The sequence below is a fragment of the Xiphias gladius genome, chromosome 20 (genome assembly GCF_016859285.1).
Source record: "Xiphias gladius isolate SHS-SW01 ecotype Sanya breed wild chromosome 20, ASM1685928v1, whole genome shotgun sequence".
Classification (NCBI taxonomy): Eukaryota; Metazoa; Chordata; class Actinopteri; order Istiophoriformes; family Xiphiidae; genus Xiphias; species Xiphias gladius.
The window spans coordinates 7,736,505-7,800,000 of record NC_053419.1 but is presented as its reverse complement, the minus strand read 5'-3'; the positions used below and the strand labels follow the sequence as shown (position 1 = coordinate 7,800,000).

The following is a 63,496-nucleotide window of genomic DNA, read 5'->3' as shown; positions in this document are numbered from 1 at the left end:
TACAGTAGGAGGAACACAGACCAACGTGAGAGCGAAGCCAGATACAGTTTAGCATCCTTTTCATGCGTTTATGATGGAAATTGCATGAATACATAACAGTATGTTGGACTGGTGTGGCTTGAAAATGGGGTCTGATTTGTTCATTAGAATAACCAGTCACTGGCGTTTGCAAAATTCCTTGGTTTTAAGGGTTCACAAGCCAAAAGGCTGGGAGGAACTGATGTTAAGTGTCGTGTTGACATAGATTATTGGAAATTCTCTTCACTTTTGTCCTGTAAAAATACTTTTAAATAATGAAATGTGTCATTGGATTATGTTCACGGGCAATATTTTTTATTCTTTTGATTACACACCACATTAAGTTGTCTTCAGAGAACATTCACAGTTTTTGAACGGAGTCGTAGTAACACTGACCTTCAAGCAATATCCTCTAAGGTTTTCTCAGTGGCACCTGAAAAGCCGAATGTACCGATAACGACAATAGACCTGCTTCAAAGACCAATTCTAATTTAAAGAATAATCTATTTCAACAACTGAACTGAGTGTTCACACTGGTTTCTTAGTAATGGTAGAGGTTTTCCTTAGACTGATAAATGGCTGTTATATGAGCTCCTATAAATCTCAATAACTTCATAGTGACATTTGGGCAGCAGAGGACTGAATGCTAATATAGACCTTAAGGTGTCCCCACTGGCTTCTAATACATTGCAGCTTCTCAGAGAAAATGGATTCCAACTAAAAGTACAGATTAATGCTCTCAGCTCTTGTGTCCAGTCTATGTAATGAAAATAGATCCACCCAACATTTTTTTTTCTTATCCATCTCTGATGCATGACATCCACAGAATGACTTCAGGATATTTAGGAATTAAGAATTTCATAAACACAGAGATGATGGAACGCCAGTCCACTTTGCCGGCTGCTATTGTTGCCTTTCGTGAACTGAAGTTAGTGTGTTTTGCCCGACATGGTCTAGCAGTGTTCAATAGATGAGTAAAGTGTGGACAGTCTAGAAAAGGGTTACTCAGAGGAGCAGAAAAAAATCAAAAGGATTTGAAGAGCACTTTGGTGCCACCTCCCTCTGAAATTATCAATATTTAACTAAACCGTGATGCTCCTGAGAGCTTCATCATGGGAGGGCTTGTCACACTCAATTGCTGATATGAATCAACAGCCTGAATGCATATTGAACCTAACATATTTCTTTGAATGTCGTGATATGAGGTTTCAGAGAAAATGCGGAAACAAAATGAATGATTCATTTCTCCGCACACTCCTCCAAAAACTGGTGGTTCACTTTGGAATATGGATGAATATATAAAAAAACCTAGATCCTAGTGAATTTATGATATACTTAGCCATCTTGAAACTATTCTGTTGAGGTGCAGCCTGACATAATAACATTTCTTCAGCCATATATGTCAAGTCTGCCCCAAGAAGTGGCCCTGTTTTCCTTCCCTTTGTCCAGATCTTATTTTATCCAGGGGCATTTAATCATTCAGAATGGGGAGAGGAGGGGAAGGAGAGCAGAGTAGTGAAGGCAGCTGCTCCTGCAGGAGTCTAGTGAACGTCAAGCCTGAAGGACTTTTATCCCGTCCTCCTCTGCTTGTATTGCTCTCAGATGTAATATGAAAGATGAATTTGGGTGCCTTAGCGGCCCCACTTTTGTTTTTTTTAAAAACAGTTGGCACTTGAAGGAAAATTTGCCATTTATCACAACTTGCTTGGGATTTTTGTGGTTTTGGCCGTCATTTCTATCAGCAGTCATGATCAAACAGGTTGTAAACAAGCTGATAGTTCGGGTCTATTATCTAAACAACTTTGTTTGGAGGTAAAACCATAACTGAGAGCACACAGAAAATCTGTTAATCCCCTCATTGCACAAGAAAAGTGTACCTGCACATGGATCAACGTTGATTTAGGAAGTCTTTATTGTTGTAATTACATTGCTAATTACTCAACAGAAAAGGTTATTAGTTGCATTACCAGAAAAACGAACAAAAAAACATTATAGTTTAGACAAGCAGCCAACCTACAGTTTGGAGGTTTTTACTTACCTTTAACAGCCAGCTTAATGTTGGCATTCCAAAGTCCCGTCCTCACAGTGAGGCTGTTGGGTTCACACACCCTTCAACTCTGAGTAAAACTAACCTAACCGCTCACCTAATTCCTGAGTGTCGGCTTATCGCGCTACTAGGTAATAATCTCATGTGGCAGATGTTTACAACAGACAGTTTGGATAATAGCTTTGCCTTAATTTTGTCTTTATGTTTTTGTTTTTTTTAGCATCGTCACTGTGCCGGTGAGCGCAATGTTCTAATCACGGAGAGGAATGATGGCCAAAGCTCCAAAAATAAGAGCCAAGTTGTAGTAAACAGTTTGATTGACATGGATATATGCGTCCTCTTCAAAAAGTAGTCATGTTTTTTTTTTTGTAGATACTCAATGGCAAGCTTTCATGGGTGGAAGACAAATACATCACCTATCTCTTCTGTGAGCATGATGTGCACGCAGGTGTTAAGCTGCACAAATGTTGATGTCAGTCAGGCAGGAAAAGGGTTGAGCGGTTTGACAGGCGTGTGGTCAGGAGCTTTAGGATCTCAGACTTGCGAGGCAACCGAGTGGCAGGTTACTCAGCGCTGTTTAACAAACCAAGGTATCAAAGCCAGGCACTGACCCATTTGTGTCAGAATCGACTTGTGCAGAGAGAAGAAAAAAAAAACATTAGGCCCTTTTTTAAAATTCAAAAGTTAACCTGAAAATGACAAGGTCTTCTTTGTGCTCAGATATTTTCCTCGTCAGTAGTAGCTTCATTCCCAGCTCTGTTTGAATACTGAGAGGTTCATGCTTTTCCAGCATCCTGTCTTCATTTTCCTTCTGGGATCATATTGTTTCTTGTCACATGCATAAATGTACATTTCCATTACAAGTGCTTATTGAGTTGTGAAAAATGGGTTGGGGCATGGAATTTATCAATAATGCAGGTAAAAAGGCACCATTATTGTTGTTTGCTCTATATACCAATGATTTGCTCTATATATTTTGCTCAATAATTGATAAATTAGATTTGGACTTAGAGTTCTGAATGTTTGACTTTTAAAGGATACTGAAATTATATTTCCCTCTATCTCCTGCTGGCATTGATTTGATAGAGTGTATGAAGACCTTGGGCCTTGTAATAGCACTTAGTTTATTGTTAGTGTTTCTTATTTTCCCCCTGCTGTTTATGAAGCCTATTCACTTTGCTGGCCATTAAAGAAGAATTTTTTTATAGCTGATGATCTCATTTAAAATGGCAAGGTCCATTATCTGCACTGCACAGTAACTGAGGATCCAGCTGCGGTGGTAACATTTAACCAATATATCAACCATGCCGTTATTTTAAGCCTTGCCCTTTAAGCAAGCAAACGCTTTCAGAGTTGTTTTTTCCTTTTGGTTCATGTGGAAGAGGCAGCAAGCTGATCAAGCGGATCCTCACAGGCATCTGTGGCATCTAAAGGTTTTCACTGTCTAGAGTGGAACGGGAAGGTCACGTCAGTGGATAATTAAGGCCCTATAATAATCAGTGTACCGTCCTGTATTGTGGTCACCCCTTCTTCTCTATTGACAGGCCATGTATGAGCTGTTTAGGCTTCTGGTGCTATTGTGACTTTTGTGTTTGCCTCTTTGTTTGCCTTGTTGTGAGGCTGGCCTTTATCTGCTGTAGGCCTGTAGCATAAATCTCCTTCAATCCCAACCTCCAGTCTCAACTTTCCCCAGCCAGCTTTCTATTCTGTTCATTTATTGGAAGCCCAACTCTTTCTTTAAACAAACAGGCAGGTGGGCTGCAAGCAGATGCCCCCTTTTTCCTCAGTAGTTTAGATCACTGGTTCCCGGCCTTTCTGGTTGGTGATCCTTTATAGCTAAACAGTGCCTATTCACGACCCCTCATTAAAGAGTGTATATGTCAACTGCGGAGTGCTGATACTCTGTTACATTTGTTAGTTTTTGAGTCTGAAAGAGATAAAACTCTGTGCATTTCACAAGAAAAAGCATAGATTTCAGAAAAAAACCTGTATCAGAGAGATGCTTTTTCCTTTTCTTGCTTATCTTGTTAGACATCCTACATGTGCAGATTTATCTTGCAACCCTTTGGGGGGCCCTGACTCTGGGGTTAAGAACCAGCAGTCCAAAGTCCAAACATGCACACACAGTTGTAGTTTTACTGCGTTGGGTGCCTTTCCATGCACCCATTTTATGCACATTTTCAATTTGCACATGGAGACAGCTGAATGGAAACACTGGAAAAAGAAGAATGAAGTGGTTAAGACCCAGTATCTACCTCATACAGTTACAGCAACATCCCCGTTCCTCTTTTCTCTCTTATCCAAAATCCGAATCCCAAATGCTCCTGCATCAAAATAATGGAATAGAAGATTTTAGCCTCAGCTCATCTGTGCTAAAAGAAACCCATTGAGCTGATTGTCATTCCAGCAGTCAGGATCAGAGTCTGTCCAGTATCCCACAGGCCTACATATGTGTATTTTAATCCTTGTATATTCTCAGCATGTGACTGTCATGCATCAGACTGCAGGAGGGCATTGTTATTAGGAAGTCTGTCCTTTTAAGTTAAGGGCTTCTCCTTGAGGAAGACAGTCATGGCTTGGCTGTTGGTATATATGCACCATTAATTGAAGGCGTTCCACCATCATCTGCTATTTTTTCATTTTTTTTTTCCAACTCTGAGCACCGCTTCCATTCCTATTTTGCACTGCGGAACAATGCAGTGCATCTACAACACACTTGAGTGATTTTAGTATGCATTTTGGCATTTTGGAGTATACTTCACTTTATCATTTTACCAGCGTGGACATATGTTATACCCAAGACAAAATTAGTCAGATGGGACACCTATCAGCTATCAGGAGGGCTATGCTTCAGCTGACCAGACCCTGACCTCCCTTTAGATTGATGCTGGGCAAGATAGATATTCAGTGCACTAATCAATAAAGTTTCACTTTGCTTCTGTTGTTATCTGTGTGAAAGAAAACCGAACAAGAAATCCATGAGCTTTTAATTTTGATTTGTTGTCACTGAGGTGACATGTAATTTCACAGTGTGTTTTTTTGGATCGTTTAAGTGTATGACACCAGGCAGAGGGCGACCTTTGCTGGATTGTGGATGATAAAAAATGAGTGTTGTATTGTCTACAGTCTATGAAGCGTAAGTCCACCGGCTGCCTGAGAACATAAGGCCTGGCAGGCTATTAGAGACAGCCCGGGAGGAGGAGAGAGGGAATGACTCCCATTTCACTTCAAATAAATGCGATTGAATTTCACACAAGCACTTATGTGGAGCGTGGATGGATGGGATTGTATTTCAGAGCAAAGACACATGTCCCACAAGTACCATGTAATCAGCTTGAATCCACGACCATACCTTTTTTCAATAATGAAATTCAGGGGTTGCATCTCACTTAAGTGGAAAAGAGAACTAAGTGATTTTCTGCATCTTGTTTTTTATTCTAACTTTGCTAGATGGTGTACCTCATCTTACAGTGTATGATTTGACTTAAGGTGAGTTAGCGCTTTTGGCAGATTCCAGCACAAAAAGAAAAGAGGTGTGTCTTTTGAACGTTTCAAGTGTGATAGTTTTCACGAAAATCATATCATTTTCATTCAACATCATTTTTGTTTTCTCATAATAAATACCCTATTGCATCTATAGACTATATAGTGAATTGATAGACTCTTTTTTACTGCCAAAATCAAACAATAACTGTAACGATAACGCTGTCAAAGTCAAATTGTCGTGGGGTTTCAGTAAAATGCTCAGCAGTCTAAAGGTGTTGGCGAAAACTCATTAAAAACCAGCAGGGAGAGTGAAGTTAATTTTCTCCTCAGGGATGAATGAAGTTGATCTCACCTTATCTTACCTCAAGTCATTTCATTTTGTGAGCAGAGGGGGTGAAGAGAAGCAATGTCAGATTTCCAGGCTTGACTGAACTCAGCAAGTTGTGCTGACTGATGCCATGTATGAGTATCCCACTGTGGGACCATTAAAAAGAAGCACAAACTTCATATGCACACACATACACACACATATTGAAAGTTACTCTCTTGGGATTCCCTGAACTCTCAAATCTGGCTTCCTGAAATAATTATGGATGTTAATTTAGCAATCATAAAACAGCTGATGTTTCTTGCTGGCCCACGGGTTGAAGAGGGTGACCTTTGGGCGGAAGGTCACACCGGCATGAATCCCTGACCAATTTGGGAAATTTGGTCAACAATTGAACTTCCTCTTACCTACATTGTATGCGGGTGAAGGCAGAGATCTCAGAGACAGATATCTCAAAATCTGGACAAATCAAACCAGAACCGATTTGTGTGAACTAGCCCTTTTATTTCTCATCTTTGTAGAAAGTGATTGGATTACTGGCGAGTAGCAGCATAATAATTTAAAGGCTTTTATGTGTGTGCAGTAATTTGAACTGTTGGGGGTTTGTTAGTACTTTATTTATTTATTTTTTAGTAAATGAAGAAACCCTTTGTCCATACGTCAAGATGATGCCGATATTTTCCAAACCTCCACAAATCTGAATGATTTTTGTCTGGCCGTCTTACTGTTAAGCTTGGGAGTTTTCACAACATTGAATAACTGCCATCTAGATGAACATCATCCGTTTATATGATGAGCTGTGGAGAGCCACAGACACTTTAGAACAAGGTATAGATTTCTGCATCGATACATTATCCCTTACTTGTAATGATATGAAGAGGAACATTTGCATGTGGAGGCAACGCAGACGTGCCTGCTTGCTTGCTGCATATAAAGACATACAAACTCCTCATAATGTATGTCATATTTTTTTTTTCGGTGTGCTGTGAGCTGTGGGACCTGCTTTCTTAGATTATACCTCGATATCCACATCTTCATGCCGATTTAACTATTATATGAAATACTAGCAGTGAGCCACAGAAATGTGGGACTGGGAGCAGATGGGCAGGGTTTATTAGTAATAAGGAGGGGCAGTTCAGGGACATTGCTGATGATGGAAAGAGATGTGGGGGATTTGGAGAGAGCGAGCTGTTCAGGGAGTGCAGAAAATGTAAGGACATTCAGTAACAGCAAGATCTGAGAGTACATATTTTCATAGGTTGATGTGTTTGACTAGACATTTCCAGTCTTGTAAAAGATGGAGGAATATTTTCATTGTCACAGTGTACAGAATAGTTTTTGTTATTTCATATGAGATTTTATCCAGAAAAAAACTGATGTTATTTACTTGCATACACCAATCATGGGATAGAATTTTTTTTTATTATTTAACTTTCATAGTTGCTTGTTTAGCCATGAATATTTCACAATATATTGAAATGCTTACAATTTGAAATAAAGTTTTCAGGGGCTTCAATCTTGGATAATAAATGTAGTGTTGTAAGTGAGAGTTATGATTATAAATGCAGCATACTTGTGTAACTGTACTTTGTCTCTCAATCTGACCGCAGCCATGGGGGTGCTCATGTCAAAGAAGCAGCAGGTGGAGAAGGTGCAGAAATGCAGTGCCGTCGTCTCTGCCTTCCAGTCTGGCCTTAAGGATCGTGCTGCTGCAGCCAAGCAGGCGGAAGGAGAAGTGGAGGAAGGTGACAGGCCTGCCAAAACCTCAGCCAATCCTGAAGAGAAGAACACAGAGAAGGTGGAAAAAGAGGAAACAGACAATAGCGCAGGTCCGTCGACCTCCCAGCAGGCCTCAGCTCCGGCAAGGGACGAGTGTAAGGTCAATCAGGAGGCTTGGTCGAGGTTGCGGGATGGGAAGGGAGTGGAACCTGAAGATCTCGACAAGACACATCAGCTCACGCCGCCTGCTTTCGTGCGGCCCAAAAGGGAGGCCGATGACGACCAGCCTGTAGAAGTGGAGCTGGAAAAGAAAGAGCAGGTATTACATAATGGCCTTAATAGAGCGGTGGCTAGTGATCCTATTATATGTCATGAAAACACATTTTAGTTTTGCAAAACACACACTATAAATCCCCAAGTCCCGGGATTAAATAGATGTCTGCGAGATGTCAAAGAATCTCCATGTCAAAGAATCTCCATGGCAACAGCAGCGCATTATCCCTTTTCCTGCCTCAAGTTAGGCATTATGATGATTCGGCCAAGCTATAAAGGGACTCTTAAGCCTTATCTAAACACCCTTGTTGAAGGTGAGAAAGTATGAGTTTGAAGATGTTCTCTGCAAGGCCTTTTATTTCCACCCTAGCAGTGAGATATGCTGCTGTGTGCGAGGGCTCTTCACAGCGAGCATCCTGCGGGAAGCTGCTTTGGCTGGCTCCGAGAGGTGACCCTATCCAGGGCGACACTGACTAGCAGGGGATGGAGTTCAGTGGTGCACTGACACCGTCAGGTTTTCTATTCGGCGAAGAGTCAGCAGTGCATGGCAACTTGCTGTACTGCCGATGCTGCACTCTAAAAAAGATACATAAATAAAAGTGTCTGACTTGCAATAATGGTAGATTTGCACATTAGAATTTTGAAAGGCTGAGACAGAATGGAAAAAAAAAAATCTGCCACAAGCTAATTAAAACCATGGACTTGCTAGACCGCAATGAGTAAAGCAATATTATGGGATGATTTGCCAAGCTAATGATTTTGGTGAGTGGGTTTGTTTGGCAGTGAACTAGATTAACATTGAAGGTTCTGTATCTCCATTAGCAACGGTCTCTTTATTTTCTTATGTCAGGTATGGTGTACATGAAGGGTCCATTTTGGGCCCCTTTTTTTAAATTCGCATTATACATGCTCCTTTAGACATTGCATCACTTCTCTGTGATCTGCCGATGATTTTCAGCCATACCTTAGTGTGTAGATGTCCAAAAGAAAAATTCCCCATCTTAACATTAAAACATGGATTTAGTTGTCTATTTATCTTAATGTATTGTATTTTATTTTGGCCAGATTTTTCTTCTAAAACGCTTACTTTTTCTACTTTTGACACTCAATGAGCTCTACTCTTGCACTAACATCAGGCCAACACGTCAACTGTGAACACAAGATATCTCACACTTCAGTAGGTTGACTGCTAGGAAGGTTGCTGCGCACAGTCATGCTTCCATGGGGATGAACTCTGGATTTTATTGGCACGTGGCCTCTCCTTTTGTACAGTATTTGGCCACGAATTCATCACATTCTCTCTATACTCCACTCATTTTAAGAACAGCTAAGGTCAATATGTTGTTTGTTATAACCAACACACATTTAGTACTATGTGGCATAATGAAAATTGAAGCCGGTAGGGTCACTCTAGATAATAGTCTAGATTTTTAGAGGAATCACAGCATCTTAGAAGTTGGTGAATGACCTTCTCCTCCAGCTACAGCCCCTGTTGAAAGTCGAGAGAGTCATTTTGAGTAGAACTTTGTTGCAGGACGCTTGCTGATGTAAACTGAGTCATCAGGTCACAAGAGGTAAACTGTAATTACAAGATAAGCTCTGATCTCATCTGTGAAGTGTCCAAGGCCCTGAAATAGAGATAAAAAAAAACAGCAAGGATAAAAACTGACAGTGTCTTTGTGTGATTAACCAGTCAAGCATCCTGCAGTAATTTTCCCTGGCTTGACATCTGAGTGTATTGGGCCTGTAAATGGAGTGTACAGGGAAGTTGGACAAAGACTGACAACGAGCACGTTACACAAAGCAAGATCTAAGTCTTCATGTTAAAGGCAGTGCTATCTTAATTATCTGTCTAAGAACATGCAGAGCAAAATAAACATTATACAACAACCCTCCTACCGTCAAACCACACTCCTAACACTGCAAAAAAAAAATCTTTAAATGACACAATCTGATTGAAACATACTGTTTTTACCTCAGCCACCAAGTGATGAGATGTGTGACGTGTGTGAGGTGTGGACGGCCGACGACCTGTACCCCTGCAGGATCTGCACACGCGTGTTTCACGACGGCTGCCTGAGGGAGTTGGGCTACCTGCGTGCCGAGGCCTTGCAGGAGATGAGAGATACAGCCCACTCTGTTACTGGATGGAGCTGCTACTATTGTGTAAGTCTTCACAGCTCACTGCCACCATCGCATACTGGATAACGAACACGCAGTTCTTGCTAAATCAGATGCATGGACACACACCAAAAAATACACCACGTTGGCTTCGGTGTTGATATTTGTTCCAGTGGACTGTGGTTTATCACGGACCTCCAGGGGATTATTTCAGCAAACTGCTGCTCTGTTTCTGCTGTTCTATTCAGCCTCTGTTTTCTTGATTTGACTGTTTTTGTCACCATTTCATCTTGTTTCTCACTCATTGCAATGAGATGACTTCCTTGCTGGGGGCATTTGTGGCTGGGTTTATGTCCTGAGGGAGCAAAGGACTGGGGACAGATTTGTTGCTCTTTCTCAGTGTGACCATGTGTATCCTGATTCAGCAACAAACCTCTGTTTATTATACTTCTTATTGTATTGTACGCTGTTATTCGGAATTAATCTTAACTTTTATGTAAATGCAGTATCTTCTTGAGTATTTCCATGACAATATTTGGCATCATGAACAGGATAAATGCAAATCGGGACTTCCCAGTGCTACATAGAACAAGGTTTATTATTATTTTGTTTCAGGATTTGGCACATAAACCTGAATTACAAAAACAATTTAATTTTATGAAACAATTCCTAGAGTGTTCTTCTGGTCACAAAACAGACTTGTGTCATGCCTCCTCATGATTCATTTCTTTGTCTGTTGTTACCTTTAGAAAAACATGTTCATCTTGTCTGCCTGTGATGGGAACTAGCCAAACACCACACTATATAATCCTGTCAGAGACACTCTCAGTCATGTGAAAAATGACTGTTATTTCAGATGTTGACAGCAGAGACCTGGTTTCATGTCCCATCTCCAACAGTCAACATTGGCTGTGTTCATAAAGGCTATCTGTCCCTATGCATAAACTGTAAGGGTGCCAGATCAGAAAACACTAGTATGAGAGATTTTTTGGAATGCTCTTATGGATTGCTTTGGAAGGCACTCAAAATTTAATCAGGATTTTTCTGAGCAATATTGCATTTTAAATTCGTGATTATTTTCTATTGCATTAAACTAGAGAACTATACCTGTACTCTAAATGATATTAAACAACATATGCTTATACATGCCAGACATAATCACAAGCTCACCTTGTTTCTTGATAAAGAGAATCAGATAAAACACTGCTCTGTACTGTAGCTGCTTGAGCTAACGTCAGCTTCGCAGAGTTGCAGCATGACCTGCACTACGGCTCGCAATTCTGGAGGTGCCAAATCAGATCTTATGAGATGTTAGGCATTAAAATGATGATAATGATGTGCTTAAAAGTTTATCAGGGAGGTTCCGATAACCCTGTCACAAGCTGTTTTGTGATTTACACTAGACCACTGCCGAGCTACCATTTTTTCACATGTCAAAAACGATACAAATTTGTGTTTCTTCTTCCACAGAACCATCTTTCGCCAAGTATAAACATACATACTAACCGTACAAAAACCAATAGCATTTTTGTACAGCAAACATTTTGGCTACTCACAGCAGGAAAAGCACAGGGAGAAATATTATCATTAACAATGACTCTCTTTCCTTTAACTGTCGGTGACAGTGAGTTAGGACAATCGTTAGCTCCAGCTGAGATCATTCGTTGTCATTATAGCAGTTGGAATCAACCATTACTGCCTTTTTAATACACCGGTAATTATGTAAGTTGTAAATAAAACTGCGGTTTTTGAAATGTGAAGATCACGCTCTTTCACTTTGCGATTTTCTATTAAACGTATGAGAGCTGTTGGAATGTGGCACAAGGATACATGGCATATAAAGCATGTGCATGTTTCAAAGTTCTCTTCTGTTCAAAGCTGTGTATCGAGCATAGTCTACAAGCATCAACATAAAGGCTAACTAGGTTTTTCAGCACTAGTGAGATAAGGACACAGAGCCCTTTGATGTGGTTTTCTATCAGGCAGTTCTTATTGCTTAGTTGCCACGTATATTCCATGTACAGTATGACAGCAGCTATTGTACTGCACAGCTGTAATGCCTCACTTTGCTGTTGTGAAACTATCTCAACTAGAGTTTTTTTTTTAAAAACGAGGCAATGTTCTGGATGAGTTTTCAGTGTTTTTGAAACAGTAAAACAAACGCCCAGCTTCTCATCAGGAATTCAAGGCCAGTGCCAAAACTGATGACTCTGGTGATCATTGCCCTGTGAGAGGAATGATGCAATCTGTTTTAATTCTAGCATCAACGGCTGAAGAGTGCTTTTTCTGGAGGACTCTTCAGAGTGGAGTACGGGCAGTGCTGTCTTTCGCCAGCCCTGAGCTGGATAATCACTTGCCAAAGTTGTTGCCTATAGGAAGACTTTCTCACACAATCTGAAAGGTCCTCTTTCTTTGGCTGGCTCCTTCAGTGTTTGAGGAATGGAGCTGGAAGGAGACAATTCAGTTAGGGAGAGAAATAGAGAAGTTAGAGAGAAATTTAATTTGTGAATTCTAGTCCTTATAGCTGAAAAAAAAAAAGCACACGTCAGTCAGCTGTTAGAAATCTCCATTTCTGTTACATCTAACATTTAATTTCACACAGGTGTTGGAGACTGCTGCTTGGCAGACAGACTGACTTTCCTTGAAAGTGGATTTACAGTCAGCCTTTAAAGCAGAATGCTGCATGTATGGCTCAGTGGCAGCCAATCAGATGGAGGAAGGGTTCATGAACATGAGTGACCCTTCTTCACAGCTTTGACTTCTTTTTAGTTGTGTGCTGCTAGCTCGTAAGGGTGCTAGGGGCCAAGTCACCCTGCTCAAGGCAAAGTTGAGGACTGCAGTTACGTATTAAGCTGCAAGATGTTTCTGGGAAGCTAGTGTACAGGTTTATGGGAACTTTCTCACTGAACACATCTGCCTCTGCTGTGAGATAAACAGTGACAGTGAGATAAAAGTGACTAAAAGTCTCCACGAACTCGAGGGGAACAGCAGGTTTGGATGATAAGGCTCTTATTTTATAGAATGATCTACTGATTATGTCACTACTAGTGACACCTTTCATATCACACAGTCATCTAATTCATTGTTAGCACAGAAATACTGATTCTTTCAGCTTTGAAATCAATAAGAAGAATTTTTTTTTAACTTCCTGCTCTGGCACTTAGCATAGTATTGGGTTATTTAAAGCTGTTTGAACATACAACCAATGCTCTCATTGTTCTGAACAGGACCGTCTCAAATAACTATTTACGCAAGCTGCCAGAATAAAATTAGAATGTGTCGTTATTATTACACTTTTTTCCCTTGGGGCTCTTTCCATCCTAGAGAAGCTGTTTTCCAAAAGCTGTCAGTAGGTGTTGCATAGACTTTTAAATCACTTTGAAAGCCACTCTGTTATCAGCCAGATATAACAATATCATCCATAGCAGATGGCCAATTTCATTGTTTGCAGACAGTTGGTGTTACTGGGGGTGAAGCTTGATGAACATAGCAACACTGCAGATCAGAGTGGCACAGAAATTATATCTGGCAAAAAGCAAACAAAGGTTTGCAGTTTCCTGATGACAGCATGATCATTTTTTTCTTCTTGATGTTACTTCACATCTCACTTTAAGAGTGAGAGACAGATAAATAGATGGTTTATCAATTCTTGTTGGAATTTTAGTTGAATTTGGAGCTTAATAAGATCCAGCACACTGAGAGCAATAATATATATAATAATGAAAAAAGAGAAGATAGATATGGAAGATAATATTGAGTTTGCTGTAAATTTCCTACCTCCCACATGGTTTAGGAAAATTATAATTATGGAGGTGGCATACATAAGTAATCTCAGTTTAACTCCTGAAGTGCTCAAAAGACAAATGCGACATTAAATTTCACAAAGGCCCTAGAATCAACCAGCAGCTGAAAATGCTCTTCTGATTTTTGAGCAAGAAATCTGATGTATACTGTTGAAATTATTTAATTTTGCAGGATTTTGTAGACAAATAACAAGAAAGGATATTCAGCAAACTGCATAGAGTCTTGCCCCTTTTAACATTAACACACACATCAACATATACACAGGTATACATTATGTTCAGTCACCGAAAGCTAAATTTTAACTAATTGTTCTACACACTTTCATAGACCTGCATTGAATGTAGTCACGCCACATTGGCTTGGTCCATCTTCCTCACTTGTAGAAATAGCTGGTTACGTCTTCAGATGATTCAGCATTGCTACTGCAGAGTTTTGGTGCTGCAGCGCTGTTCCACATATTTTATTCTGAGCTGGCTGTCTTTTCCTGAAATGTGTCCATGTTGGGCTTTTGAATGGCTTTGGTGATTGTGCAAAAACGGCAAAGCTGCAGCAACCACTAGAGAACAAGTGCAAACAATGTGGAAGAAAGCATGGAGGGTCATCAGTTTGTGACATCTTAGACACTTCAAACTTTAGTTCCATTCTGTTAAAATGATATATATCGAAATTTTATCAAGGGCACTGCGTCGCACACTTTGTCCCCACACTTTTTAGGGATGTTGCAGACAGGACGTGAGTGCATTATCTCGGTTTAGGGTGCCAAAGTCAGATTTCCTTGACTTTAGAATGGCCACTAGGAGCAGATGTAGGGTAATCCTGAATGAACGAGTTCATGAATTGATGGATGGATGAAGGAATGAGGAATAAGAGTGAGTTTCTTCATATAAGTGACGTTCCTGGTTTCATTAGGCTCTTAAAATATTAAATAAGTTTTGCTGATCCACCCGCTTGCACCGAGATACTGGAAGAAAGAATTGGGTAGTATTCAAGGCAGAGCAAATAAATAAACGAGTCATTAAATACGCATAATCAATACACTATTTATCTGTACATGCCGCAGACAGTGAGGTAGCAAAGTGTTGGCAGTTACTGTGATCTTGATGACAGGTCAAAAAATGCAGGAGGACACAATGTAGCTAGTTCACACACACATGTTCAACTCCCAGTGGCTGATATGATGAGGTCATGTGGCCTTGTTCATTTGTGGTGAATTACACTTTTCTGCATAGGAAAGACTGAGGATAGGTGGGGAGTTGAGTAGCGTTTTAAATACCTTCCTGAACTTCTCATCTTATTTATTTCAAGGGAAACTCCAGTGTTTGCCAACCTCGGTGTTAGTATCATATTTTTTTTCATTATTACAATTGGTTATTGTAACATTGCACTCACCGGCAGATTGTAGAATGATTGAATGCAAGAATGCTGTGGTCATGGCAAAGGCTAGCGTTCAAAAATTTCAAAAAAATAATCTCACACACTTGTCTTTGAAATTTCAAACGTAGTCAGACTGTAAGTAAACACAGAACAAACGTCTTCGTGCTATAATACATATCATTTCTATGTAGGTTGACATTGACATATCAGCTCTTTATCGATTTCCATTTTTGATTTTTCAGTGTTTGCTGAAATTGGGAGTGTTTGTTCATTTATTTTTTAAGGGTAGGCGGTTGTGCATTTTCAATTAGATTTCGTAATGTGGCTTTTATAAAGCCCTGACAGATTGTAACAGTGATTAAGGACTGTGTAAACAAACTGGGGTTGATTTACCTTAATAATCCCAAAGAGACCATTAAAGTTTCATTATGCCACTAATCTGATTAATAAATAACTACACAAATAATGTACAAACATAAATATTCAAATGCGTCTCTCCTGTGAGTTTCCTTGCCTTTGGATATGCTGATATCTACACCAGACTGAGAAGAAATGTATATGTTACACACATCATTACATCAGATATATCTTTAATTTTCCATAACTCTGATTAAATGCTCAATTTGTTATTTTTTAGCCACATAACATTTTTATATACATACACATATAATTGAAATATGTGTTTTGTGTATTTGAAGTAATCAGATACTTACATGTAGTTAAACTGTCAACTCTGCCATCAAAGTAGGATGAGTCCACAGCAGTTCTACACACCTGGACCGAATTGTTGGAGGAGAAAAACATGATACTAATTACTTGCATGTACTATCAAATGGCAGATTTTTCCGATTAAAAGTATTTTGTTTTTTCATTTTATGTAAAATTATTTAATACAAAGCCTCATGGCTCTCTACACTTAAATGTCTCATTTGAAATGAAATGGACATCTTCTTTTTCTTTCTGACTCTTTCTGGCTCTTTTAGAAATGATACAGATATGAAGAGACTCCGAGACAGAACAGCACATTATGAGAATCACCTGGGAAACAGACTACTTGTTGAAATGGATCGACAATCCAATATTTTGTATGCTTGTGGCTAATTGCAGGAGGCCGATCTGGGACCAACTCCATATAATTAGAGCACACTCTCTTATTAAACATCAAGTTATGCACCACTTGACAATAAAAGAAATAGTGTGAACATCACTTTTCTACAAAGCATAATTCTTTGCCCTCATTTTGCCCTTTTCTGCAGGATAATCTGAATCTACTCCTAACAGAGGAAGAGATGTACAGCCTCTTGGAGACCTTTAAGCAGTGCAAGATCATCCCAGGTGAGTCACTGAATCAAGGTTAGACACTACATTTAGTTAAAGAGTGGCATGTGTAGGTAGTGCTGTCAATGCCATTAAACATTTTGGCATTTAGGGAATGTCAGAAATGTGGTCGGTCCACCACCAGACTGAAAATAACTTCACTGTATTTCCAGTTTGGTCTTACTGTAATAACTTTTGAGATCCCTTAACTTTTCCTCTAGCGCCATGATCAGGTCAACACTTTAATTTTGCCTAGTACTTTGGTTTGTGGCCAAAACGTAACTTACTTATCCTAATTGTCTCTGGTTTTATGCTATGCTGTACCATTCCAGCCATGAGAGGCCTGTACACTACAAGTTTTATGAGTTCTGTTCTCATTCCCCCTTTTTTTTTTTTTTTAACAAGAGGGAATTATTATTGAAGAAGTGCCAGTGTCCAACAATATGACTCAATTTTCAGCATATATGAATATACAATATGTTATGCAAGTTAATCAAGGCAGTGTCAGTGACAAGCCACCATTACCTGGATACATGTACCAGTACCGCCTTGTTTGCTTGCCCAACAGTTCTGCATACATGAATGGCAATAACAATAAAGACACATAAATAATAATCATAAAATATAAAATGTTTGCATGATCACCTCAGTAGTTGCCCTCTCCATGAAAAGAACTCTCCCTGAGTTTTTTTCTTTTAAATCCAGACCATATGTCTAAAAAGAAAATGTTTGTGAAAGAAAGCATTTTGTGTACCAGAATTTGCTTTCTTTCTTGTTTTCTCCTACCCATTACTGTACCTCTGTTGTCACCATGGCTGGATTAACCTGTTGGGATGCCCCTGGCAAAAAGTTGCTGTTGGGCCCCTACCGCCCTACAATTCATCTTTTTATTTTATTTGAACACCTGCCCTCTTCTACCATCTCTGCATATCCCTGCCCGGTCGATCAAGCCAGTCCTGGCTTAGCATAAGAAACAAAAGAAAAAAGATAATTGGACAGAAATATATCCACCTTACAGAGAAGCCTACTGCATACACTGTTTTTTTTCCCTGGGATTTTTTATTGGATTGCTCGGTCAAAGTTATTACATTATTTGCCCTCAACCCAGTCTTCTTCCAATTGTGTGGTATTACTCTGTGGCTAGGATGAAGGGCAAACAGTGGGAGGTGGTCATGCCTTTGTAGAAAATGAGTCACTATAAGTTAATTATATCTGGGAGACTGGTTGGTGACTAATTAGGTCTGATGAATTATTCCTTGCTGTTGTAGAGTCATGCCTGGTATCAGATGAGCTGCTGCAGTACCGCCACTTTGTATCTAAGCAGCAGTTTGATAAGGACCTGACTGATGAACAAGAGGAGGAAGTCCTGGCCCAGTTTGCAGCGCTTGATCCTGAGAAGAAAGGTCACATTGAATGGTCGGACTTCCTCTACTTTGAGTCTCTGGCAATGTTGAGGAAGTTTCGGACAGAGGTAAAGTGTAGTTCGATGCAGCAACTGATATGTCATATTCAATGAGACTGTCATCCTTTAACTATATACCTCAAAGTAACTATGTTTACAATGCAATATCTTGATTTTGTCAGACTTTAAAAAAACCCTGATGTAGGGTTATTTGGAAGGTTTGCCTTGTCTAACCACTCAATGAGAGATTATTTTTGTCATTCATAGCTGAAGTGATGGTGTTTATAGTCTTTGATTTACTGTGGCAGAGATCAGCAATTGCAGTGATCAGAGGTTGGAGCTTTGCTAGATCACAAAATACATCTACTGTTACTGAAAAAGACAGTATCTGTCAGTAAGAGAAATGACTGTCAAAAGCATACCTTCCTCTGGTCAGCCAAAATACTCTCTAATCAGCCTTGTAGAGGATGCAGTAAATGGGTCAAATAGATTACGTTGAGGTTGGACCCTGTTCATACCTGGGATTAACATGCATCTTTGGTTATCCAATCACAAGTGGACTCTAAGTACAGGTGTGAATTCACTCAAGACGCATTGAGGACGCATTGACATAGGATCACTCAGAACACGTTTGGAAGTGGTCTGGGCCACAAATGTGTCCTGGGCCACATTGAAGGACCACCTACTTAACGTATGTCCTCTGTGTAAGCAGGTGTTTGTGCTCATTCACAAACAACTACAAGTCTTACAAATTGCATTAACTGGAGTTGTCAATGATATCTGAAAATTACGAAAAGCCCATAGAGATATATTATGAATGTGTCAAATATCTTGGGCGATTTGGTTTGTTTCGAGCATACCAAGGAAAAGCCCCAGTTTGTGTTGTTTTGATTTCTTCTCTTCTTCTTTTAATTTCTGGCAGACTAGGCACGAGAACCACATGCCTACCTCCGGCTGGTTAAAAACAACAACGCATTTGGAAATGATGTACGTGTTTATTTGCATACAGAGTGGGGAGGTGAGATCCAATCACAAGTGGTCACTCAAGACCCATGTGGCGAGACATTCTAATGCCAGGTGTGAACTGATGTACTTAGAGCTGTCCACTTGGGATCAGATCAACCACGATTCATGTTAATGCCAGGTATGAACAGGGCTTTAGTTTGATGGAAAGGCTCAGGCGCAAAAGCTACCAAAATTTTGGCCTGAATCGACCTGCCTGAATTATTCATTTTCATTGTCACTTCATCACCAAACAACAGTTTAAATATTGTTCTTTGTTTTTGGCTTGGGAGATTAAGGTTTACAATTTGTAGACTGTGTGTGGCTCTGGGGCAACACAGGGTAAATCAGTGCTTGCAGATTATATCAGACAGTGCTAATGTGATTGAGAATGATTAAGGCCACAGAAATGAGCCCTAAAAATACCTTTGCTAGGCCCCTAAATCACAGCAATGGAAAGCATAAAAGGGGGATTGAGTTATTATGAGTGATTTAAAGGAGTAGGTCCCGGCCACCTAATCTCAGACAGTTGTTGGATTTTATTTTTCCTAGAACTCAATGGTGCGCCTGTTGACTGCCAAGGAGAGAGAAAAAGCACGGTCAGTGTTCCTTGGTCTGGATCTGGATAAAGATGGCATGATCACAAGAGCAGAATGCCGCCAGGCCCAGCAGTCCTGGTTCCACAATCTCAACAAAGACTCGCAGTCCTGCAATGTGAGGTGAGACCATCAAAGGAGAGTCCCTAAATCCAGTCAGTTCTATGCCCAGTAGTACATCGAAAATATTAACTTTAAATACTTTGAGGAAAAAAAAGTATTTCATGTCCGGATTTAGATAAAAGGAGCACAAGTCTATGTACAAGTCAGGCAGGTGTGTGGGCAGTCAGGATCTCATCTGTATGCTAACTGCAGCTTGCAGAGGGAAAAAAGGTTTGGCTGCTTAGAGGATAGAGACAATCAAAAAGAAAAAACTGGAAGCAAGATAACAAGCTGTGTACTTTTCTCATTGGACATGCTTCCTCTAGTCGACATAAGCCACAGTAACAGTGTTCATTTTCGTTACCTGGTGGATGACACACCGCTTTACTTGACCAACATGTTAAATGATAAAATCTGATGAGACAGTCTTCTCAACTGTCTTTTCAGCCTCAGTGTTCGACAACAGAAAACTTGTTCAGTAGATTTCTCTCAGGCTCCCAACCTGCAATAACCCAAATTAGTAATGACTCTAGATCTGTCTCTCTTATTTGAAATGCTCTAGTTAGAACTTAAGGATGCTTTTAAGCCACAATTTAATTGTGTTTTACAACCCATCAATTTTGGTATAGCACTAACCCACACAAGGCTTACAAAACTACAGCAGTGTATGGCTGTCATGCCAGAAAAATAAAAATGGATCAGTATCACGTGAAAAGTTTACTGTTATAACAAGATGTTTTTCATGTCACAACAAGATATTCTCATGTTGTAACGAGATATTTTCACATTATTATCACATACACATTCATCACACTATAACAAGAAAATTTTCTTGTTATGACAATATAGTATTTATCTTGTTATTACATGAAATGATTCACATTATAACGAGATAAGATGGTCTCGGGCTGAGGTGGACTCCCCATGATATGTACTGAGATTGTGAACTGGCACACTATCATACACTATGCTCAATAACAGCAGATTCTCACCCAAGTCTCAACCCAAGCATGAAGTAGAAATGGTGTACATCACCATATTCCTCAATTTATCCGTTCTGTTTACAAAGTTTCCCTCATCCAAACATGAGCTATAAGAATATATGTAATGTGAAATGTTTCTTGTTATAACAATATAAGGCATTGCATCATAATGCAAAACGTTTTATGTTATAATGATACACTCTTCATGTTATAATGTGATTCTGATCTTTTTTCCTTTTCCTGTTGTAGCAGCAATATGTTTATATACAAAACAGTGTCAAAGTACATAGTATAATATAGTTTTTTAGAGTTGGATTTGTTTAATAACATCTTTGCATGCTTCACGTTTTAATTGAATTTCTGTATTTTAAAACACAACTAGGAAACTACATAAATGATTAATTACACAAATTAATAGTTCATGCAATTGTTTTATATTTGTTGGCATTCTCACAAAGGCATTATGTGTGATTTTTAAGTCTGCCTTCTATATTTTTTAAATTTTTGAACTTTCATCATCATATTACTAAAATAAAGCATCTGATTCAAAAATGTATTTGAGTCAGTGATGAAAGTTGTCACATTGTGCCTCTAAATTAGTGTAGTATTGATTTCATCCTGAGAGGGAAAATTAAAGTTAATACTGGCATGCTTTTACCACTGCAACATTTGGTGATTACATAATTAACATACCATCATGCTTTGCTTCCAAGATGTTGAAAAGGAAGATATTGTTCATCAAAAAATCAAATAAGTAAACAAAAATGAATGCTGCGCTCTGGAACAAGACTGGGGTATAACAATGTTGTTTCTCTGTCAAGCTTCAGTGAACCTTTCAGGTGAAACTGATAACCAAAGAATCAGAGGCATTGTTTCTGATTGGCACTTTGGCCTGTGCTGAATGCAATAATTGCTTACACCAGCGCAACAATGAACAATGAAAAAAGAAATAGCAAAGAGACATGTGATGAGCAATAAAAATGCATCTTAAATACAGTGTTTCTGCTGTTATCAAGTCAAATACATATAAACCATATCCATAAAAACCATGGAAAAACAAGCAAACATTTAAAAGCAGATCTAGCTGGCTACTCCAAGACTTGGGCTATTTTGGCTGTTTTTGAATGCTTTTGATTTTATCTTTAAATGCCATATTTTACAATATACCTTTTTTTTTGATAATTTTTTTTTTTACCATGCCAATATTTGGTATTTTTTTCAGCAAAACATCAACCATATGACCTGACAATTATTTTTTTCACTTTGACATACTGTATCAACATATTTACCCCAAAAACACACAAAAGACATAAAATGAGATTTGGAAAATTATGTATTTTTATTATAAAAAACACAAACATGCTCAGTTACGCATTTTAAAGGTTGAAAATGTAAACATAGGTTTTTAAATGTGAACATATAATTGTAAAATTGAGATAAAATCAAGTTATAGACAACCATTTACAACAAAAAGCAGATGCAGCCATAGGCGTTTTTTTTCTTTTTAGCTGTGCAACTCTTCAAAACAGTTTATGAACACGCTTAGACAGAGAATTACATTATAGGCCTTGCATTCCCAAAGTTGGTGGGACTCCCAAATAGTCCAAAAGTAATATAAAAGGTCAAATTGAGATAAAATAGAATTATATACAACTATTTACAACAAAAATCGGGTGTGGCCATAGGCGTTTCTGTGCCACTCCTCAAAACAGTTTCTGTCAACAATGACACAGAGGGCTACATCACAGGACTTGCGTTTCCATGGAGTGAGGTTGCTTTTGTTGTCCACTTGGTGACAGCGGTGGCAGGTCCTGGGTCTTTGTGTGGCGTTCTCTCTGGCATCTTTCACTTGTAGCAGTGGGAACCGGAACATCGTCAGTGCTCCTGTTGATGTGAAGTCCTGTCTCCACACAGCTGGGATACCAGTGCAGCCAGGAAGTCCTTGCCTGTCATGTGCTGTACCTCTTGTGCGCTGCTGATCTCACAGTGCAGGATGTAGGCATTTGTTGTTGAAGTGTCCACAAAGTGCAGGAACAGGGTGCGAAACCTGCGAGGAGTTGTGGGCGGAGTAATTCTGGATGAGTTGGTCTGATAGGTCAACCCCACCCATGTTCTTATTACAGGCAACGATGGGGGTGGGACAAGGAATGTCTTTCACCGCCCAGTGTTAATCCACATACCTCTATCTCCTTGGCACAACCTCACCAGAAATTGCTGGATTGATTGTGGAGCACACTGAGACCTCCTACGTTTTCATCCACTGCACAAAGACTTCTCTCAGTGACTCTTTTTGCTTTTTTTGGTGAGGTCATTTGTTCTCCCAGTGGGACACCCTTTCCTGTTGTCCCTTTAGGTACTGTGGGCTCCAAACTTCACTCTGGCCAAGTCAAGGAAAAGTTTGGGCCTGGTGTAGGAATTGTTCATATAAAAATGGTGTCTAGTCCCAAGATATGATGGCTGAATGAGGTCCATGACAGCATCACATGACAGTCCCTGCACAGTGGGTGTGTGAGATTTGCCGATGTATGCGCTGAAATTGATGGTGTAGCCATTGTTTGACTCAGCCAACACGAAAAGCTTGATCCCCCATTTTGTTGGCTTGTCCTTTATATATCGGGTCATGCCAGTATTTGCCTTAGTTGCCGCCATTCTCTTGTTGACTGCCAATTCCTTCCGTAGGTAGTAATGATCCTGGCAGGCATTTCAAAGTGAAAGGCTTGACTCTAAACAGCTTATCCTACTGTGGCGTTCCCTTCTTCTTGTCATTTCTGGCATACTCATCTGGATCACTGAGGTTGTGATGATATGGCCTTGAATCTGTCTCTGGTCATGAAAGTGGCTGGAAACGGCACAGAAAATATGTGGTTTTGTCCCCAGTAGTCTTGGAGACTTGGCAATGACACCGACGCTGTAAATATGAGTAGACAAAGGAGTTTGTACTGTTCCTCAACTTCAGCGTCAGCACATTTGTACTTCATGCCCTTGTTATTTGCTGCTCGGTTGTTGGTATTTTTTCCGCTTGTCCACATTGCATCAGTGGAGAAAAACAACTGGAAAAGGTCCATTGGTGAATGTGTGGAGTGTGTGTTGACCTGGGCTCCTGCTGTTCTGTAGGGCATGAACCTACTGGTTTGTGGGGCAATATCAGGATCATTTTTTTCCCCAGGGCTCAGAGCTGTGGTGTGGCTGTGCTGACTGGGCTTGTGGGGATCTTGACCTGGTTTGATCCCAGTCCCAACTCCAACTCCGAACTCCTCAGATCCAAAAACGAACACAATATAATCCAAAAACTGGCACAAAAAGTCATCTCTCTGCCACCTCTCCACTCAGCACACCACAAGAACTACAACTCCAAACTCCTCTAACTGATTCTCAAACTCTTCCAAAAATGCACAATAAAAGCTGAGTAACTAGCACAATCGCTCCTCCATCTCTCTCCCGCCTTGCCGCTAAATTCACCCCTCCCCCGATCCTCCCTTAGACGTGATCACGCCAGCTTCATCGGCGACTCCTGAGGGTTAAAGGCGCTAACATAATGTTTTTTATTCAATAATGTATTCTGTACTGCCACTCATGTCGTTAGCAGGCACTTAGCTGCCTGTCAGTTTGATCTTTAGTATTCTTGCTATTAATAAATTGTCGGGCATTAGATGAATTAAGCCGCCTTTTTCCCCTTGGAACTCACTGTAATTTTGATAGACTCTTCGGGCAGACTCAATACAGAGCTGTTTGAGCTTTGATCAGCCGAGATCAAGTGACGTTCTACACCTGAAATGGCTACAGTATGTGGACGCAGTAATATGAACCTGTGTATATATAGTATTGGGCAATTCGATAAAACAACCCTGCAATTAGTACTACCTTTGTGGAGTTTTTTTGTTGAGACTATATCAAAAGAGAGACAAAATATTAGATACATTTCAATATATAATGAAATACACTGTAGTCACTACAGAGTACGGCCTCAAGAGTGAATGATTGGAATCAAAACCTCTGATCATTATTACTGATTTTTATTACTGATGCAGGCAACGTGAAAGCCACATTTTAGTCTTGTTGAGGTGAAGCTAATTTTTACTTCTGGTAGATGTTTAAATCTATAACAATGCATCATATTTTACAAACTCCCCCTATGTTTTGTATATAAAATCAGAATCCTACAAATAAAAGTAGTGGAGTAAAAACTACAAGTTTTCCTTCTGAAATGTAGTGAAAAATAGCCTGTAAGAGAAATATGCAAACACAAGTACCTCAGACTTCTACTGGAATAAATGTACTTTTGAGCACTGGGGTGTGTGTGCTATATGTGTATGCATGTACTTTTTACTGCTTATAACCTCTTGTGCTGTCAAATCAATTTCCTATGCTGTGCCATTCCATCTCTCTTGCCTATTCAACACGCAGCATTCCCCACAGACTCATGGGACTCTGCTCTCCTATGAATTGTGGGTGAGTGTGACTCAGCACTGCATGGCTTGTCTTCTTTTCCTCACTTCAACACCCTCAAGCATTCTGCAATCCTCAAGTATTCTCAGACAAACCCTCGATTAAGATTTCACTTGTAATTTAACTCTCACTCTAAAAAAAAAAGAAAAAAAAGGGAAGCCTCTTAACTCCAAACTGCAAATCTTTCCAAACGCACAGCAATCAAAGACACATGTACCCTTGAATGAAGTTTAATGAGCAGAATGTGACCCCTTCATATTATTAGGTCTTGTTATATTGAGGCCTGGATAAGACTCAGGCTGGCCTCTAATTATAGGGATCAAAAGAAAGCCTTTTGTTCTCTTTAGGGGGGCTTCTTTTTAAAGCCTTATTTATCAATGTAAGAAGACAACGTGGACCAAGAAGTTGTGAGTGCGCACATTAGGTCCACACGTAGCACCAGAATGCAACCTCATTCATGTGCATTAAAAAGCAAATTAATATCAAAAGATTTAGAAATCTCTGCTCCCTTTGATTGCTGGATTTCAGACATTCAGAAGCTACAATGTGAAAGTGAAAAGGAGTTTTTCAAGGAGCCATCAGTCAGAAGGTTAATCAGGGGAGCTTTTCTCTGACTCTGAAATGTCAGAATCGCATGGCTCATAGACGTGGAAAACAGCCATTTAGTAGTGAAATGTAAAGGGCTTTATATTATTATGTAACCTATTTGATTTGGCATTAAAAAGAAAATCCACCCTAAAACAGGGTTTACATTAGGTGTGAAAAAAATTGTTGATGGTGGAAACAGTTTGATAAAAAAAAATCTTATATGAAGGTCCACCTACCAGTCTTTTATTAGTTCAAACTGAGCAAACTCCATCTGCTGAGTTTTGTAAATTGAATTTGAGCAAAGATTTTATGGTCAGAATTTACATTTACATCTTCAACAATTGTCTTTCTATGATGGAGAGGGGACATCAGTTACTCATAAATACATGATGATTTGGATGGAGAATTATGAGAGTAAAATTATTTTATGGAACAGTGGCTCGTTGCTTTTAGTTTCCATTTTTTCCAAAGTTAAAGTTTCCTGTTGGAGCAGTTATTAACAGCACAATCCATAAAAGACTACTCAGAAAAGTTTAAGTTATAGATTAAAACTTTTCAGTTGCATTTCATGACTATATTTTGGTTCATGACTATAACTGGTTCTACAGGATCTCCTGGACACTTTTCTTGACAAAAGCACTTAGAAAGTGAAATCCTTTACATATATTACGATGTTATATGGTTTGTTATACGTTTTATTTGAATATAGGGCTTACAGATCTGAAAAGAAAATGTCCTCATCCCAACAAAATCACTATGGGTGTTCGATTATTAAATCATTTCAAATTGATGGAATGATGTAATAATTTACATAGCATTTTCCCTTTTTCTTTAAAAAAAAATAAATTTCCTCTTTTTTCTCTTTTTCAGTGCAAGGAAATGTCTTGTCCATCACTGACTGTTGTACCAGCAAACTCATAACTCACTGTCTGTTTCTATTCTTTGTCATTTGGTACAGTATTAGTCAAGTTGGCCCCATATGTGAGAGCAGTCCGGGAAGCTCTGGCAGCGAAAGGAGCAAGACTGGTGACAGCAGGTTTGTCCTCTTGTGTTTTAGAGAGTGTTTGTGAGGCAGAGTGGAGAGAAATACAGTGTAAGAGCCCTGCAGTAAATATCAGTTCAGTGAAGCTCTTTTCTCTGGGGCTCTTCCTTCTAACAAGCAAAACAGGCCAGCTGACTCCCTTATGTGGTGAAATGTACATAACCTTGCTAACCTTGCTCACCACAGAAACAGCCAAGACTTTCCCAGCCTACATATGGCTGTTGTGACCCCTAAGTGGTCCCCTCTGTGCAAAGACAGTAAGTATTTTGAGGGCAGCAACAGAGGGATTCATTTTGCGAGAAACCATGCAACTGAACCCAGTGCAACAATGCAACCAACAGTGCAGCATGGAAAACAATCACCTTCCTTGCTTCAGGCTGTGCTGTCCCTCCAAATGACCTCCAACTCACTCTCTAGCTGTCACCAGATAGTGAAGACAAATCCCCTCTGGTATATCATGACTTTTGAGAGCTTTCTTCATGCCACATTACAAGATTTTGAAATAATTGTGGCTAATGCACCAGCACTTAAGGCAGTGAGTACAGGGAACCACAATAACAAAGAAAGCTACACAAGAGAGTTGTTTTAAGTTGAATACTAATTACCAGAGCATGCTTTGAGAGAGGTCTGACAAATACTGTCTTAATAACTGAATATTCAAAGCACAATTAGGCACATTGCAACAGAACATAGGCCAGACACTTACCATAATATTATAAAATTATTTTTTACTGCACAATTACTGTATTGTATTATCAGAATGTGTAGGCTGCATGGGACATATTTAGTGTGGTTATCATGAGTGAGACACTAAAGACCCAAAAACGAAGATCAGATTTACATTTTTGTGTGTGGCCAAGAAATGTCTCATACTATTCTATGTTTTTTTTATTGTCAATAAATTCCATGGTTCCTACTGAAGATGTACATTAAAAAAAAAAATGGGTCACAGATATTTACTTTAAATTTTAAAAAAGGACTGTAGTTTTTAGCAAATATTACTCAAACTACTGTAAGTACTCCATTTGTTGGGAACTATTTCCAACTGCAGATTAATACACATTTGGTTCGCTATAGTGAGTATTTATGGCAAAGGGAACGTTTATGTAAGACTGACTCAAAATAAACTTTGGTGCTCACGTTCTTTGAATGACGGAGTGACGTTAATTGACTCGATCTTAATAATTTTTTGACAACAATGAGGATCAATGGCACAGAAGAATAAAATATCAGGCTTTGGCTACGACGACAGTACTTGTTATTATTATCAGTTCATTGTTGGTCTTGGTCTTTTTCATGGAATTCCCTGACAGTAAGAAAAATGCAGAAACTATAAACTGTAGCCAAACAAAAAATAGTCCTCAATTTCTTGTGTTTAGTGTTTCATGAAACTTGCCCATAGTTTGTAACCTTATCCATACACCTAATTTTGACAGAGAAATGATTGCAAACAGTGATTTCTGACTAATTAATGAAAAACTCTTTAACAGGCCAGTGACCTGGGCAGACTTTTTAAAGGAGAGTGCCATATATATTTTGGCTGCACGTCCCAATAGTTCTGCCATGCACATCCACCTGCCTCTATAGTCGAGGATCCTCCACTGCACCCAAGCAGAGAGAGGGAGAGAGAGCTAGAGGGTGTACCTTATAGTCTACAGATGAGCGGAGGAAGATAGATGTGATGACGTGATGGCATGAGGAAGGCAACGGAGTGAACTGGATGAAGCACTGAGAGACAGCAGGGTGAGGCCATCGACAGAATCTCTCCTCCTCTGCGTCACCTCGATCCACAACACTGACAACACACATGCTGATTGACCCACCGACGACGCAAGTGACAGCAGCTGTCACAGGTCCCAACTCTAAAATCTGACGGTTTCTAACAAATGTGAGCGATAGCAGGAGGAAGACAACCACCCACTCATGACTAGTCAGTCAGTCAGTGTTATTTCTGAACCTTTGAGTGAAGAGATTATACACGCAGTCAGACAAACTCCTAGGGTACTCACACTCTGTTTTAAATGACAAATACTACACTCTATGGCCATCCAGCTACATAACACACCTCTTCATGCGGGTACATTAATTTGACAGGCTGTTACTCTTTCAAGTATTCATTCCTCTGGGCCTCATCATGTCCTAATAATAACTCCATGCTACTGTAATGGGATTGTGTTATTCACCATCAAAATTGTTAATCACTATAAACAGAGGCACATGCCAATTCATAACTGGTACTGTTTGACCAATGGATACATTTCGGAGAGTAGATTAAGCAGCCGCCATTATCAGAACATATACCAAACAGAAATGATAGTTATCTGCATACATATTAAATCATGCTATACATACCAGTATTTATTATGCATTAAAAATCCGTATTTATTCCTGTAACCTCTGATGTATCCTGTTTTTTTCCCATTCTCATCTGAGAATATATGTTTTCCTGAAGTACTACATGTGAAAAAGAATGTGAAGTGAACATTAATGAAAGCTAAACCATTAAGTGACTTGTATATACTGCCATATAGCACATTTTCTTCCTGTTGTGCGCTCAGAGCTGCACTATGACAAGGTGGAGACATCTGCCCCCCTGCTCTAGTGTCATTATTTGCACTTTGGGAATGAAATGTAGTGAGACCACTCTGTGACATAATCATGTAATGAATTGTTGAAAGACAGTGGGAGATGTGATGCAAACATATATCCTTTGTTAATATGCAGAAGCAATGTTTAAACTTGTTATGGAAGACATGGCAGGAATTCTATAATGTTAAAGGTTATTCAACAATTTAAATGCACATGAAACTGCCCCTAGAATCACTGGAAACATACTTTAACAAATAAAACGCCATGTAGTGTTTATGCCGTGTAATGAAAGTTCTATGCCAGTTCCTTTTAGTGAATAAAGTATGGTTATGACATGAATGTTGGTAGTATGAGGGATTTGTCACAGTGCTGAAATAAACGCATGACATTTACTCTCCTTCTTGAGAATCTTGGGTTTGTGTCTTTTTGTCCTTTTTTTTAGGCATGAATAACTACAAAAAATAAAACAAATGCTAAACATTAACCATAGATATGGTTGCTATGGTTAACATCAATACCACAAAATTTATAGTAATATTTTTTCCATTACAATATACAGCATGCATGTCAGGATAAAGCAAATTGATGTGAAATGAAATATATATATATATATATATATATATATTTATATATATATATAATTGATGTACAATTCCATGACTAATTACGATTTGTATGGACTAATTTGGACAAAATGAAATCAATAATGTATTGACCTGAATTATTACCCAGCACTAAATGACCACTTGCTAGCAGTAGTGCCTACACAGATTCAAGGAACTCATGGGAACTTTTCACTACATTACAACCTGTAGGTTACTTGTCAAAAACAAAATATTCTCCTACATACTTATTTGCAAGTTAATAACCATGGCGTATTTATACCTTTACGTTTTTGTTTCCCTCGTTAAACACGTCTGCCTGCTTTATTTGTTTACTATGAAGAAATGATGGGCCATGATATACTCTAATAATAAAGATTGACAATTATTCGTTATCTTCAAAGTTAGCATGTCCAGCTAACTAGCTTAGTCATTGGTTATACCTCATCTTCAAATTCTTTTCTCTTGTGAAAGGGAAGCATGGTGTTTGAAAGTACAAACAACAATCACTTTATTGCCTGTAAGCATCCAAACCATTCGAGGGTTACAGTATGTTAGAAATATAACATTTTCATTACATTTTTATACTCTGCTGTAAAACTAAGGCTAATTAGCTGACGAGGATGCTGACTTTTTGCCTGTGACATTTACCTTTAGCTTCACTCTTTAGCTTTACCACATTTAAGACTCTCTTTTTCTTGTTTTAAAACACTAAAAAGTCAGTAAGAGACAGTGTTTTAACCAACTCACGGAATTGGAGAATTTTTTGCTAGCTCTAGTTACAGCTGATTTCAGCTGACAAAATCCACTGTCACCGACTAGAAATGAGAAGCCTTGGTTTCAAAAATTACTGTGAAATTCGAGTGATAAATCTGCCCCAATTGTCATTATATACAGCATATGCGCTATGGAAATGTGAAAAGTGTAGCAAGAGAAGTATTTAAGCTTGTCTAAAACTCAACCAGTTATCAGCTTCCTCAGTTTGATTGCCCTTTGTATACTATTCCAAGTGCCTGGAACAGAAAACATGGCATGATATAACTTTTGCTTCATCAAGTGGGTATGCATAGATAATAGATTCCACAGAGTGCAAAGGGCTTTCCCTGAAAACCTCAACCATACAATCTTATACATACGGTATAAATGTCAAGAGGATCATAGCACAGAAGTGGCAATTGTGGAGCAGATATGAGCTGAGTGTCTGCTCAAGCTTACATCAAGAGGACAGAGGACCCTGGCTAACCAAGCATCAAGGCCATTGGACCTTTTACCTGCCCACCACCGAAATGAAAAGGACTGTCTCCCATATCACCAAGGGGTCATCTTCTCGCTAAGGGGTTTGCCAGAGAGAGGGTTGGACCGAAACCGCCGCATGGACCGTTTTTTGCCTCAAAGGCTTGTTAAGCTTTTAAAAAGCAAAACTGGTGAAAAGAGAGAAGGAAAACAGACCTGTGGTAGTCAGAGAGTGTAACTATAACCCTCTGCTGCCCTAAAGCTTGTGTTGCTTTTTTTAAAATCTGACAGTAAAAGAAAGAATTGGGAGGAGTGCAGCAGTACCATCTCCCATAATGTTAAACTGAAGGTCACACAGTAAGAATGGGAAAGAGAAAGACACATACAGTAGAAAAAGAGAGAAAGAAAGAGAGAGACTAAACAGGAAATAGAGACAAAAGGGCACAAAGAATGAGAGAGCATGTGTGGGAGAGAAATGGTTTATATGAGGATATTATGTAATTTTTTCACCACAGATTCAATGATTGTGTTCTTGACCAGGCTAATTGCTACATTAAATGTAGGTTCAAATGTGAAACTTGAGCTCTGAATTAGTCCAAGGTTATTCCGTCCAAATGGCCTCAGAAATTACAGGGCTAATGAGAAAGATTGTTTTAAGTCCTGTGATGTGGCCTTCATGCCAATCAGGATATTCAGCAAGTTCAAGTTCTTTCTTCCAAACAAAGGCCTAGTACACTTTACAGGGTTGAAACAAAAAACAGAAGCATTAAAGCAGATTTGTAAGTGTGATTATAGACAACGTCTCTGTCTTTTAGGTATGAAAACAGCAACACAGTAGCACCAAAGGGCAGAAATATTTGTCTTTATTTACTTTTTTCTTTGCCAATTTTCTTATATCTATTTCTTTATATAGCTCACGTGTATATAAAAACTGACAATTTACAATGAACGGTGAAGGCTGAAGAAGTCTATAAATAAATTAAATTGTGCATTGTAATGGATTAATATACAATATTCATATCCACTCTGATTGACTATACAAATATTAAGACCACAGAGCAAATATTTCCATCTTACCAACTGAGTTTTTGACCACTCTTAAACAAATGAAAAAATCTGCCAGCGTGGTGAGACATTATCAATTAGAATCAACTTTTTTCCAGAAATTTCAAGAATAAAGTGTTATTTTTCTATATATTGTATTCTTTCAAGATATTTACACTTACAGAAAATACTTAAAACACATTAAGTATTTTCACAGAGCCTGGTTGCTCTCCTTTTGGATTGTCCATGTACAATCCATTTTAAATCTTTTGCACTTGTGACAAGGCTTAAATATGACTCTTTCTTCAATAAAAAAGTGAAATTTAAAAGAAGCAGACACCCCTTATATTCTGTACAGCAGAGTTTTTTTTCAGACATGTAATTAAACTGCAGGGGTGTCCATGACTCAGTTTGATGGACGGTGTCAGTGGAATCATTTATTCAACAAAGCTGTTCCAGTTAATTTAATCTTCTAGTAGACCATAACAAATCTTGACAAGATGTAAGGCCAATTGACTAATCAAACTTTGAGGCAATCAGTGTAGAACAGCAGATAAAACAAAGGGGAAAGGTTTTGACAAATTCCTGCTTTACAGTATATATAATAGTGTTGTCAGGATTTACCTATAATGCATTTCTGTTAAAAGTTAAGTCTGACAATACTCTATGTTTTTCTTATCATCAACAAATACCATTAAAAGACAAAAAACAACAATGAAGTGATCCTACTAACAAGTAGCGCCTATGTTGCCAAAGTCTGATAGTTTATTCCTCACTGACATGCTCCTTCATCACCATGAACATGGGCACTGTAGTTTTGAGTCAAACCTACATGCACCCTTTTGCTGCTGTAAGTACTCATTCGAGCACCAAACACCTCACAAAATAGTTCTGAACAAATATGCAAATGATGCCTATTTGAGTAACATTTATTAAAAATTACAGTGCCCCATTGTTTTATGAATTTTTTAGGCTTCTAAAAAAAATGAACTATGTATTTTTGACCTGTTTTTAAAGGTTTATGTCTTCAGTAGGAAACAGAACATGGGGCCCCAGAGTAAGGAAAGTTGGAACGCTTTGAGAGATTGATGCATTGTTGGTTTTTGCTTTTTATAGAACTTGTTGACAATAAGAAGAATACAGAATAACACTAAACTAAAACTAAACTAAAACACTAAACTAAATTCAGTGTTTGAGGAAGGAATAATTGCATGAATACAAGTGTGTCAAGTGTGTTGCATGCACAGATGTGAGCCAGTACGAGTGCCAAGGCGACAAGTGTGAGCTTGTGAGTCATCACCTCCCCGCATGTAATCCAGAGGAGCTCAGTATAAAGGTTATCTGGCTTGACCTGCAGAGAGTGTATCAGGGTCAGCTGCTGGCTGAGGTGCTATGGAGTGGCTGGCTACTGTTGTGTGAGTGGCTTCACTCAGCAGAGATGAGAAGTGGTAAATAAGAGTGGCAGCACGTGGTCATGGCTCTGGGGCAGCGCTGCCAGGACAGAGTAAACAGTAAAATGTCAGCACATCAGTCACATCGCAGACTTCATCAGCAGGTTTGTGAGCCAACACAGGATTTTCTAGTGAGACTGTGAGAGCTCTTCCAGTTGGGGCTATATCTAAGTGTCTTTTTGGCTTTAGAGAGAAGTTCTATCAAAGCTGGCATTCAGGTTGTAAATCTTATAAAGAGAAAAATACTCCTAAAAGATTTTAATTCATTGTCTTCCATTTTAAATAAACTTATAATTCTCTTAAACCATTTGCCTCGATCATATAGGTTTGATATGAAGGGATGTCTACATAAACAGACAGCCAGTCAGATAGGAAGAAAGAAAGTAGGAGCTCTAATCACACTGGATAAAATAGAAGAAAAGAAGTCTTTGGAAGTCATTAAAGGTCCCATATTGTAGAAAGTAAGATTTCCATTACTTTTTTTGATTATAAAGCAGGTCGAGGTGCTATATAAATACTGTGAGAGTATCAGAACGTTCAATCCACAGAGAAATGCTCACAGCTCGTATTCAGAAACTGTGCCTTAAAACGAGCGGTCAGGATTTCTGTAAATTTGTAATGTCACAATGAAACAGTCACCGGCCTCGTCCATGCACCCAGCACGGCCCACCTGCTCGTCCAGCACCCACCTCCCCGATATCCCTGATGGTCTTGGATTCGCACGCACACACCCGTAGCTGCCTAGCTCCACCACTCCTGCATTGGACCTGGATGCTGCAACACCATGTACGGTCAACCCGACAGCGCCAGATGATCCAGGGGTTTGCACTGGAACCAGGCCCATGGCTCCGGTGTATAGTTCCACACCAATTCCAGCTGGAGCATTTTAGTCCGAATTTGACTGTGTGTTGGGCTCATTTCAGCGCTGACCGACCATGACCATTTGCATTTACCGGTGAGTTTTACCAAACTACAGAAGTAGGGCTTCAGTTGGTCACCTGTGGTTGGCCTGGCTCTGAGCCTCACTTCTGATTGGCTGACCGATACAAAATACGTTGTTCTTGCTAGAGCTCCAGAGTGAAGTGTGAGAGAGGAGATGTAAAACTACATTGAGATGGTTTCATAAAAACACCTGAAAAGTGTAAAATATGGGACCTTTAAATGATCCAATATCACGGTTTACCCACTCCCACCTGGGTCCTTGTTCTGCCAGCTGATTTTCAACACATCAAAACTAACAACATGCCATACCATCCAACCTCCATCCCTCCAATCCATTTCTAGATCCACCTCCGCACGGAATCAAAAAAACATCACATCCTACCTAAACCAGTCAGGCCAACTTCTTCCGTGGAGCGCACTCAGTCTCCTCAGCTGACATGAGCCAATTACAGTAGTCTGGTTCCAGGACAGTCGTCTAACGTGCCTGACTCTTGTTTTTGAAAGCTCATTTAATGAAATATTGAAGTGCTCTTGTGAAAGGGAGGTGTGACACGCATCTCTCTACTACTCTACCAGCACAAAAACATGCATATAAATTCCTGAATCACACCATAACAGTCTTATTGTTTTCACATTTCTCAGTTATATAGTATCCCAGATAAGAAGTCATCTGAGAAGAAACCAACAATATTATGTAGTTATAACAAGGCATAAAGGCTGTGAAGGGAAAAATTTAATCTCTGTAATTGAACACCCGGTGTGGACTGACATCTGTGCACTGCAATCAACTGTGACCATCCCCATAATTTTGGGCTTTGTCTGCTGTGACATTCTAGATAATAGCGCCTTATGAAATGTAAATTCTGTTTTTTAAATGGTCCAGCAAAATCTAACCCTCGTTCAGTTCACACATCCCTGCTGAAGACTTTTTAACTTACCTCCTCATTATGTGCCAGAGCCTCCAGCATTGTTGCCCCCTTGTGTGCTGTTTGGCGGGTGAACATCATTATTTATCTTAGATCTGTGTTGAAGTTTTTAGGAAAAGAGAATTTGTGTCGTTAGGAAATGGTGCATGAGGAGACAGAACAAAGATGAAAGGACACTTTTTCAGCTTTTTCAGCTACAGCCCTACACCACTGCACTGACAGAAGATACTGTACGATAAGGTGCTGAGCTATACCCCATGAGGTGAAAGAACTAAAGAAAAATTAGCCCTATCTTGCTTTCCTCAGAGCAGCTAAGGGGGGCAATGTATACAAAATAAGAACATTAACAAACTGGTACAACACTGGTGTAGCTAATAACATTGAAATGGCTACATTCAAGAGCCCTGGCACAATGCATGCTGGCTCATTTGTATGGTTTTACTGGTATACCTATACTGGAGCAGAGCCATCACTGAAGTTGTTTATCACGCCTCCTGCTATGGCAACTTCAAAATACCTGCTTCATCTATCAACAGCAGCACTGGCACAGCATCGCTGCTCAGGGCCGCTGTGACCACAGGTGATACGGTTTGGCGCTGTTCTTGGATCAGATTGTGCTACCTGACACAAAAATGAGACACTTGTCGCATGATCTCATCTCTATGGTGTACAACAATGTACCTCATTTTCATACTGTACATTGTCACTGTACTTGACCCACGCTTCCATCTAGTGTTTAGTACATAAAATTACATCTCTCATAACACATCGCCCTAGACTTAAAAATGTGAAAAAATGTGTACAAACTGTTTATGTGATAATAAGTGCTTCTGGTGAAATAAAATATTGCGGGATTATTCAGTAGCTTTTAAAGAGCCAAAGTAATTTTTTGATCTACTGCACATGCGCAAACCAAGGGGGAGGGGCGGGTCGCTGGTGTGACCAAATGTTTAGTTACTGTTTCTGTTCTGATGAGATGGGCTGGAGGAGTTAATACCGACAGCTACGACGCTAAAAACTGCCCAGGTAAAAAGCTAAACGACGGTCTGTATTTATGGACAGCACTTTCGCTCAGTAGTGGGTGTCACCTTAGCCAGCAGCCAGTAGCAGTGTTCGGGTTAAAGGACCTAGAGCCGGCTACACGAAACACTGATGCTAGCTGCTAACTATCGTTAGCCTTAGTATGCAGCTAACGTTACGTCTTATTGCTACACAGGCGCCACTGGCTGAAACTAAAGCACCTGCCGTCAATTCACGTGAATCAAGCTATAATCCCTCAAGAGTTAGTGATGGAGTTTTATTTTCTTGCAGTCAGGTTTTAAGATAAGCTAGTGTCTGTTTGCCTTCTTCGGGTCACTTCCTTGGGTGGCTAATGGCAACATCATTTTGCCTTTACTAAAGTTGACAAAAAGTCGTCACTGCATTACCATTGCTAGATAACTAAAGTATACGCTGCATAATATTGTATCCCTTTCATATTATCATCTCACAAATGTCAGAGTATCATGACTAGCGGTGGAAACAGTACTTTACTCAAAATCTGAACATTGCCATACAGTGGAAAAGTGCTCCACCGCCATCATCAGCAGTAGAAATACTGAACCGCAGAAATGCAGCTATTGAACACCAGCCCTCACAAATAACTGTGACTAGACAGTGAATACATACAAACCTGCCTCACCCTGTCACCCTTTGGCGTCACCTTAAACTGAGGTTATCCTCTAGTGACACATGCAGTAGTAATCACATGATAATCATTGAATCACTGAGAAATGTATCAATAATGTGTAACGAAAGAAATCATGTTGCTTTTAAACAGTTTTTGTCCAATTTTAAACAACGTTGGCTAAAGTTTTCATTGTGACCTCTGGTAGTGTTTCAGAGTTTGGGTGCCTGTTGGTTTCATGTCATAGTGGTATGCAACTTAATATGCACTGAGAAACATCCTTGAAATAGGTCATCCATTACTGTAAATGGATCTGCCTTTCATTTGTCAAGGTCATCTTACCATTACTTACTTATGCAGCGGGCACTGCAGAGTGATTTTTAACGTCTTCACTGCATCATTATCACACAGCAGTAACATATATGAATAAAATAATTAATAAAAGCCAATATTTGTGTTAATTGTGATGGATTCTCTATGCCAAGAAGGTTTGTAGTCATCTACAAGATGACTACATAAAATATTTTTATAATGCAGTAACTTAAATTGTAAACTAAAAGCTGCCTGGACCCCACAAAAAAACTGGCCCTTTAAAGAGAGAGAGTATCACACTGAAATAAGTGACATGTTAGGTTTTAGACTCAGTATGAGTCTAAAATATCTTTTCTAAAAGATAGTTAAACTTTAACATTGCAAGTGCCCAGGTGGTGTGTTGAAAAACAATCACCCGCGTTATTCAGTTTCCAGCTGCAGGGATTCTTAAATGATTGTACATTGTTGTTTATAAAGCCATATTGGGCAAAGAACAGATAGCTTCAGCTGTCAGATGAATACAGTGTAGAAATAAATGCCGAATTTCCTTCTGAAGTGGATTAAAAGTCTGTCAAATCTTTCCCCACGATTCTGACTCACTGCCTCTTCTAATTTGCGATCTGCATGTGAGTTAGCTTATTCTACTGCTGCACTCATTATAAATCATACTTGAAAAGAACTTCAGCGCCTAAGGTGGTGTAAAAACTCTGTATATTTCTCACTGGAGTGATGAGGTCTTAAAAAGCAAATCTTGTTGCCAGTATACAACTACTGGCTATTAATATTAATGACCTTATTTGAAAAATGTCACACCTTGTGCAGTCTTTTCTGAGTTGCTGGTTGGCTTTAAAACTCCTACTCACAGCGACCTTGTATTGGCCTACAAGAAGACAAAGCCATGGGGAATACAAGCAGTGAGAGGGCTGCAATGGGCCAGGGGGAGAAGGCTCAGCGGAGGGACAGCCGAGGTACCAAGGAGGGAGAGAGACCAAAAATCCTGATGGACAGCCCTGAAGATGCAGATATTTTTCATGGTGATGATATGAAAGTAAGTCATGCTGCTGTCTCAGAGGCAGATTATCTGCTGCCAACATGATCGTTTGATGCCTGTAGACTTTTTCAGTACCCACTCTTAACATAATGTAGATCAAGAAATAGCTAATGGTGGGTTTTTGATTCATATTTCAGGCTCCTTTAGAGAAAGAGGAGTTCCTTGCATGGCAACAAGACTTAGAAGCAGAAGACAAAGCGCCAACTTTAGACCGACCAACAGTCTTTCGCTGGACTGGAGATGGCAAGGAGGTCTACCTCTCTGGGTCCTTCAACAACTGGGCCAACAAGATTCCCCTTATTAGAAGGTGAGTGTGTATCTTGGGACTTTGTGTCCTTGTTTGTAGTTATTGGATAGGATGACATTTGCCATTTCTCATTGAAGCTAGCTAACACTCAAAGACTTTTGTTTTGAGTGTCCTTCATGAAACTGTTGGTTGTTTTATGTATGAAACAGGTCGAAGCAATTGTTAGATTAATATACAAAATATCATTGTATCTCTTAAGTTTCTGGGAGTCACGGGTAATGCCTTGTTTAAATTCAGTTCACTGATTAGAGGGCATACATATTATTGATGAAGCTGAAGATTCAAAAAGAAGTTACTGTGTCAACTCACCTGTGTGCCTAATGCTCTCTCATCTGTCATCTATCAAAGTCAAAACACCTTTGTGGCCATTGTCGATCTGCCTGAGGGGGAACACCAGTACAAGTTTTATGTGGATGGCCAGTGGACCCACGACCCTGCTGAGGTCAGCAATTATTCTCAGGACAAAATCATGTTGCAGCCATGATTTTGCTCTAAAGTACATGTAGAGGGCTTCCCAATCTGGGTATATTCTATTGGGAAATTTCTTTATTAGTTTCCTGTGATTATTACATCAAAATCTGTAAATAAAGCTATTAAAGCTTTGCTGTAACAGAGAGTCTGGAAAGACACTAAATCCCAATCCCAAACAATACTGTCATGACATAATGAACTATTATGTTTTTTCAGGGTGTAGGTTATGTCTCTGCCAGTACTACATACTGTAAAGCAAGTGTAGATTATGAGTTTTCAATTTTGGCTGCAAGCAATAATCTGAGTGAGACCTATTATCTTGTGTAAATATTTCTCTGCAGCAAGGAAATACAGTTTCTCAACGAATCTGAAAATAATTAATCAATCAACGTAAACTTGGCAAAATTATGAAGTGAAGGACATATTAGACAGAAAGGGTTGAAAAAATTAAGCATTCAGTTATTGTACACCTGTAATTTGTCTGGTTCCCTTACACTTCTGACTTTAGTTGTGCATTTGGCTGTCTCTTGTGTTTCCTCACAGCCGGTTGTAACCAGCCAACTCGGCACAGTCAACAATATAATCCAGGTGAAGAAAACTGACTTTGAGGTGTTCGATGCTCTAATGGTGGACTCACAGAAATGCTCTGACATGTCAGGTGAGTCCTGACAACCCTTTTTAATGCCTGATCTATTAAGATTCACTGGCGCAGAGTACAGGCTTTGGAAACAGGTATGGAAAAGTGTACAAAAAAGATTCTATATATTCTAATGTTTGGGGTCTGAGGTCACACTGTCCAGCCATTATCAGTAAACATCAAAATAAAAAGCATGATTGACAAATTCAGTCAGAAATTAAAACTTACTAGTATCATTTTAAAATGTAAATGTTATGCAATTTTGTAAACTTAGGCCAGGATTTCTACACAAGTTCTAAGGAAGTGTTTCAAAAGGATGTTCTGTTATAGTCATACTAGGATAGTATTTAGTCATGCTATTCTGCCCTTGCTCTGCTCTCCTCCCTTCTTTAAGTAGACCTCTCCAGCTCTCCTCCCGGACCATATCATCAGGACGCATATGTTCCGAAACAGGAAGAGAAGTTTAAGTCTCCACCCATACTCCCACCACACTTGCTACAGGTCATCCTCAACAAAGATACTGGGATTTCTGTAAGTAGCTGGGATGCAATTAAATCAGACTTATCCCTCACACACAGTTATTTACATTTTTTATTTACATTGTTTTGTATTGTAACTGTTATTCCTGAAAATTAAAGTCAAAATATTGTAAGTTTATTGAAAAAGCAACATTTTGGTCATTAATTTTCATTCATTCATTATAGCATTAAATTTAACATAGTACTAAACAACAATTTATACTTGAGCCAAAGGCTACAACAACCAAGAATATAGAGAATATAAAAATAAAGAGATGGAAAATGGAAAGATAAATAAAATCTGTTTCAACATCCTTCAGTTGTTTTTTTTTCTGTTTCTTTTCATAATCCTTTTTTCCAGTGTGACCCTGCATTGCTTCCAGAACCCAACCACGTCATGCTCAACCACCTCTATGCTCTTTCCATTAAGGTAAGATCTCAAGCTGACTGAGTCACACCAAAAAAGAATACAGTGTTTGCTATTTTTCAGCTGCTTAAATATGGGAAAATGTTCTTAGTGACACTTGAGAAATGAGCAGATTTGTTAGCATTTTTTAAGAAAGTGTGAGCTGTTGCCGCTGTTAGCGAGCGCGCATGTAGCTTGCACAGCTGATTGTATCTATGGAATTCCAACAATGATAACAAGCTGCTATTAGGGGAGCTGCAGAACAGATGATGCCAACATTGTGACAGGAAAAACAAACTAGATACGCACGGCAAGATTTTAATAAAGGTATCATGGTCAGAGTAATGGGGAAAAAGAAAAAACAAACAAACAGAAATTCCCATTTTAACCATGCACAGTTTTTTTGTATCATTTGGCAGCTGGCCAGTTTTTTTTTCCAGTTGGCTTCACCTTCAGTGGTAATTTTTGTTTTGAGTGTGCGTCATTCTTTTGAAGGCAAAACAGGAGCTTTGTAGCTGATCAAACAATTATACATGAGTTTGATAAAATGCTACAGTGTGATAAGTGTTAATAAATAAGACTGTTTCTTTGTAGGAAGATTTCAGATATTTCATAGATAAACTGGCAATTTGGTAATAGCCTCTATGGCCCAGCTGAGACTCTGTTAGTTGTCTCATGTTGCTCTAAAAACTCACAAATCAATATGCTAACTGTCAGATTTCTTTTTATGGCTTCTAAATGACATGCTTACTGGATGGTTTTATGGGTAACAGGCTAAAAAGAGTTTAATAGAAGGATTTTTTTTTTCATCAATATAATAGAAAAAAAACATGCCACTACAAACAGAGCTGTCATAGCGGGATAAAATAAATTGAATTTCCATACCATTAGATATCTGAGCCATAGTGTGTGCAACTATAAACTGATTTTTTCCCCCTTATAACCAGAGCAGCACGCTAAAAGGTGTAGCTTAGCTTAATGACATGTTGGAAGTTTCTCCTCATCACCTGTAGCTCTTAATATAATCAATAGCTAACAACAAAATTAGTTAAAAATGATCCAATGAAAGGAAAGCACAGAAAAGGTTTGTAACAGATAATTTTTTCTAACAATGAATTGCTAACCCACATCGGTAAATTCTGCACCTTTTTGTAGCAGCTTAACATTTAAAGCGCTCCATGGGTTCACTGACGAAATACCTTTAAAGGATATGTTGACATTTTTTAAAGTCAGTTTGAAAGCAACACTTTAAGAGACGGGACCAAATCCACAGTCCTCATTTTGTACCAAAATGCATTAGTACAAAGATTAGCTATTTATCAGTGCATTGGAAGTGCAATACAAAGAGATCTCTTAATGGCCAACATGAAAAGGAGCAGTGATTACAGCAAGCAAAAACTCTTCCAAGTGCACATGGACACCTGGCTATTGTTTTAAGACAGACCTGAAAAGTTGTGACCCTATCCTTTAATGTAAAGCAGCAAAAACAAGTGTTTGGTTTCCATTAAAAGTAGGTTAACAGCAGTTTTGCAGCTTTGACACCACAACAAATGAGTCTCTATGAAAGTAAGAACAGGAATATAGTAGTGGTAGATATTATTTTGCCTGATGGTTGATGGGGATTAGTGAGCGGAGCAGGTCGTCGAGATTAGTGGGTAGTCCTCCCACTAATCTCTATGGTTTATAGTATGGTAACGCTGCACAAGGTAAGACTGATAACATTGTCCCCATAAGCGCCTGTATATCGAAGCTGCAAGCATTCACGTCATTGTTTAGAAAGTTTGTGTGTTTATTCTGTAAATTTTTCCTCCATGTCATCTTTTCCTCTCACAGGATGGGGTGATGGTGCTCAGTGCGACACATCGCTACAAGAAGAAGTATGTCACCACTTTGCTATATAAGCCTATCTGATTGAAGACTGTCTTTTTAATCCTGTCCCAGTGTGTTAACTGTACACTGAGTGTACAAAATATTAGCTCCACCTGTTTTTTCCATGAAGCAGAGAGACCAGGTGAATCCAGGCCCATATCAGTCATGAGTTTCATCTGTTAACATCCTGACTTGAAGGGGCAGCTGTGAATGAGGTGAAGGAGAGCGATCAAAGATGAAAAAAAAAGAATATTGTTAAATTTGTAAATTAAACTTTCATGTTCAGTAAAATTCAGGTATAGTCTTTACTACGGGAATGCCCTGGAAAACAATGCATAAACAAAAAAACGATTAAATGATAAAGTTAGACAGGTGTGTACAGTAAAATCTTAACATATTAATCATTTGCATCATTGTACAAATGTGCTTTAAGAGGTTAGTTAAGTGATGACATTACTTTATCCTTTCTAAATTTTGAACACACAGCTCTGAGATTATATCTTGTACACTCACTGTAAACCCAGTTGTTCTACACATCTTTTGAGGATGATCAATGCCACTTAGTTACTCCAATCCTTCATAATCTGCCTTTATCTTTTCACTGGCTGCCCTCTGTAGTTTTCAACAACAGGAACTTTTCTTAGTAGACATAGAGGGGCATTAATAACGAGGTAGGACACTATGACATGTCTGTAGTCAAAACAGACGTAAGTGTAATGAGGAGAATTGGTAATGCTGGGGAAATTGGACTGAACGACCTCCGATACGTGAGGTTGCTGTCGTCTTTCCTATGGTTGAGGAGACAACAGAAGTACAATCAAGAATGTGAATGTTGAGGTCAAAGAAGGAAAAAATGCACTGCAGTAGTACTCCACTTTTTTCTCTTGCCTCTGTATCGTGAAATGCTTGAGTTTTATTTAGTATGATCACAGAGCGCAAAGCGGATAGTTTTCTGTTATTTGTAACGTATTCAGTTATATAATTTTTTTAAAATTTTGGTTGGTGATTTGTTTTGTTGTCTAGAGTTCTTTCAATACAGCTTCCAGTCAAGTGTCTTAGCAGATTGTTAGTGAATACTGAGATGATGTAGTTAAGACCAAACCCGGAACAGTTAATCATGTTATTATTAAATTAATTTGGTCTAAACTTTAAAATGACACTATTAGTTTTGCACTACAATAATAAAGGTTTATTTTTATGTAGAATGTGTACATAGTGTATGTAAACTTACAGCACGACAATGAAGCAGAAGAATAATGCTTACCCTTTTGAACATCTACACAGGTTTAGTGGTCTTTGCTCTGATACACCATTGCACAAGTGGAATGGTGTAGACAACATGGCATCATTGGTTTGTGCCATGGGACTTGAAGCTTCAGATGAATTCACGGTTAATTAAAAAGACAGAACAGGAAACAAAAAGCTGAAAATATTTGACAATGACAACAGTAGTTGAAAGACAAAGTGACCAGCATTTGCTTGAAGAACCACAACACTGACAAAGGGACCAGCATAGGATCATGTAACAGACTGGAACTAAAGAGTTTTGTTATAGTTAACATGTTTGTCTGCACTTTTAATGGTCTGTGTATATTTCATATACTTAAAGCCTGAAGGACTGGACTGAATTTGAAGTTAAAGGTCTGACTTGAGCCATCAATAGATCATTGTCAAATTGTGATATCTAGGTGTAGTTGCCATAAACAAATGAGACCAAGATGTTGATTATAGGCCAGTAGAGGCCAGAGACTTACAGTGTCCTCAGTAAAGGTCTCTTTTGTTTTTGTTGCTTCTGCTATTGTCTCAGAACTAACATGGTAATGATTTATTGATGAGAATGCTAGTCATTCAGATAAATGGCAGTATCATTAAAAATGTTGTTGAGCATTTGAACCACATGGTGTGTATACATTTTCCATTTTCAGAGATATTTGTATTAAAGATTGTGTTACTGTACAAATTCATATGCAGTCTGTTGGATTTGTGTGTGTATATTTGTGTATTGTCAACCTCACTCAGACACTCTTGAGTCCATGAGTAGAAGGCAATGGATTGTTTTGACTCCCCTGCAGTGATTGTAAAAGTCTGTACTGGTCATTTTTATCATGAATGAAACGGTGGCTCTTGACTTTTTTTGAAACATGCTAACAGAATAAAATAATATTTTAGAAACACTTATCTGCTTTTAAGATTTCAAACAATAATCAAAATGGAAGGAGGAAAATGAATAATGTAAAGCAATAATATTGTGAACGACAGTCATTTAACACATTGTAGTGAGAGCATTCAAACAGAAGACGCTTTAAGGCTGCACAGAAAGTGATTTTTAAAGCAGCCTTTTCTTAATGAATTGGATGATGGTGTTAATTGTGTCTTATACACTTAAAGAGCTTGTATTTACAAAATACAGTACTTGACAAAGAAATACAAAAGACCATCAAGCAAACGTGGTTAGAGCCAAAATAGAAGCGAAAACAGACCACTGTCCCTGTTCTTTCCCCTAGACAACCCGTCACTGTTCCCGTTCCTTTGAGCACTTTGCTCCCGACCTTCGCATGCCCTTCATATCTTCAGAGTTTTGATCTTCAGGTCTGGGATTTTCCATGTCTCTATGCATATGACGGAAAATCTCAATTTGCCTTGTTAAATTTGGTCTCATGTTTATCTCTCTCTTTTTCTGGACATGAGGTTGTTACATAATTATGCAAAAATAGTGCTTACAGAAGGTATAACGTAAGTATACATTGTATATTACACCAAGTTGCTTCAGGACTATTCTTCTTACAATGTCGCAAATACCTATTTGAAACATGAATGAAACCATGAATGAACACGTAGGTTTACAGTGACATTACACAAAGAGTGATTCTATCAGTGCCTCTTCATAGCTATTACAAAAACAATGATGCAGTTTATAAATGATTATCTGATGTGAAGCAAGTGGCTACACATGCAGCTTGATGATCATTTCCCCCGTTGTGTGTGGCAATATTGCAACACTTTTGACGTGAAGGTGTGCAAGACGCGCAGACATCATGATGTTTCATGCGCAGTCAGTCACGGCTTGCAAATGTCTGACCAGGGTTTGACCCATGATCCAGAGGATGGAGAGAGCCCAGATAGATTTTACAAAGACTGGAAAATCGCTAAGGGAGCTCATACGGTGCCTCACCCAAAGCAACTTGGTCCACTACATTACCTAATGTCTTATTGGGAAACATTTATTCTGTATGTGGATTTAGATCTGCATGAAAATACACATAGGGAGAGACAAACTAGAGATATACCTGCTAATTTTTTTTTATCACTTACTGGTAATAAATGTTGAGATGGCCAAAAGTATCTGGACAAGTGAACTTAACACCCTTATGGGATTGTCGATCATCTAATTCACAAACCATGGGCATAAATCGCTTGAATCGCTTGAAAAGGTTGGATGGGGTTGAGGTCCGGGCTGTGTGCAGGACAGTTGTGTTCTTGCACGCCAAACTGGGACAGCCGTGTCTTTATGAACCTGACTTTGCGCATGGGGGTATAGCTGTAGCATTAGGATTTGCTTTGATTGAAAAATGGCCAACATTGCAATAAAGCCATGTCAAATTTAAGTGAAATCTTTTGAGATATGGGCATTCTTTGGTTGAAACAAACAAATTTGGCTGCTGTAGCAAGGGATTCTCACTTGGTAAGATCTTAAAATAACTCCTGCCACCAGAATTTGTAAAATAAGATCAAAAAGGATCAGTTCAATAAGGTCTTTTTTTAGTCTAGTTATGCTAACAGGTTGGAAATGAAATTATGAGACAGACTAAAGCTTGGAATAAGATATTTCATCCCTAAGAACAAGTTTAGAATATGCCCTTGCGTATCCAAAAGAATAAAACTTGAAATAATATGTTTATGTATTGAAACTTCAGAGATTAAATTAAGTGTTAAAGCATCCTGAAGGAACTTTAGCAGATGTGTCCCTTCTTTCTAGCTAAACTAATAAGATAAAATTGTTAATTAAGACAAGTCAGGTGATATTTACTTGAATTAAGTCAAACAGTCAGTTTGAAAACGTAACATTTTTGATGGCTAGGTTGATGATATATTTCAAACCTATTAAATGAATGAGTCCTAACCCTTTTGGTATGTCTAGTGCAACCCACATGGGTCCCTAACATGAATGAGCATCGAACATATTGAACAACAAGTTAGGGTTCAGAAAAGTTCATAGAGAGTGTGGGAGTTTTTTCTTTTACACATGCTGTTGTTTTCAGTTTGAATCTCAGAGCAAGTGCATTTGTGAGGCGTGTGACCCTATGCAGTATGAACAGCTGACAGGGGAGGTCCCAAGGCCCCATGCTTGATATATAAAGAGGGCCTGATCTTATACTGAGAGTTACTCTGTGGCTGAAGTTCGGACTCACAGGATGAATGCCCTCCAGACTCTGTTTCTCTTGGCTGCAGGCCTCTCTGTTGGTAAGTACAACTTGAGAAAAGCTTGTCATCTGCATACATGGTGGTTGTGAATAGATGCATCCTCTGGTCCAGTGTAAACAGAATTCTGATTGTTCCCCCTTGTTGCTCAGCCCAGTCCAACGACAAGGCTCTCAATCAGTTTAGAAGAATGATCCTGTGTGTGATGCCTGGTAGCTGGCCTGTTTTGGACTACGCTGACTACGGCTGCTACTGTGGAAAGGGAGGCTCTGGCACACCTGTGGACGATCTGGATAGGTCATGATTCAGTCACTCTGTTTAATACTACTTATTACTGCTTAATACTAATAATACAACATGAAAAAGTCTTATCAGTCTGTTTGAAAATTTCTCGCGTTAAATCTGTAGGTGCTGCCAAGTGCATGACCAGTGTTACAGTGATGCTATGCAGCACAATGAGTGCTGGCCCATCTTCGACAACCCTTACACCGAGCTCTACCACTATACCTGTGACAAACAAAACAGGAAGGTCACCTGTGATAGTGAGTACACCCAAGAGTTTCCAGCTCACTTGATCTTATAAAATATTAATTTGTTCATAAAACCTGCAGTAACGTGCATTTTTCCCTTTTCCATCGTTATACTTTTAGTTACTGTCACAGGTAAATTCAGCAAGGGAGAAGTACAACTTGAAAGATTGAAGTTTTTGACTTTTCATTGAATTAGATATAAATGACGGGAAAAAAAAAACTGTCACTATTATAACAGAATTTATACTGTTCTCAGTTTGTTTAATTTATACACATTTTTACTGGTAATCACAGCGTGCTGTCTACTTTCTCCTCCTCAGGCAAAAACAATGAATGTGAGATGTTCATCTGTGAGTGTGACAGGAAGGCCGCTGAGTGTTTTGCCAGATCACCTTGGAACCCTGAGCACGAGCACCTGCCCAGCGACCACTGTCAGTAAAGACCTCCGCAAACACCCGTATCAAATGAAGAGCTCACTCTTACACGTGACATAACCATCTCTCAGTTTCCAAAGGTGTCGGATTGTTTTGTTAATTTATTGAGAATCATTATCTTATTAGAAATATTTTTATAGATCTTATGCTGTACAGGCACATCCGAAGTATCACGATTTCTGTAAGGGACAATTCATTTCTAATTCTGTACTTTCACTGACCTTTAACCATCCATGATTCCCTCCATGTACTGAATCTAACTTATTAACCGTGGAACTGTAGTTATCCTGACAACGAACACAATAAGATCTGCGTCTCTCATTTTACTTCACATGCCGTGTACTGATGGGCAGTTGTTCCAGGCTATAATCTGAAGTCACGTTAACAATAGAGGGCACTAGTGTCCACCTTTTCCTTTTCTCACTTGCAGAATGCGGCATTAGTAGATTCGGTAGTATACTGTAGTATAGCATAGACTCTGCCATCTTGCTCTTTTGTCTGTTCTGATATACTTTCTGTAAATGTCCCATATAAGGTGTGTAATATTTGCTCTCAAATAATAAAAATGCATTTGCTCAGAAAAGAAGAAAAAAATATTGAGGTTTTTGTTTTGCGTCTGTTTGATTTTTTGTGGGTATGAAAGGGGATTTTATTGTGTTTTCCGCATTTTTTTTTCAATACATCACCCAGTAAGAAGTTGTGAAGGCACTTTTATTCTCCCTCCCCCACAGAGTCACCTTTTCTGAAGGTGGACCAAACGTGGTGTGACCTCATAAACAATTTTTAATATTAGTAGTTTTCTGCATTATAACACGAAGTATAATGCACACATTTAAAGTGCAAGTTCTTTACACTTAATTCCTTTAAAAAAAATCTATTTATTATGTTACAGACAGACGCAAACTCAACAGATAGATCTTCTTGCCTGACGAATGCACAAACATGTAGGTTTACAATATGCAAAACCACCATGCAATGGTTGCCTTTTGGGAAGTTGGGACGGGTCCGTCTTACTATGTATTCGTTTTGCCAGCATCTACCATTATATACTTTTAGCAACAACAATATTAGCTCAACACAAAACGAACACGGTGCTGAGTCGCAAACAATCTATTGTCAACTCCTTTTGTATCGTATTGTCTATCACTTCTTCCTTGAAAACAGTTTCTGCTTGTTACATATGACTCTTCGGGCACCAGGTGGTTGAGGGCACGATTTTTGCTTGCTTGTTGCTTGTGAGATTACTTGGGAGCAGAATAAAAACAAATCCAGTCACTGCAGCCTAGTGTCTTGGCCAGCCACCACGGTCAGCTCCCAGCAACTCATTCTTTGGATCAGTCTTCAGGGTGTTGTTCAGACAACACTAAGCATCAGCACTGTAAGCACCAGCAGCTGGTGGCTGGCTGCTGGCCATCAGCCAGCTGTGGCTGCCGCTGGCTCAAAGATAAAATGGGGGCAGTGGCAGACGCAAGGAACAAAAATAGATAATGACCACTGAAAAGCCTTTCTTAGTAAAATTATGTGTTATTTTCTGTTGTTACTGTATGGTTGCCAAAGGTGCTAGTGTAGCTGGTTGTGTCTAGCATTGACCAGGAGACCTGTTGAATACCCCTCCCCTCGCCCCTCCCTTTCCAATGGGAGGAACCTATGGTGGCCTTCAGGTGACATAAAAATGCAAAAGGCCCTCTCTAGAACCAGTTTTTGGTTTTTACCCTTTCTAACTTCCGTAGAAACATGGCGGTGCAACATGGCAGGCTCTTTGGAAGAGGACCTCCGCCCTACGTAGATATTAGGGACTCTTGTGTTTTCATTCCAACAAAAACACAATGAGTTGATGATTATACATTTATGAAAACATTATTATGAATATTATATTCCATTTCTGCCAATAGACTCTCCTTAATCTTATAAAAAGGTCCTTTAATTACAAAATTCTGAGAGGTATATCATGTTGGTTCAAAAAAAAGAGAGAGAGAAAGAGAAAACAAGCTAAAGTTGAACATTACTGTTCAGTGTTCAGACTTCCTTTAATTTTTTTTTTTCTATTACGCATCACCCAGAGTTCAGGCTTTATTTTTCTAAATTCTGTCTTTATGCTCAGAATACTGTTCTAAATCTCAGAACCCCTTTTTCTTTTTTGTGCTTAACACTAATTCTCTATGTGGAATGATAGAACAGATTTTGTCTAGCCCTTAAAAACAGAAAAAAAACCCTTCTACAACTTATACCCTTTTACTATCCACACTGGGTTAGGGTGGGAGCTTGGCACTGCTAATTTGGATTTTCTGACTGTCTGTCTCCTCAAAGCTCAGGACTGTCAAGATGGCTGGCTATTGGTCAGCAGCACAAATTTGCACAAACATTCATCAAAGTTGGACACAGTTGTGCAGATTTAATCTGCCACCATGAGCAAACCCAGTAACTGCAAAAATTCCATTGGAATGAACTTTTCCTATTTTCCATTTTAAATGCTGGTATGACCATGGTCTTTATGTGCCTTAGTACTGGAATAAACTGAAACAAATTGCAGTTACAGAGCATGCATTCCTCTGTGACTTTAAAGTCCTGCTTACTGACACTGGAATAATTGCATGATTGATTTGAAGTTGCAAAATATCAGTAAAAATGATTGGAAACTTCAGAGCACTCTCAGATTAAAAACTAGAAATCATTCAGTTATGATAATGTATCTTCTCTTGGGTTCTGTTTAGCTTATCATTAACAGGATGTTAGGAAGAGAAAGATAAAACACTTGACACCAACCCAAGACTGCTGAGTCAAATAATTAACTGCTTTAGGATACAAGGTGTGTAAACCTGTTACATGTGAGAACCGCTCACATGCAACATTCAGGCTGACATCACTGAGCTGTGAGAATTCCCAAAGGCGGTAGTCCTGGGAGGATACTAAGCTGAGAGAAACGTGACGGACAAAGAAACACGTCTAACTGAGAGGTGACTAAGAGGGAGTGGAACAAGAGAAGCAGAGGGAGACTTTCACGCTAAAGTGTCTAATAATGACTCCACCCTTGCATGGAAAAACAAGCCCATGCATTATCCATAGCACAGGCTGGCACTGAGGCTACCATGGTTACTTGTTATTAGCCATACCAATCATGTACAGTACAAGGAGTAACATGTTATTTCACTTTTCACAGCAGGTAGGGGAGTGTCTAGTGTCTAGAACGGACTCTCCCAGGAAAACCATGTGTGCTGCCTTGCCCAGAAGATCTCTCAGTTTGTTGACTTGTTCTGTCTGGTATGTCTGACGTACTGCTTGAAAAGACCCACTGGATATCTGAGCCGAGGCAATTAATGTCTGTGTGAAAGTTTATCATGAGCATTTTCATTCATTCACTATGCTTGGAGAAAATGGGCTAGTGCCTGAAAGTACAAAAGGTTAATAAAATAATCGCTTTGTGTAGTGAGCTGTGTTTTCTCTGAGACAAATACAGGTCTTTTTTTTTTTTTCCATTCTCTTCTTGGGCCCCTGTATCTTAATCAGGGCCTATGTGGCAAACTTCAATGTGCAGATATGCATTATTGCACTGTACACTTTAAGCTGCATTTGTAAATGAGCATCTGTTGAATGATTACGTTGTAACGTCTGTAGATGTAAGAAAAGAGAAAGAAAAGCTTTTATTTTTTAAATGAATTTAATCAGAATATTAAAGAAGTAGGGGTTACTCACATTTCAGCAGGGTAGTTCAGCTCAGTTGGGTGAATTCTTTTTTAAACAGTAGGCTTTAGACCATTTAACACTGAGATCTGAGAAAGTTCATACATCCCTAAAAGCTGTCACTCTCTTTGAAATATTTGTTAATTAATATATTCGCATTATTTATCCTCATACATCTGTTGAGAACATATTGGCTAATTTCACTGGTCTACTTAGTTAAACACAGAGTTTTACACTCTGCTCTGAATCTGCTTAATAAACTCCTCTCAAGACACTGCAAATCAGCAGAGTTCTGCATACTGAGGGATACGTGTGAAGGCCACGATGGTGGCCGATGTGTTGATAGTGTGGGGTAACAATGGTTAGCTCCACCTTGGTAAGCATTTGATGCATCTTTTCCCATGCACACCCTGTAATTCTGCCCTCTGTTGTTGTCCCAGTGTGGCATTGCACCAGGTCCTGGCCTGAAGGACACACAAAACTCGATTCTCTCCTTTGGATCTATTTTCTGGGGTAAGCTGAAATCAAAGGCAAAAACACCCATATCAGAGCCCCCACAGTGCTGCTGCTGCAAGAACGTGCAAGGAATGTCATGATGGCTCCGCCAAGAGTCAAAGGTCACCCTTATATGCACAGCTCTCTCAGTACTGACATGGGAGACACGCACTTTCCCACTCAGGGAGTGTTCTGAAATGTTACAGCTTTCCAGCTGTACATGCAACTCTCTCAGACGTGCAAGGAAGGTTTTAAAGTCCAGTGTCGGCTGAGGGAAACCCAGCCGCAACTTGTAGCGCTGCAGTTTGTCTGAGGTTGACTGCTGGCCTTGCAGTTTGGCCGGCGAGGGTTTGAGAACCAGAGTAGAAGTGGTAGGAGAGGGCTCAGGCACAAACAGGCGCACGGCAGTGAGCGCCAATCCCTTTGTGTCTGCAAACACCACGCGCTTTTTGTTCAGACTGCCGCTGTCCCTGCGGAAACAGCTCCGAGGTTCTGAGGGCACGGGGGAGCAGCGCAGCGATGAGGACAAAGTTGAGGAGGGATATGGAGAGTGAAGGCTCGCCCTCGGCAGACAGTCAGTTGGCTGACAATGACGCTGTGTGGGTTGCAGAGGAGACATGGACAGCAGTTGATAAAGAGGCTGGCGCTGACTGAGGCTCAGACACATGGCGAGGTCAACTGGCATCACAGCGGGCTGGGGGTGACTACCAAAGGCATGGAGAACTCTGAAAAGGAAGCCATTAATGGGTTTAAAAGGAGATCTACTCTTACACTTACACAGAATGATTGCACATATGTCTGTTAATTCTGCCTCTGCAGCTTGTTCTAATGTCTGACAGGTGATGTTAATGTCGTTATCACAAGTACAATTAAATGAAAGCACCGTAGCTTACCTTGTACAATTCATTTTCAGCCCAGATGTAGATTTTACACTGTAAGCCTGCTAGACTAGCCCTTTTTGCTGGAGGGCTGCGGCAAATTCATAATAATCTATAAGCAGAAAACAAAGGTAATAAATACATAAAACCTCTCAGGGAATTAAACAACATTCAGTCAGAAGAGAACCTGTCTACATGACTGCAAACTGTTTTGGAGAACAATGAAAGCTAAGTGCCAAAAACAAATATGAAGGTGAGGCTATTTTTCTAAATGTAAAATATACTTACAGATTGCGTTTCATCCAATCAGAGAGAGAGAAAAAAAAAGTGATGACCGTAGTGCTAGTATATCTCTGCTCTCTCTGGAGTTTATGTGTGGAGTTTGGGAATGAGGCTGAACCTTCTGTGACACTACATGAGCATGTGGGTGGAGTTTAACCAATGAAGTGAAGCTCCTTTTTCCAGCCCCTAAAGAACTGTTGCATGAAAAGCAGGGCTTCACAATTTGCCTGTCAGGGAACTTTACTGCTACATTTATCGTACTAAATTTACATTTGATTTAATTTTCTTTATATAAATCATTGATAGCTATCGATTAAAAAAACAGGTTTTATTTACTGCCGATCAGACTCACAGGATGTACAGTTTATGATAGAACCCAGGAGTAAAGAATAAGGTGACACGTACTGTGTGCCAAAGCCTCTTTGTTTGGAAAATGAATAACATCAGCAGATAGCCTTTTCAAATTACAGGCATCACTTTTCCCCAGTGCCAGTTAACGGGAGGCTGCAAGCTAAATATCCAATTAAACTCAAATTCCAAAAGTTAGAATTTAAAACTTTGCCCAATAAATGTGTGTAATGGTGAAGTTCTTCCTCTCTCTGTTCTCTCTTACAGTTTAAATTGTAAATCAGGCTGGCAGGCACAGTCCTCTCATTTTGAGATTAGGAAAGGGATGGACCTCGAGAGAAAATTGTAATGCTAACAAAAAGAAGTCAGCCAACATTAAGCATGAAGTATCAACAGGATTTCTTCTGGGCTGTTGCTTTTTTTTTTACTGTAACACAGTGGAACTGCTGAAAACAGGTTCATGTCTGTTTCAGTCTGGGAGTTAACACGACACCGCCCAACTCTGCTATTACAAAACTTTCCAGTGTCTTAAGGTTATATTATGTTCAGTGGGCGGGTATAACAACTCAAAGTAACTTTAAGGAATTTAAGGCGTTAGCTAGGGCTTGTCACAGAAACTGATAAATTCATGACAGGCTCAAACAATTCAAATTCTTTGACGTGAAGAATTCAGTGTCTTGCAAAGAGGTTTGGGGTTCCAACCGGAAACTTTGGCCCAGCAGTCTCGTAAAAGTTATCAGGTTTATAGTTTGCATTCTGTTTAAACTGGAAAGGTCCCTTTTGATGATCTGCTTCAAGACATGGAGTTTTGTTTGAGCAACACATTCAGCAGTTATATTTTGTATCGCTCTGTGCACTTGTGACCGTATTGTTAAATATTATAATAATTTCAACACCACACACTATACTGTATTATCATTTGTGCAAATCACTAAACTATATAGTCAATTTTTTAATATGCCAGAAAATAAAATAATATACAAAGGTTTATGTGCAAAGTGAATCGGTCTCTGGTGCCTTTCCTTATATTCCTGAAGTACAGCATTTTTTTTCCCTTCTCTTCAGAGACAGCATAACTAAGAGTCATGAAGGCTGCATACAGTATCATCACATGGGGAAGCAGGTGGATCGGCGTGCCCTTCATGCAGACTTTTACAGGGGAGATGAGGTCACAAAATGTGACAAATGAGTAAACCTTTACACATTCCACATCTTCCACAGCAGTAAGTAGCTAAACATGTCGTTTGACTCAGTTTATTATCCCAGGCCATGTCACAAAGCTTAACCGGCTCCCGATGATGTCAAGATGAATACCGGTGGAATTACACATGCATGTTGGTGCGTGTGTCTGTGCGCGTACGCCTCTCTTTTCTGTTTCTTCCCACTTACTTGATCTCAGGAGGTATAGATGAAATATTTATTGAGGAAATTCTGAAAAAAGGGCTGGACTCTACAAACTGTGTCCCCCAGCCCAACAGATACTCCGCACTACTTAAGTTTCTAGGGGATAAACCATGATGAGTTTTACGCTAATAAATCCTTTCACACCTCATTGTAGATTATTTCACAACCAAAAGGTGCCAAAAATGTAAAATTATAGGACTCATGCCATCTTATTGAATGTTTGAGACCATGAATTAAAATGTAATGAAGAAAAAGTTAGTAGTATCTGTTTCACTACAGTTAATTCAGGTTGGCTTTTTAAACTTGAGCCAAATTACTTTTTTCACTTTTATATATTAAAGGTTCAGCAATACCATTGCATACATTTATATATAAACATTATATACAAAAAGTATTTTTGCAGCAGTACATGCTTAAAATGGCGACTTTGCGTTGGCATTGAAAAGTTCATTTACTGCTCCAAGAACTAGAAGAAGCCAGTAGAAGGCCCCCCTCATATGCACGTAATAAATAGTGGCAGTGAGAACAGCTTGAGAAAATCTATTTACTGCTTACATTTTGAATTCAATAAATGTAAGAAGAATCAATTGTACATAGTTTCATTCACAGTTTCACTGTGAACTTGATTCCCCGCACCTCCATTTTCTATGTTTGAATAATATATATTCACGTTGTAGCCTCGTATCATATTAACCTACAATTCCTCCAGAGTCACGTTACTTCTGCAGTATGTAAGAAAAGCTGATACTTAGGTGTCAGGCCAACACACTTTCTTTTTCCACTTTAGTACATGACAATCTAGCCAATTCTAATATTGAATAAATTAAATTTTGTAATGTTTTGCGTATGAATAATTCAATTATCATCATAATGGTTCAAAAATGTTCAGGCATGTAAGCCACAAATACATATATGTGTGAACCTACAGATCTATTGTATCTTCATCTTTCAGACATTGTTATCATAATGTTAATAATTAGTGACAGGTAGGTCGATTATGTACATCAAGTTTGGGGTAAATCTTCACCACAGTTATACTGGTGTTGTTCAAACCTCAGCTGTACCATTATTGTAGGATTATACGTTGCCATTTTTGTTTGTTTGTTTGTTTGTTCTTTTTCTTCAAATCCATCACCACATACTCTAAATTGTAAACTAGAATTTACAGTGCCGGCCATTTGCTCAGCATTCAGTCATCAATACCGTATCAGCTACAAGGCACAGGTGGTTGTCTACAGATTCTCACCCCTTTATCTCACTGTCTGATTTTGGTTTACTCACCACACAAGTATATTATATCACATTACGCTATGCACAGGTCATGAGTCAGTAGAGCACATGCCATGCTGAAATAAATTGATCTATGATGACTTCCCCCAGCCACCCGCCGACGACCCTGCCCTCCCATGACCATGGCAGGGGTGCCAAAAGTCATGATGCATACCAACTGGCTGGTTTCTGCTACATGCAGATGTTCAATGAGCTCACAGCTGGATCATTAATCTCAGTTTTTATAGCGTCTGCCTGCCTTGGGTGCATTACTAGTCTGTCTCTCTGTCTAGATTCCTTCTTCTTGAAGAGTGTCATTTCTATGGGCTAAAATGGATTTAAAGAGGAAACTTGTAATGGTGTTGTGGTGTTGTTTTCTGACAAGTGCGATCAACTTTAGTTTTGTCATTTTGCAGGAGCACAAGTACAGCACACTCTCCCTCCGTCACTAATTGCCAATAATGTCTCTATAGGAGTACATGTTAGCTAACCTGAGCTGTTGGTTCTAATACAACAGGGAACTGTTTGAGGTTAGCTATTTATACTTGCGACAAAACCAATTAGGCCCCTATTTATTTATATCCACTGAAAGAAGTTCGAAAGGTAATATTATGCCAACTCTTTGCTTGTTAAGGCAACAGTCTGTTCTTATGATAGTCTTATAAGACGTTTAATTCAGTAGTTGTACTTTGTCGATTTTTAATGCATATATACAATTTTAACTTTAAATTCAACATAAAACTGAGTCTTAGTAATTAATTACAACTCTTTACTAAGCACACATCCAGCCTTTCACTCTACATACATTATACAGGTGAGTCAACAGAATTCAGTGAGATGCATGCATGTAGTAGTGCAGACTTTCTCAAGTTAGCTTACTGCAATGTAACAAGTCCTCCAATCTGAACGACAATAACGGTCATTTGTCCTCACCTTCTGATATGATCCACTGGAGTAACTCCTGAAATAGCGCCCCTAGAGCAGCAGGCGTACTGGACCTTTGTCGTCATGGTTACAACAACAAACGGGGTGAAGCTTACGTCATGGTTTGGATTGGTTTAGACACAAAAACTACTTTGTTAAGTTTACGAAAAGATCCTACTTTGGGTTAAAATAAGTACTTCCCTAAGGTTAAAGGACCTGCATCGTCATGGTTACAATAATAAACATGCTGTTAAGGTTTTGGAATGTTTATTGATAACAAAAAAAAAACCCAGATGAATATTGGTTTCAAGTGGGAAACCAACAGCAGTCTTCTGTGTGAAAGTCCTGTGTTTTGTGGCCCCATCCATCCACCCCAAACTCCTCCCTACACAGACCTTGTCGCTCTTTATACTATGTCACCTGACTTCCTCCTTTACTCCCGTCATAGCTGCTATGGCCGCTAGAGTTCGCCTAACAATAAAACAGAACTTTGCGTCGTAATAAGCTGCTTACACAGACGACCTGTAAGGTCTTGTTTCAGGGCAGGAGGGTCTCAGCCACCCACGTCTATGCATTTATGGCTGTCTTCCTACTTCATGCCTTATTTGTTTCCTCTTGTCAGCTCTGTGTTAAATTTCGCACGGCGCACTAATGCTTGAGGACAGCAGATTGCCACACTTTGCCCATCAAGTCTTGACATGAATGTGAGAACACAACACCATAACTATATAAGTTACACCCACATTGATTTTGATGCTACTAAGAGAGCTTTATATACCAAACATACCTGGAGGGAACAAAGGTAAAAAGATCACAAATAGCTAAACTTGTTATTAACACTGTGGTTTGTTACTTGCATCATAATTTCCATTTCAAAAATGTTTGTTGCCATTTTTAACCTTTTGAGGACATCAAAAGTTTAATTCTTATACTGACACACTGAATTCCATTCTATACGAAGGTGTTGCTAAATTATTATTATTTATTATTATTTAATCAGGACTGTCTGCTGCCTGTACATCAGGATTCTCACTGGCATGTAGCACCACATGCTGAGTTTAATGCGAAGTAGCAGAATTGGTTTGGACGGAGTCTATACATGTTAGTACAGATACAGTATGTGCAGTATGTGTGCAGTAACCAACATTTTAGATTCCCATTTTTTTATCGGACTAAAAGAACTGCTTTTTCGTAGCTGGATTCAAATCACTGACGTCAAATGTATATACCAAAAAAGTATTTATAGTTGGACTTTGTTTTATTAAAATATTTTCCTTATATCATCCATATGTAGCAATCAATTACAGTACTAGAGTGCAGATATTTCCTCGATAACTAATAGACTTATCCTCTGAAAATACGAAGTATCTACTTACACCGTTGCAAACCAATTTGTCGGCTATGCAGCTTAAAACAAACAAGTTTTTAAGTCTGAAATGCCTCAAACGTGAGTAAAGACTCAAGTCCGCTCTGAGGAAATCAATAAATAAATATAGCTATTAGGGCTGTAGTCTCCTAGTCGACTTGTCGATTGGTTGGTCGATGTGCTCTCGTCTGATCAAATTGTCACTGGTCGAGAACTGCTGGTGTTACTTTCATAAGGAGAAGAGTGCTACATAAGTGCTACATAAATAGTCTTCCAGGATGAATCTATTATTTTTGGCAGCAAAAGGGACAGACTAGCTGTGAAAACAGTGGGGAACAGGTGCATGCTGGTTGGCTCTGAGTCTGTTGTCATTATTTCAGTATGAAATAATTAGGTTAAAATGATTTACTATGCAGTAAATACTAGCGTTTTATATATATTTATAATCCATTCATTCTAATAGGGCTACCAAGTAGAGTGCACTCAGTGCACTGTGGCTGATTTAGAGATAAAGTCCATCCATCCATCAGCTATACCGCTTATCCTGTGAGGGTCGCGGGGGGGCTGGACCCGACCCCTGCCGACACCAGGCGAGAGGTGGAAACCCACATAGGCACTGGGGGAACATGCAAACTCCACACAGAAAGGCTCTGTCCAGCCGGCAGGTTCGAAACCAGAACCTATTTGCTGTGAGGTGACCTTGCTCACCACTGCAGCACTGTCCCACCCATTAGAGATAACATGCAGATTTTTTTCCCCCCCTGTGACCAATCAATTGGTTGAAGAGTAGGTACGATTTCAGTCAAGCAAGCTTTTCCTTGGTTGACTCCAGCCCTAATAGCTGTAATAAAAGTATCTTCAAAGCCAAAACTTTATATCTTTGGGGAAAAAAATAATATCTTCAAAGCCAAAACTATATTTCTGCTGGTAGAACGATTAAGATTCCCGCTTTTAAGAGGAATGATGAGAGAGGCTGATGTAAGCGTGAAGGGGCCGAGCAGCAAAATGTACACTGTAACCCCATTACCACCCTTGGCTGAGCGAAGATAGCACCCTGCAGGACCTCCATTATCGTTTGTGCTGAGTCCCTATGCAGCCAGAGGGGATAGGGGAGGAGCACCCTCCTGTGGGAAGAGAAGGGAGAACTCCTTTTCACTGTGAGGGGCAGGCTCACTGTAGTCTTTATGTAATTGGCAAAAGGAATATGTGACTAATTAAAACCACTTGAGATGTCAGTGGGACAAGGCTAAAGCACGAGCATCTTTATCTGATGTCCAAGCAGCCAAGGTGCTAGGTGTAAAGAAATTCTTTGCATTCATTTTCAAACATTCATTTTCTTTCTTTATTTGTCTCTGTTTTCTTTCTTTATCATGTTCCTGCTGCTGCACTTTATGCTTGCCAATTTTTAAACAACGATTAGTACATCAGAATTGTGCAGTGAGGTGTAATTTCAATGAGACTGGGCTGTGACAACACAAACATCAACGGGCATAAACCCAACTTGAAGAAAAAACAGGACCCACCTCTTGGGTTAGGTCTATGTCTGTCAATATCGAATCAATGTTTCAACCATGACTACAACAGCAAAGAAAACACAGTACACCCCTACCTGGTTCCTATTTTAATATAAAGTGGCTCAGGTGAAACACCATTTTTAAAAAAAAATCAAAACAGTATGACTTTTACATTATTCCAATTATGGTTGTAGATAATAAAAAACAAAACAAAAGACCACACATTTCAACAAAAACATCTGCTCTACTCAACCACAGGCCTTTCTGTATACAGTGACATGCTGAAATGCTATGATGTTTTTCAAGTCACACTGAATGGCTGCTAGGCATGTCCTGATATTTGAATATCTCTACACTGAATACATTTAGTAATGCAGTGTAAGTGGATTATGTCTGGATGAACAATTTTCACTTTATAATCACATCACAGTGACAGGTCTGTAACTTACCAGACTAAGTCTTTTCCTCTCTGGTTTCTTAGAACTTATATTACTGCACAGTGTATACATCTGGTGTGTAATATGCTCTTTTACAGTTTTACATTGTTATTAATGCTGTAAATGGCACGGCATCTGTCTACATGTATCAACGTGTCTGGCATCTTATGTCTTGGATTTTTACCTTCCCAGAAGAGCTATGGTCCTATCAATAAGCTGTGAGACTTTTTTCAAATATGCATTAGTACTTCCCGAGACCTGAAAACAGACTTTAATGTGTAAAATTCAAGGAATTCTCCTTCAATAACACACCAGTGTTTCCAAGTATTTATTATTTTGTATTACTTATTTAGTTTGTTGGTTCGTTTGTTTTGGATGACAAAGTGTATGTTTATGGATGGTCCTTAATGTACTATCATTTCACAGTAGAGCGTATCATTATTTCTTCTTTTTCTTTTATTTGTATATTTTTGGTTTTTCTACTACTACTACTACTACTAATGATAATTATATTGATAATAATGGGTTGTTATTATTATATTTATCAGGTTTTATATCTTGTTGTTAGATTACTATTTTTGTTCTAATGTTGCAGGTTGTACTGTCGCAGTTCATCTGAATGTGGTACAGTAACTCCTGACTATAATCTTTTGTTCTTTCTTTCCTCCGTTGCTTTTTCAGTTTTTCATGTAAACAATAAAGAAAAATGCCTAACGTAAGGAAGGACATGTCAAAATATACCTGCAAAAATCAAATAGGCAGGTTCTGCACAAGCACCCTGAAAAGCACTGGAATACACTAACAAGGAATTGTCTCGACAACGACAAGTTTATTTACAGAGACAAAACAGCTTAATATTTACTGTGATGTGTTTCGTGCTGCATGTCAAGCAAACTCTTAGTCTGAAAGTCCTGGAAACTGATTTCCACATCATACTGACATGAAATGAAGTCTGTGTCTCCCCAGAGGATAGGGAATCTAAAATCTAAGATTTCATGATAGGATTCTGTTTCATAAAAATGTAAAGCTTATTGGTGATCGTGAAAACCTGACAGATCTCTGCATGGCATGTTACAGTTAGCAGACTGAATCAAAAAGTGAATGCCAGCCCATCATTTTTTAACTAAATGAGGTCAGGGGAATCAAGATAAGATAAACTGGTGTGATTTGCACTTTTGTCTTACCACAACAGCTGAGTGTCTTGTTCTTTATTAATTAATGAAATCGAGATCTGGGATATTAAATCGATCAGACATGTTTACCTTTACAGGCTACAGTCCAAGACTCAAGAAAGAATGGAGCTGAGCTGAGCACTGCCGTGGGTCTAGCTCCTAACTTTTGCCAGGGGGTCCTCATCATGGGTCGAGGCAGCAGCTGGGACACTCGAGTCTTAGTCTCCTGTTGTCGCAGCAGGATCTAATGGAAGGTCCAGGAAGTCAAGCCGATTGTCTTCATAAAAATCTTGATCAGTAGCTTCCCAGCTGGCTCTTTTATCATCTTCATGTTGCATACACAATCATAGCCAGGTAGCCCATCAGCTACGATGGCCTATCTGTTAATGATAATCTCATCCACCTATAGGATACAAAGCAGTGCATACGGCACTGCATGTATGGCATCGTGAGCAGCAGCAAGGTAAAACAGACAGGTACGGTGGTCTTTGGAGGTAGAGACAATATGAAAAGTCACATCACTGCAACCTGTCCATGCTTGTCTGGAATCAATTTGTATGAATCAAACTTATCTGAAATGTGAAAAAACAAAAAAAAAAACCCTCCACCAAATTCAGTGCAAATCGGTTTAGTAGTTTTTGCGTAATCCTGCTGACAAATAAACCAACAAACAAACCAACAAGCAGACACGGGTAAAAACATGACCTCCTTGGCAGAGGTAATAAAATATGAGGTACATGTAATATCCATAGAGACATTCATTAAAGCATAATGTACTGCAGAAACAAGCTTTCAAATGCTAATGAGTTTCTATGGAATGTAACCCTTAGTGCACTGGAAAACTATGAATTCTTTTGTACATTTGTATTATTTTCTCACTGCATGAGTGAAACGGTGAGGATGTGCTGCAAGAAATAAAATTCCCATGTGGTCTCATCGTTTGCAAGTATTAATGTGTGGCCTAGAATGTACCCTCGTTGCTTAGTGAAGAGTGAAAACAGCAATAACCCGTAGCTCAACATATAGTACTTCAGTGAGGGACATGCCTCAGTGTCATACAAGCCCACCGACAGTGACATTTTACAGTGGCAGTGGCATTTTACCACTGACATTGACAGCATTGCTGTTAAGTGACCAGTATGGCAGACATGAGACGCACTTTCAGCATATAGAGCATCTGCCTTTATTTCTGTATTTTTAGCTAGTCCACTAAAGGGAAACAGTTCGGATGGTCCTTTTCTTAAGCCATCAGATCTTACTTTAAATCTATCACTAAGTTCCTGTCGACTCCCCATTCACATAATTGCAACTTTATGACCTTTAACAATGTCTGGAGACTGTGAAACTGACACTTGAGAAAAATGACATCAGAGTCATGCTGCAGATTTTGAAACGGCGTAAAATAATCCTACTGGACCTACATTATCATTAAAAGAAGGGTCTACTTTGGTCTTGAAGGGATGCACTTTTTTTTTCTGTGCACAAATGACCTTGTTCTTATCTGGTGGCAATAATATCCAGCCTGGTCTTTAACTTCTGCTCATCTGGTTCAAGGTCAGATGAGGTGAAAGAATTTTTTCTTGATATAGTCAAGACATTGCAGGGTGAACCAGGTTGAAAATAGAAAATGAACAAAGAGTTCTTCAACTTGAGTGCATTTTCAGATGTGTCCTA

At 39.2% G+C, this 63,496-nt stretch overlaps 4 protein-coding genes across 6 annotated transcripts; 3 read left to right on the top strand and 1 right to left on the bottom strand.

Moving 5' to 3' along the window:
- The first annotated feature begins 7,491 nt into the window (after window positions 1–7,491).
- On the top strand, window positions 7,492–29,594 carry phf24 (PHD finger protein 24). Its single transcript, XM_040157736.1, has 7 exons — window positions 7,492–7,917; window positions 9,852–10,037; window positions 16,427–16,505; window positions 17,756–17,958; window positions 19,444–19,610; window positions 26,565–26,642; window positions 28,139–29,594. Exons 1-7 carry the CDS (start codon window positions 7,492–7,494, stop codon window positions 28,233–28,235), a joined length of 1,236 nt encoding a protein of 411 aa, XP_040013670.1. The 3' UTR covers window positions 28,236–29,594.
- A 6,753-nt stretch (window positions 29,595–36,347) lies between these two features.
- Window positions 36,348–43,988, top strand: prkab1a (protein kinase, AMP-activated, beta 1 non-catalytic subunit, a). Of its 3 annotated transcripts, XM_040157739.1 has the most exons (9): window positions 36,348–36,461; window positions 38,279–38,461; window positions 38,602–38,771; window positions 39,120–39,213; window positions 39,786–39,900; window positions 40,277–40,410; window positions 40,759–40,827; window positions 42,637–42,680; window positions 42,803–43,988. In XM_040157739.1, exons 2-9 carry the CDS (start codon window positions 38,312–38,314, stop codon window positions 42,816–42,818), a joined length of 792 nt encoding a protein of 263 aa, XP_040013673.1. In that variant the 5' UTR covers window positions 36,348–36,461; window positions 38,279–38,311; the 3' UTR covers window positions 42,819–43,988. The 3 variants fall into 3 exon arrangements, with proteins under 3 accessions (XP_040013673.1, XP_040013671.1, XP_040013672.1); XM_040157737.1 differs by having other exon boundaries at window positions 42,637–43,988; XM_040157738.1 differs by having other exon boundaries at window positions 36,357–36,461; window positions 38,236–38,461; window positions 42,637–43,988.
- Window positions 43,989–46,834: 2,846 nt separating this feature from the next.
- On the top strand, window positions 46,835–48,614 carry LOC120806484 (phospholipase A2, minor isoenzyme-like). Its single transcript, XM_040157709.1, has 4 exons — window positions 46,835–47,133; window positions 47,244–47,388; window positions 47,500–47,633; window positions 47,942–48,614. Exons 1-4 carry the CDS (start codon window positions 47,085–47,087, stop codon window positions 48,058–48,060), a joined length of 447 nt encoding a protein of 148 aa, XP_040013643.1. The 5' UTR covers window positions 46,835–47,084; the 3' UTR covers window positions 48,061–48,614.
- A 3,128-nt stretch (window positions 48,615–51,742) lies between these two features.
- On the bottom strand, window positions 51,743–53,480 carry si:dkey-242g16.2 (uncharacterized protein LOC336380 homolog). The gene is made up of 3 exons (XM_040157958.1): window positions 53,395–53,480; window positions 53,122–53,218; window positions 51,743–52,953 (listed from the first exon to the last, which is right to left on the bottom strand). Exons 2-3 carry the CDS (start codon window positions 53,133–53,135, stop codon window positions 51,942–51,944), a joined length of 1,026 nt encoding a protein of 341 aa, XP_040013892.1. The 5' UTR covers window positions 53,136–53,218; window positions 53,395–53,480; the 3' UTR covers window positions 51,743–51,941.
- Between the last annotated feature and the right edge of the window lie 10,016 nt (window positions 53,481–63,496).

What these genes read in the sequence shown, in the direction of transcription:
- phf24 (XM_040157736.1), top strand. Translation starts at nt 7,492, where the DNA reads ATGGGGGTGCTCATGTCAAAGAAGCAGCAGGTGGAGAAGGTGCAGAAA. An exon ending in GATGGAGCTGCTACTATTGT is followed by an intron (nt 10,038 to 16,426) that starts GTAAGTCTTCAC and finishes CCTTTTCTGCAG; the next exon opens with GATAATCTGAATCTACTCCT. An exon ending in AGCAAGACTGGTGACAGCAG is followed by an intron (nt 26,643 to 28,138) that starts GTTTGTCCTCTT and finishes ACTCTTTAACAG; the next exon opens with GCCAGTGACCTGGGCAGACT.
- prkab1a (XM_040157737.1), top strand. Translation starts at nt 38,312, where the DNA reads ATGGGGAATACAAGCAGTGAGAGGGCTGCAATGGGCCAGGGGGAGAAG. An exon ending in AAGATTCCCCTTATTAGAAG is followed by an intron (nt 38,772 to 39,119) that starts GTGAGTGTGTAT and finishes CATCTATCAAAG; the next exon opens with TCAAAACACCTTTGTGGCCA. An exon ending in GAAATGCTCTGACATGTCAG is followed by an intron (nt 39,901 to 40,276) that starts GTGAGTCCTGAC and finishes TTCTTTAAGTAG; the next exon opens with ACCTCTCCAGCTCTCCTCCC.
- LOC120806484 (XM_040157709.1), top strand. Translation starts at nt 47,085, where the DNA reads ATGAATGCCCTCCAGACTCTGTTTCTCTTGGCTGCAGGCCTCTCTGTT. An exon ending in CCTGTGGACGATCTGGATAG is followed by an intron (nt 47,389 to 47,499) that starts GTCATGATTCAG and finishes TTAAATCTGTAG; the next exon opens with GTGCTGCCAAGTGCATGACC. An exon ending in CAGGAAGGTCACCTGTGATA is followed by an intron (nt 47,634 to 47,941) that starts GTGAGTACACCC and finishes TCTCCTCCTCAG; the next exon opens with GCAAAAACAATGAATGTGAG.